Below are 72,089 nucleotides of genomic sequence, written 5' to 3'. Positions count from 1 at the left end.
TTTTTCAAATCCAATTCAAAGAAATCGGTTTAAGATTCGTCTATCTCCTGAACCGGTCAAAACCTCGATATATCCTCTGCATAGGTGTATTGAAAAGCTCTCGATACAATATGTACCGGCCGAATACTTTGAACCTTGCCCATAACCCCCAACGTTGGCAGCGGCCTCTGCTACAAACCAGAGACTGTAATGGATTATTTGGGTTAGACAATTGTATCAAAAATGTGTGCCAAGGCCTTAGGGGTTGTAGGACTAACCAGATTTGAAAATATGGTTTTAAAAAACAATTTGGAAATGGAATCATTCTGATCACTGGTTTCTGGGTTGATGGTTCGACTGTCCGGTTTGAATAGATGGCCTATTTGACAAAAAAAATAAAAAATAAAAATAAAAAATGGACAAAAAACATTAAACGGGTTGATGGTTTGACTGTATGTATCAACGGGTCATATGATTGATTCAACGGTTTTTGGCCAAGAATCGAGTTTAGGGTAAAATGGAACCAGTTGCCAAGATGATTCTTGGGCCGAATGGTCCAACCATCCGGGTCAATGGCGGTTCAAAAAGCGTGGTTGAAAATATGAATTAATTACTTATCAACAATTTTTGAGTTTATTGAAAAAAATTATATAATATCTTTTAAAGCCTCACAGACAAATAAAAATTATATAATTTCTTTTAAAGCCTCAGACACAAATTTCATTCATAAGTTTTAAGATTACAAGACTATAAAAAACAAGCAGCAATAAAAGTGAAAAAGAACACCAATCTTCTCGAGCAAAAGTCGGTAATCAAGAACATTGGAAGAGAATGACTCGAGAATCCTTTGCATGCAAACAGTGCAAAAGTCAAGAGATGTCAAAAGAGGATATTTGCAACAGAGAACAATTCCACTTTATCAACAATTGAATTAAGATCTAAAGCGTTCAAGGGGTTTTAAAGCACCATAATAATTTTATCATTGTAAATATATACTAGGAGTTCTATGACATTTCCAATTAAGTAGTGTCCATCTAAGTTAAAGTGTTTTTTTTTTATTTTTTATTTTATTTTATTATTTTTTTTTAGGGGGGGTGTTATGTCTAGTTTATCAAACCTTAACAAAGGCATCCCCTATAGTTTTGAATAAAAAGAAGTGTAAATATCTCCTTTCCCTTGGCCTTTTAGTAACAAAGACACTGAAGTTACCAAAATACCCTTATCATTGTTAAGGCATTATTCTACACAATTTAAAATTTCTATTTTACCCTCCACTAAGTTATTTTGCTAGACAACTTGCAAAGAGTAGTTCTCCCTACTCTTTTTGGACAAAATCATGTAAAAAGGCTGAAGTCAAGTAAAAGGAAGCAAATCTTTTTCTTTTCAAGGTATTTTAGTAAATTTACATGTGAATGAAATTGGCTAAGGGTAAATATGCTATTTTAATAAAAAGATAATGCATTACATCAACATTTTTCATTCAGAAATCAAAATACTAACAGAAGGAAGGTATTTGCACCTTTTTCTAAAAACACATTCAGAAATCAAATATATATATATATATAGATGGATAGTGTGTTATGGTTTAACACTAATCTTATTTGTTGGGTGAAGTAAATAATATTTATTTTGAAATACAAATTACTTGATTAATTAACTTAAAAATTAACTACTTTTTTTAAATGAAAGTAGACTATTTAGCCTAATAATATATTATTGAATATCTTCATTTCAATATATTTAATATTTTTTAATAATTACAATTTAATTTAAATATTTCTAATGTATATAAAAGTAAACTTATAGTTAAATTGAAAGGGATATAGATATAGATAAATTTAGGGCCCGTTTGGCAAGTCTTTTTGAGAAGATCTTCTTGTAGCTCTGACAGCCAAAAGACGCATTGAGCTTTTGACATAAGACCTGGGCAACCTGAAGACCGTTTGGTAGACGTATGTCTTTCCGTGCGTCGTTTCGGGTCTTTTGCACGAGATTAAAACATGAAAGATGCGAGAAGCTTCATTTGGAGCTTCCTGAAATCAACCCAAAATGGGCTTCTCGCGTTTTTTCGGTGCCTCATCTTTTGGTGGCTAGATCTTCCACATGCCAAACGGGAATAGACCAATTTGCAGTCTCCCTGGCTTGTAAATAGTAAAAAAAAATCGTGCAAAAACACGCACCAAACAGCACCTTAGAGTCCATTTGATTCATGGACAGGACTGGAATCAGAATCAGAATGGAAATCCCCTGGAATCGGAATTAGAATCACCTATTCCTAACGGTTGTTTGGTTCAATCAATAATTGGAATTAGATTCTGATTATTATTGCTTGGTTTATTGGAAGTTGGAACCGGAATCGATAGAAAATTTTCAATTTTGTATTAGTTTATTTATTATTTTATTATTACTTTATTAATATTTTATGAATATAGATTTATTATTTTATTAGTATTTAATAATTAACATCTTAGTATTTATCATTAATTTATTAATATTTTATTAATATATCATTATATTATTGTTACTTTAATAAATTTGTATTATTATATTTTATTAATAATTTATTATTTTCTTATTATCTTCTTAATATTCTATTATTTTTATTTATTATTTTAAAATTAATTTTTATTATTTAGTAAATAATATCTTTGATTTTCATTATTAATTTTTAGTATTTTTCTTGTTGTATTACCATTTTATCAATATTTTACTAATATTTCGTTATTATTTTAATTATTAATATACTCTTATTTTGTTATTATTATCTTATTATTACTTTAATTATATTATATTAACATTTTATTTATACTTTTTGTTATTATATTTAATAATTAATATCTTTGTTTGTTATCATTAATTCATTAATATATATTATTTTTAGTTATTATCTTATTATTAATTTAACAATATTGTATTATTTTATTAATATTAGGATTTAGGGGGCTTTTTGTCATGAATTCTTTACTTCTTGACATATTTTGTAATGGGAATCCCAACCTCTAGGGGGCTTGGAATGGCCATTCCCTTATATGAGGGATTCCCATTCCCCCAAGAATGGGAATCATAAGCCCATTCCTGCTAAACAAATGGTAGGAATGGAAATGGGCCATTCTGATTTTGATTCCAAACACCTATTATTGGAAACCATATGGACCCCCTTAATGAATTTTAGGCAATTTAATAGAATAATGAAGAGGATAGAGAATTAGGCCTCGTTCACTTACCGCTATCTTACTTGGGTAAATTTACTTACCTAGGTAAGTGTTTCCTGGGTAAAATTTATCCATGTTCTTTTAGTTGAAATTTACTCAAGTAAATTCCTCACTCCAACTTACCCATGTTCTTTTGTCTCACCAACTTTCCTGGGTAAGAGGCCCATATATTACACTATTGTCAAAATTACCCTTTTGACCTAAATGAATGTTTTTTTGTGGAGGTTTTGTTTTATAGACCTGTGCAATAGGTCCATGCCATATCAAAAGGAATCCAATCAATTACAAACCAATCACTATTGCCAACATTACCCTTTTTGGAGGTTTTCTTAATACCACTAATCATAGAAAGATCTGAATTAAAAACAAACTAGAGGTTCATCCTATCAAATCAATAAGTAGAACTTGCTATGTTAAAACAAAAAAAAAAGATAATATGTTTTTGTTTTCTATTCATTAACTACATGTTTTCTAATAATCAAAATACAAAAAAGATAACTATTGTTAACAACACAGGGGTATTTTCGACTAACAAAAATACCTCACGATAAGAAAGTAAACTTAGCCACCTCTGAGGTGGGTAAATTTTTCCCAGGTAAGTGGCCTTTAACTTACTCGGGGGAAACTTTATTTTCCATGGGTCCCATACGTTTCTGCAAAAGAACATGGGAAAGTTGGTCAACTTTCCCATTGACCAGCCTTCCCATCCCAACTTAGCGGTAAACGAACGGGGCCTTAGTGGCATGAGTTATTGAAAGGGAGAGTTAATGGCATAATTAATGAGGAGAGATAATTAAAAGAGTTAATGGTAAATTAATAAGGAGAGTTAAAGGTCTTAAAAGTGATTGGCCACTTGAGTTATTTTATTCATTTTTTAAATTAAAAAATCTAAAAAAACAAAAAAAAAGTGTCTTTAAGAAGAAACTAGAAAGTAGGAAAGTACAAGCTTATCACATTCCATTTTAATATATAGATACAAATGTTGAAATTAATTTTCCTTATTAACATTTTAATATGCTAATCTTAAGTATAAATTAAAAATAAGAACATTTTAGCAAAGAAAAAAAAATCTATCAAACCCAATTCTAACCCAACTCAAAGTCTTGGGATTGAGTCAGGGTTAGGGTTTGAATTTTCAACAGCTTGAGTTGGGTTAGGGTTAACCTAACCTAACCCTGCAGCTTGACCTACACTCTCAAACCCCTACATTGGAGTTGGATTCAAATATGAGTCCTATATGTTAATATTTGCTTCTCTGTGCCATCTTGCAAAGATGAATCATTCTTTTGCAATTATTTATATCTATATATACTAAAGTAGAAACATGCAACATCATGACCTAAGTTTCTCTCTTACCCCAACTGAGAACTCTTAGACCCTCTTCATTTTAGCCTTCCTTGCTCCCTCATGAAGCCACCTTATCACTCCCTTCTCATTCTCTCATTTTGACATCTCAACATGCCTGGCCCATCCCTCTTTCCTCAATGTTCATCGCTTTGAAAATCTCTTCCTAAAATCTCTCATTATTAATTATCTCCAAAAATATCTCTAATTTAGTAGGGAATTTCTCTCCTAAATTATCTTTAAATCCTATTTATCCTATCCCCCACTTAAGGGGATGTTTGGTTTCATTTACGTTTATTGAAAAAACACTACCACCTCAGTGCCATATCAACATTTGGCGCAATAAATGCTTATTCACACTGAAACTACTGTTTGGTACGAGCATTTAATGAAAAAACGCTGAAAAATGTTTCCTCATCTTTTTTCATCGACTTTCATGAAAGGAGTCATTGGGGAAAGTTAGAAATTCTTTCTTCCTCCAGCGGTCGTGCGTTTCATGAAATGCACAACCGATGTGGTGGACCGAAGTTTTGATCCGGTGCAACCTGAATCTACCGTCCCATTACAATTCTTCTTCTTTATTTCCATCCAATGAAACCCTAACCACCACCTGCAGACAAACGATCGGAGGAGTGATACAGGAGGACCAAGGACGCTGATAAGTATGCTGGAGAAACCCTACCCCATTCTTTTTTCTTCTCCCTTCTTTCAACATTTCTATCTTCAACAGACAAATATCTTTAATGGCTCTGTATTCGAAAGGGACTCCAGTGCCAGTCAATTCAATTCCCTCTTTGTTGCGTCGGTTCAATCACGTCCCCCCAAAACCCCGTCATGTACTTAGCTCATTTCTATGAACCTTCTAGTGTTCCTCTAGTGGAAGTCGTCGTGGTGGCCCAAGTTCATCACTATCATATCCAACATTGTCTTCTCCTCTAAGAGAATTCAAGCCCTTGTAATTCTGAGTTCCGTTCCAATGTCCGTTGAAGATGCTCGTGATCCTCGTGAATTCATGGATTTCTCTGCTAATACTTCCACCGAGTTTCGATCATCCAAACACATGATACAAAACCAATGAAACTGATTTCAATTTAAATATCAAATTCAATCATAACTAGCTACGGAGGCCATAATGCTTGTGCTGTGATTATTGGTACATGTTACAATTCAGAGAATGCATGGGAATGCAGAACAAAGGTGAAAATGAGTCTTTCCTCCTTTATGTATTTTAACAGAGATGAAAATGGAGATCCAAGGATTAATACAAGCACATGTAATTTGGGGAGAGAGAGAGGGAGAGAGAGGGAGAGAGAGAGAGCATTACATCATATATCCACCGTTGGATCTAAAAATTGGCCTTTAAATACAAGTACATGTTATTTGGACCATTGGAGTGATTAATGAATCCTATACATCAAAGTGAAAGTGTCACACTAAAACATCCATATGGTTGTTTCTTGAAACGTGCCACCAAACAACAAGAAGTGAAAAAACGTTTATTGTGCTGAGTTGTAAAGGGGCGTTTCTTGGAATGCCCGAAATAAACCTAACAAAAAAAAAAAAACGTAAGTGAGCATTTATCAAATAAACATTTTTCTGATAAACGCCCATCCAATAAACGTAAACACAACCAAACACATACTAATGAAATTATTTAATAACTTATGAAAAACATAAAAAAAATATCATAGATTTAATAATATTCATATTATTAATAATTTTATATTTTTATGAAATTTATAATGAAATTATGTACTAACAATACAAATTATTCGATTTCAATATTATTCAAATAATAAGAATCTAAAATTAAACATATTATTTAAAATTTTCAATAACTGAATATTATAAATAACAAAATATTAAAAATATCTATATATTATATAGCAAAATATTTAATATTATTTAATAACTTTAAAATAAAAATTAAAAGTTTTACATTTTATTTAAATATTTAAATAAATAAATATTTTAAATAACAAAATATTTAACATGACTAAATTTTAAATAGTTAAAGTATTGAAATTATGTAATAATTGTATGCATTATGAAATTCAATAAATAAGTAATATTGAAATGACTAAATAATGATATTATTTAAATAGATAAATAATATTATAAATAACTAATTATAAAGGCTAAAAAAATTAATAACTAAATCGTATTTTAAAAATTATTTAAAAATAAATAAAGAAATTATATAATAACCTTAAAAATTTTTAAACACGATAATAATTATAATGGATATAATAATATTTGATAATAAGAATATAAAATATTAATACTTAAAAAATTACTAAGTAATATTATAAATAAGCAATTTTTAAATGTTTTAAAATAAAAAAAAATCAACACTGAACATTATTTTAAAATATATATTAAATAATGAAATTATGTAATAACTTTTAAAATTTATCAAAGACACAAAATTAATTATAATAGATTTAATAATATTCAATAATAAGAATATAAAATATAAATAATTGAAATTTTTTAAATATTATTGAAATAGTGAAAAGTAGATTAAATTATTTAGAGGTATTGAGGCTTTATTAATTATTTATTGTATTTCACTATATTTTTCAATAATTATTTGAGATTAAACTATTGTTATTTGTTAGAGATTAGACTATCAATTGGGATGAAATTAGGAGTGTTCACTTGGTGGTTTAATTCGTTGCAGATTGCTTGGACAGTCAACATTATTGAAAACTAACCAAGCATTATTGAAAACCGGTTCAACCATCCTGGTCGAATAAGTTAGACTGTTCCATGTCATCACTCTATATAACTAAATAAATATATATTTATATACATATAAATGTGCATATATGTATTTAAGTGTGCAAATACATACTTTATCAATAAATAGTGTATAATTATGTTTTACATATAATATATGTATTATTTTATATTTTATTTATATTTTTAATTCAATTTTTTATTTATAAAAAATGCTAAAAATTGCGATTTGAGGACAAAAAAGGGTTTTTTTGCAAAAATAGTGGCGTAAGGCACCCACGACACCTTAGGACGCATAGATATTGAAAACTTACCCAAAATCAAAATAGGAAATATCACCCCAATCGGACATCGAAATGCAAAAGTTATGGCCCCCAAAAGTTTTCACGTGCATTAAGTATGCAACCTGTAACCTAGTGACCAAGTCGAATGGGTCAATAGTTGAACCCTCCAAGTCAGGTGGTTTTTTACCAAGTCAACGGTTTTTGATTGAAGGGTGGGTTTCAGTAGAATTAGACCTGGAATCAAGTATGAGTGATGGCTTAATTGGTTCAACCGATTGGGTAAATGGTGAGTTGAAAACAATGGTATCAATTTGGGCCACTTTTTAGTTTGGTTGGCCAGTTCAAAAGATTTAAGCTTAAAAAATTAAATAATATTTAAAAAAATACAATGATATTATTAAAAGAATAAATTTAAAAATATAAGTTTACAATATAAAATATTTTAGAGTAAGAAATATGAGAATTTTTCTACTTTCATGTATTAAAAATTTATATTTAAAATATAAAATATTAATATATATTTATTATTGGGTTGGTTTACAAATGGTGATACCAAAACTAACCTGACTTGGTCGGATTGAGAAATTGCTTAACTAAAGCCGACCAGAAATACTAGAAAGTGACCAACTCGGGGCAAGTTGGGTGATTCATTTAGTTAGTTTCATTAGTTTGATGAATATCTCTAGAAGAAATTAATTATTGTTATTTTCGTATTGCAACAAATTTATTAAAAAGTATATAAAATATAAATAAATGTTAATTATTTAAAAATTAAATTATAAAACAATTGCCTACTCTTATGTATTTCTATTAGTAGTAAAAGTGCACATCTGCTGCACGTGGCAATATCAAATGATGATGATGATAGTCAGCAACCAAATTACATTACTAGTTTAACCATTAACCTATTTAATCAGGAAAATTGACTATGATTAAGACATTAATTCATTTTTTCTTTGTATTTTAGCCATTTCTATCTTTACTAATAATAATTCTTATTTTTCAAACATATTTTTGTTTGATATGAGAATATATAATATTAATGCATGTTCAAATTTTTCTCTAAAATTTATAAAAAATTCTATATTTTTTTATTATTTAATTTATGAGATAATAAAATTAGTTATTTACCAAGAGGAAATGCAATTCCAATATATAGTTTGGATGTTGGTTTTTTAATATTGTAGTCAAATCAATTATTTATAGATATAATATATATATATATATATATTATTTATATAAAAAATATATGTTATTTATTATTTATTTATAAATATGTTATTTATATTGCATTTTTGTAAACTTTTTATTTGATGGAAATAGTTGAAAAAATACTTATATTTTTTTGTTTTCTTATTTCAACTGTTATATTTTTCTTTTATATTTAAATAATTATTACTTTTTAAAAAAATTAAATCGGATCATATCATAATCAAATATCCAACATCTTGATCGGATTCAGGTTCGAATGGATATTTATGAGATCCGATCGAATCTTTGGATCATATTAGATTTGAATACCCTAATTCAAATATGATATGATCTGTTTGCATCCCTACCAAACTACTTGCCTACGCTGACCTAGCTAATTAAATTATTGAACCGTTTGACATGGTTAGTCGAGCCATGTGTTAGACATTAATGGTCTTTACTTTTTACCCATTTCTATCATTAATGAAAATAATTCTCATTAATCAAACTTTTTTATATGAGGAATATATAATATTATAGAATGTACCCAAAATTATTGATAAATTTCTATATTTTTTAGAATTTTATGTATTTTATTATTTAATAATAACATCCATTTGACATGGATAGTTTAACCACTAACCCACCACTCGGATGGAAAAACCATTTTGCTTTTTAGGTTGATTTTAAATCATGCATTCCATTTTCATCATTGGCAAAAGTAATTCTTATTTTCACATTTATATTTGTTTAATATGATAAATATATAATAATAGAAGAGCAATGCCCCTTCTTTCTATAATTTTCATAGGACATTTTTACCCTTTTGTCTAGGCATACAATAAGTATAAAGATGGCATATATGTCCTTTACTCACTTCATAAACTGCCCACTTATAACCGTTCAAAAATTGTTAGGGTGTTGGAACCATGAATTATAACTGTTCAGAAACTACCCACTCAATACCTTAATTAATTTTTGGATAAATGAATTATAAAAAGTGACCATAAATTATAAATAGTTTTGTCTTAGAGATACTGCCACGTGCAAATACACACACACGTTTACTAGTTATGTATGTATGTATGTATGTATGTATGTATGTATGTATGTATGTATGTATGTATGTATGTATGTATGTATGTATGTATGTATGTATTTAATATTTGTTACTTAGTTATGACATCATAGATGAACCCATTTGAGAACTACCTACCATCTAGATATGGAAATAGTTTCATTTTCAAACTAGTTCTAAATTTTGCATTTCATTTATATCATTGATAAAATAATTATTATTTATCATACTTATTTTTGTTTATATTTGTTTGGGTCATGGTCGAGCTAGCTCTGGACACCATGTGGAAGCCCAATCACCCCAGCTATGTCGGCATCGTGCCTCCCTCCGCAGCCCGGCTTGACTCTATAGCCCACCTTATCTCCTCGGCCACGTCAGTATCACGTCATATGGATAAGCGCAATCAAGACAAGAGACCATCGTACAGATGGGGATGACCCCACTGAGGATGAGGTCTCATCCTGAAGACCTTAGCGATTAACATCATCCCGACAACCCCGGAAGCCTCATCCGACAAGGACATGGACCTTCGGCTATAAAGAGGCACCTCCTGCTTAAGGTAAGGGATTCCAACTTCTAGCTTCCACACTGTTACTCTGCTCAGATCGGCACTGTTCTCCCATTGCTCGGCCCGATTCCTTGCTATCCTCCATTGATTTGAGCGTCAGAGTATCTACCCGGGGATAGCTCCTCGGGCCTCTAACAACCTTTCTTGATTGTAGATCTTGGAACGCGGTTCAGTCCTTCCACCTCGGCCCCGCCCTATTGGCAAGGACTATCTAACTGCGACCTCAGTTCGTGCACCACCTTGGATTGAGCAACATCAATATTATTAGTATATAATATTATAGATGTACCCAAAATTGTTTCATATTTTTTTTGTACTATTCTATTTTAGAAAAAAATATTTTTAATTATACATCATGGGTTAACCTATTTGACCTAAAAGGTTGAACCACTAACCCACCCCCTAGATAGGAAGATGGTTTAATTTCCCATTGGTTTTAAGCTCTATATTTGATGTTCATCATCAATATAATTATGTCTATTTTATCATACTTATTTTTTAATATGACAAATATATAATAATAGAAACATGTCCATTTTTTCAAAATTTCTTTTTTATATATATATTTGTTGTATTTTTTATATTTCTAAATTTGTACTATTTATTTATGACATTATGAAATTATCCATTTGACCCAAATGGTTTAAGTACTTACTCAAGACGTAGATGGAAAATATGATTTCATTTCTATGTTTATTTTAAAAATATAAAATTTCATTCTATTAATAATTATTGTGTATGGATTTATTAATGGAATTTAATGATGATAAACAAAAGTATTTGTTTTGTATTTCTAAATTTGTATTATTCATTTATGACATCATGGAATTATCCATTTGACCCAAATGGTTAAACTACTCACCCACCACCTAGATGAAAAATATGATTTCATTTCTATGTTTATTTTAAAAATATAAAATTTCATTCTATCAATAATTATTGTGTATGGGTTTATTAGTGGAATTTAATGATGATAAACAAAAGTATAAATGTTGGATTTAATGAGAGAGAATGTGATTTATTTAATGACTTAAATGTGAGACTTAATGAGAGGTAATTGAATGGTTTTCTTTTAATTACATTTTCTGCCCTTTTAATGGAGATGAACTAAATTCAAGAGGAGGGGTATTTCAGTAAAGAAAAATTCCAAAAGCCAATAATAGAAATGTGCCCAATTTTTTTTCAAAATTTCTTTTTTTTCTATATTTTTGTATTTTTTTATATTTCTAAATTTGTATTATTTATTTATGACATCATGAAATTATCCATTTGACCCAAATGGTTGAAGTACTTACCCACGACTTAGATGGAAAATATGATTTCATTTTTAGGTTTATTTTAAAAATATAAAATTTCATTCTATTAATAATTATTGCGTATGGATTTATTAGTGGAATTTAATGATGATAAACAAAAGTATAAATGTTGGATTCAATGAGAGAATGGATTTATTTAATGACTTAAATGTGAGACTTAATGAAAGGTAATAGAATGTACTTAATGGTATTTTTTAATTACATTTTCTACCCTTGCAATGGAGATGAACTAAATTCAAGAGGAGGGGTATTTCAGTAAAGAAAACTTCCAAAAGCCAATACCTCCTTATTCACACTTTTATAAGTAGTATAGATAGATAGATAGATATAGATTTAATGTTTGCTTACAAAGTCCGTACATCAAACGGTCCCTGCTAGTATTATATTAAAACTTTAAAAATCTTATACCACTTGGCAACTCTCTAATGTGATGGATCATACACCTGACACATATCCAGAGGCTGAAATACCTATGCCAGTCCAACCTATCCCAGAAATAGGACTGTAAACGGAGCAAATTCGAATCGAATCAGGCCATGTTCGAATTCGATTCCGATTACATCATAAGTGATTCGAATTTGATTTAAAATCCCTTGGATATTTAGAAATCCCAACCGAATTTGATTTTGATTCAAATGCCGAATATTCGTTTATAACCGATTTTGCATAGAAAACTGTAAATCTAAAAACCAAAGAGGAGAAACAACCATCGCATGCTAATAATACAAAAAAAAACTCAAAAAATAAAATCATTACTTGTTAATAATGCAGAAAAAAACCTCAAAAAAATCTAAGACAAGAATGAAAATAGACAAAAAAAACCCATAATCTAGAAGAAAGAAGAAACGGGAGATAGAAAAGGAGAGAGAGAGAGAGAGAACAAAGGAAGAGCAATAAATTTTGGATAATAGCCCCAATCGACAGAGGTTGAAGTTTAATCTTCAAAAGCCATTTTGTCTTTCATCTTTGATAGAAGTCGGTTCTCCTTACTTTCTCTCTAAACATTTTCATCCTATGCACCAAAAGGAAAGGTGTTGTAGAAAAAAACTTTTAATTAAGTGTGAGAACTCAAGAGACAGAGAGGGAGGAGAAAGAGGGGAGAAGAAATTGAAAGGCTTTCGGTATCTCGGTAAAATATTGATACAATACGCCCCGTATCAGGTGTATCGTATCGGTATCGCCAAGGGAAGATACGAGATACGTCACGACTGATACTATATCGTATCAGTAATGCGTATCAGTCTGATACACCACTGTATCAGCACGTACCATAGCGTATGGACCAATACGCACCGATACAGAGACGTATCGAACCCGCGTATCGCACAAAAAATTGTTCCATAGCCTTCACTAGGAAAATGGTATTAGCGTGATTCAATCCCTAAAACCTAAGCCACACAACATCCAAGAGCACAAGGGTATTAACCATCAAGCTACCTTGCATTTCATGATAACAAATGAAACAAATTATCTTTTATTAAAATTAATTATTACATTTAATCTAAACAAATAGCATATTCAATAACTCCAAGTACTAATTAACAAGAATAATATTCAAAATTATTATTTCAAAAATCAATAAAATAAATAATTTAACAAGTCCACATATATAAATTATTTTTAATTTCAATATATTTATACAAATAAAAATATTATTAATAGAATAACTATTTTAATACTTAAAATTATATATGTAGACTTGATAAATTACACCAACTATTTTATCAATTATTAATTAATATTTCAATTTGTAGTAGATAGCGATGTATTTATTATTACAATGATAAAATATTGTTTATAAAATATTTGAGAATATAATATAAATTAAATCTATCAAATCCACTAATCTACATTTAAATAAAAATTAATTTTTATTTCAAAAAAATCATAAAAATAAAAATATTAATAATGAATAATTATTTTTGTAATTAAAATTTATGAATTTTCATATGATATGCACCTCCAAAATTTCATTTAAATTTTATATAAACATATTTATTGTTTACAAAAGTGAAAATATTATTTACTAAACATTTGCAAATTAATTTTTAGTTGATGTTAAAAATTGAAATAGTAAAATAAAAAGAATTGATATAATAATTCAAATATAATGGTTGCATATTTTTTGTGCCTTGGATTTTAATAAAAATAAAAATTTATGCATTATAGATCAATACAATTGTATAATATCTATGCATCATGTTATATCAATAATAATATATTTCTTCAGATATATCATTAAAATATACAATTCCTATGTATTTATACATTATTTATAGTTATTTTGACACTAAACATGAAATTATTAATATAATTATTGAATTTATATGCATTTCCTTAGCATATCTAAGCATATTTTCATATTTTTCGTCCGTATTCATGTGTTTCCCAAGCATATTCGTATCTGTATCTGATGGTGCGCAATCTGGCTGGTCCTAGCTGTCAACAATTCTGCCTCTAGGCGGAGATACGGGGAGCCTGAAATGGAGAAAATGAGGAAACTCCGGGGGGAACTCGGGATGAATGCTCCGAAGCTCAAGTTAGAATTCTCTCAAAGGCAAGATAAAACCAGATGGCGCAAAGTTCACATACCTTGTTCTTGGGGGGTAGGGAGCCTTTTATAACCACCTCGCGCACTCACTCCTAAGCTTCTGTCAGGTCGGGTATGATTATCTCTGTGCTCCTGCCAGTTCGGGTGTCATCACCTCTACTGGACAGAACCGCCACTGCTCTTTGTCGGAGCCGTCTCTGCAACTGGCGATGGCGGTGGCAGGTGGCGGTGGCAGGGGGTCGTTGAAGTGCAGCTGTCAAGCGTCAGATCCCAAGTCAGTCAGGTGCGCCGCCCTTGGATACGAACCTCCTCGGTGTTAGGTATGGTACGATTGTTCAGTTCGGCGTCCTGGAGGCGAAGTGCTGGAGTGGTGGGCGAGGTGAAGTCTCGAGTTCGGATAGACGAGTGTCCCAAACTGCCATGGAGTAAGCCAGTTCGGGTCACTGCCTTGTGTGAGGCTCGGGGCTTAAGGGAGAGTTCAGGCCCTTAGTAGGGAGTTCGGACTACTGTTTCCTCCGGTGCTCGCGCCTTGGGCGCGCTGTTGTGTCGAGCAGTTCGTCTTTGCCACGTGTTGAGTGATTACGAGGTCAGGCCAAATCTTCCTTCATCAATTGCCCCCCACTCCTCGTGCCAAGGGCCTTGCCCTAGCGTGGGGAATTCGCGAGCTGGTGGTGGATTTGTCCCGTACCTTGAATCTTGGTTGACTGGTAACGCGGGAAACGCGCCGACCTGCCTACAAATGCTGACAGATGTGGCAGCACACTCTTTATTTCAAAAATTCAAAAGGCGTGCCACTGGGAGACGTGACAACAGGCGTCTTTTCAAATTTGAAAACGTGCCGCTGCCGCCTTTAACGTGCGGAGACGTGCACTGATGTTCTATCAGTTTCAAAAAGACGTGTGCGGGCGCATATCAGTTTCAGAAAGACGTGCGCCAATCACGTCTCGGTCTCAAGGGACGTGTGGACAGCGCGACTGCGGGCCGTCGGATCGGCTTTGATCTGCGCTGCTGCCTCTCGATCATTGTGGTTATAAATAGTGGGGGACCCCAGTCGCTTTGTCACTTCTGCGCTGCCTCTTGAGCTCGCGTCCAGGTTCCAGCTCGTGTTCAGGCTTTCAGTTTGTGTTTCAAGGTTTTCCTGTTCGTTCAAGTTCTCGTAGCCTCGTTCAAGCTCTTTTCCGGGTGAGTACCTTCCTGGAATCCACCTCTCCTCGATGTCTAGCTCGGATAGATCAGGCGGTTCTTCCAGTGAGTCGGATGCAAGTTCCACGAACCGAGTTGCATCCCCAGATAGTTCTAGCGAGCCGGAGGTAGAGCTCGAGGAAGAGTTCGAACCCGTAGGTCGTGTCGCCTCGGGCAGTTTTGCGTCCACCTCTCATCAGAGTCGGTCGTTAGACAAGTTTGGCCCCTCGACCATGACGCCCGAGGGGCTCCAATCCCTTATTTCCTATTATAATTTGACTGGGGAGTACGCTTATTTCATACCTTCGGGTAGCTTTCCTTGGGAACACGGTCCTGATAAGATCGTGATATTCCGGGAGCAGCTCGCTACGGGGCTTTGGTTGCCTTTCTATCCCTTCCTTGTCGAGGTCTTGAATCACTTCGGCGTTACGGTCTGCCAGCTTCACCCGAACTCCATTCATAATTTAGTGGGGACAATCTCCTTATTTTGCGAACAGGGCTTTCCTTTAGACTTGGAGATCTTCTCCTCTATCTTAATGCTTAAGAAGCAAGCGGGTCTCCTCCCCGGGCGTAGGTGGGCGTACTACCTGTCTCCTCGCCCAGGTTTTAAGATTTTACATGAGCTTCCTAATAAGGTCCCAGCGTGGAAGCGGGACTACTTCGGGTTGCGAAGTGTGCTGGGGTGGCCGTTTCAGACCGGGTGGGGGATGGCTGCCCCTAGCTCCGGGGTTACGCTTGACAAAGAGACGGCGAAGGGCCTCCGACAATGGGCGCGGCTTGGGCTAAAGTGCCAACAGTATCTGACGGAGGCCAAGCTCATTGCGACCGGCCTAAGTTCGGGTAGGTTCCTTACTTAGAGGTTCTATTTTGCTCTGTTTCTTGCTTTCTTCTGATGCCGAACTCTTTTTTCAGGTGTGATGGACTCAAGAGGGACCCGTGGTGGGCACTTGTTTCAAGGCATGAAGAGGAGGAAGCGAGTCGCCAAGCGAACTCGCGCCGAGCTGCCCCGAGATGCGGAGCCCGAGGTTCCAGACTACCCGTTGGAGGGCCCGCCCAGGGAGCCCGAGATGGCTCCTCCAATGCAAGAAGCGGCAAGGGGCCCATACGCTGAAACTACTTACACGGGGGCTCCCACCTATTCTGGGTCTGCTCATACGGGAGCTGGGCCCTCGGGCTCGGGGGCCCCAGGGGAATTCAGGAGTGTGTTGTCACCGACCCACGCTCTTCAAAAGAGTAAGGAGGTCATTCTTCCCAAGGAGGTCGTGGCGTAGACTGATCTCCCTCTGCACCAGGCGGCCTGTCGTGCTGTTACTCATGCCATGGTGGTAAGTCAGACTTTTTATTGAGTTCTTCTGCTTTTATCCTTCTTCCTGTCGTTCTTTTAATTACTTGTTCTTTCTTTTTGGTAGGTGAACTCTTCTATCCATGCCTTGGCGGCCCAGGTGGAAAGGAGCTCGAGGCAGGCGCGAGCTACCAAAGAGGCTCTTCATGCTACTGAGGTGGCCGCTCGCACTGCACAGTCTGGGCAGGCCAGGTCTCAGAGAGATGCCGAGGCCATGGGAGTCATAGTGAAACTTATGGCGGATTTGAGGCTGGATTTGCAGCATCAAGTCGAGTATCTTCAGGAGGACATTAAGGAGAGGACGCAGATCTTCTCTCAAGGTATTGAAGATGCCAAGAAGAAGGTCGTTGATGAGTACATTGCCTCACTGGGCTTTGACAACCTGATGGTGGATTCGTACCGAAGGGGTTTCAAGCTAAGCCGGTGGATGATTCGGAATACGTACCCTGAGCTTGATATCAGTGCCATATACACTTCGCGCATAACTCAGGAGATGGCCAATGCTGCAAACGGTGAGCCAGATTCCGAGGGCGAGGCGGGACCTTCGGGTATCGTTGACGTGCCTTCTAATAACGAGGAAGTAGCTCCGGGCCTGTAAAATTCTTTTTTTTTTTCGAGATGTACTCCCTTATTTTGAAATGGAATGACTCTTTTTGGTTAAGTGTTGGTTGTTCTTTCTCCCGAACTGAACGTGTTTGGCGAACTGACCATACGTCCGGTCTGTTTCCTGCCCGGGTTACCGTGCTCGCGCAGCCTGTTTTGGTGCTCTGAGATGCTGATGTTCCTATTAGTTCGTTGTCTCCGTTTTGCCTTTGGCTGACTTTTCTTGACTTGCCTATGCCGAGGTTCCTTCGTTAGCTCGGCATCCTAGCCCTTAGGCTTTTGTGGTGATTTTTTCCACTTCGCTTGGTGGTCTATAGGTAGTACCGCCTTAAGTTGACGATGTTCCATGCTCGGGGTACTCGCTTACCATCTAGGGTTTCGAGCTTGTATGCCCCCCCGAGTGCTTTCTTTACTCTATAGGGTCCTTCCCAATTTGGTCCAAGTTTGCCCATGCCGGGTTTGGGTACCATGATCTTACGGAGAACCAGGTCGCTGACGCGGAAGCTTCGCTTCTTTACTCTGGCATTGTAGTACCGAGCTACTTTTTGTTGGTCAGCCGCTGTTCGGATGTGCGTGAGGTCTCTTACCTCATTCAGTAGGTTGAGGTTGGTACGTAACTCATCTCCGTTTGTCTGGTCATCATATGCTTCTAGTCACAATGTAGGTATTTCGATTTCCGCCGGGATTGCCGCTTCGGTGCCATAGGTGAGGTTAAAGGGGGTCTCTCCTATGGTGGTTTTTTCTGTGGTTCGGTGAGCCCATAGAACACTTGGTAGCTCGTCCACCCACAACCCTTTAGCTCGGTCTAGTCATGCTTTTAGCTCGCGGAGGATGGCTCTGTTCATTACTTCTGTCTGACCGTTTGCCTGCGGGTGTGCGACCGATGTGAAGTTCTGACAAATTCCCATATCTTGGCACCATTATTGGAACTTGATATCCTCGAACTGTTTGCCGTTGTCGGAGATCAGTACCCGAGGTAGCCCGGAGCGACATACTATGTTCTTCCAAAAGAAGTTCTGTATGTTTCGGGTTGTGACTGTTGCTAGAGGTTCAGCTTCTATCCACTTTGTGAAGTAATCTACTGCCACCACTAGGAACTTACTCCCACCTGTTGCTGGCGGGAATGGCCCCAGGAGGTCAATGCCCCATTGTGCAAAGGGCCATGGACTGGTGAGGTGCTTGAGGTTGGCAGCAAGCTGATGGTGGATATTGGCATTCTTCTGACACTTGTCGCATTTTCTGACGAGCTCGACGGCCTCTGCCTTCATCGTTGGCCAGTAGTATCCTTGTCGAAGTGCCTTTTGGGCGAGGGCTCTGCCCCTCAGGTGTCCGCCGCACAGGCCTTCATGAGTGTCGCGGAGTACGAGCTCGGCTTTGGCAAGTCGCAAGCAACGCAAGTAGGGGAGCGTGTAGGACCGTCGGTACAACCGTTCATCTATCATGACGTATTTGGTTGCTTAGCACTGCATCCTTTTGGTTGCATTGCGGTCTGCAGGGAGGGTTCCATCTAGCAAGAAGCTTGTGAGTGGGTCTATCCAGCTCGGTTCTGCTTCAAGGACGGGAGCGACCTCCTCTGCCCCACCGAGAATGCTAGGCCGAGGTAAGTCCTCTATGTACACGGTTCTCATGGTGTTGTGACTCGTGCTAGCTAACCGGGACAGGGCGTCGGCCTCAGTGTTCTCTGACCTTGGGATTTGCCTGATGAAGTGTGACTAGAAGTTGAGCAGAGCCTCCTTTACTCTTGTCAAGTATGCAATCATAGTGAGCTCGCGTGCTTCGTATTCGCCCGTAACCTGGTTGACCACGAGCTAGGAATCACTACAGATAACTACGTGCTTTGCTCCTACTTTGTGCGCTAGGTTCAGCCCGGCTATCAGTGCCTCGTTGTTGGATGCCGTGAACTCAAAGCGTAGTGCGTATTCCAATTTCATGCCATCCAGGCCGCGTAGCACTATTCCAGCTCTGCTGCCCTGCTGGTTCAAGGAGCCATCTATGTGAAGGATCCAGGGCTCCTCATCCCAGTTCGCGTTTGGCCTAACCGGGAGAGATGCCACACTGGCTGCTACTTCACGGGGTTCAGACTCTATTGGTTTGGGGACCTCGGGCTCGGCCGACCCAGGGGCTTCGAGGCTGAACGTGCACTCGGCGATAAAATCTGCTAAGGCTTGAGCCTTAATGGTAGTTCGTGGCTTGTATTGGAGGTCGTACTCGCTAAGTTCGATGGCCCATTTCGTCAGTCGACCAGAAACCTCGGGCTTGAGTAAAACTTGCCTCAGAGGTTTGTCGGTCAAGACGATGACAGTGTGAGCTAGCTTTTCTATCTGTGGGTACCTTGTCTCTGCTCCCTGCAAGATTTTACTAACATAATAGATGGGTCGTTGGACACGATCTACTTCTTTTATTAGTACCGAACTGACCACCTCGTTGCTTGCCGAGAGGTATAGTTCCAAGACCTCGCCCTCCTCGGGCCGGGCCAATGTTGGCACACTAGTGAGGTAGCTTTTAAGCTCGTCGAATGCGAGCTGGCAGTCTCGGATCCAGTCAAACCCTTTGCCTTTGATTGCTTTGAAGAAAGGCATGCAGCGGTCTGCTGACTTGGACATGAAGTGGCTCAGAGCGGCTATACGGCCATTTAGCCTCTGAACTTCTTTTACTTTCCGGGGTGGTCTCATATCTATGATGGCCTTTATCTTGTCTGGGTTGGCCTCAATACTGCACCGGTTGACAATGTACCCTAGGAACTTGCCCGAGGTGACACCGAAGACACATTTGTTGGGGTTCAGTTTCATGCTAAATTAATGCAGGATTTGGAAGACAGAATCTAAGTCTTGTATTAATTCATGTGAAAATTGTGTCTTGACGACCATGTCGTCTACATAACATTCTATTTTCATGCCAATTAAGGGCCGAAACAGCCTATTTACAAGTCTTTGGAAGGTCACCCCGGCATTTTTTAATCCGAAGGGCCTGACCTTGTAGCAGTACAGGCCGAACTCGGTTATGAAGCTAGTCTTTTCCTCATCGGACTGGTCCATCCTGATTTGGTTGTAGCCCGAGTAGGCGTCCAGGAAGCTCAGCAACTCATGTCCCGAGGTCGCGTCCACTAGGCGGTCAATTCTGGGGAGGGGGAAGCAATCTTTCGGGCAGGCTCGGTTTAAGTCGGTGTAGTCGACGCACATGCGCCACTTGCTGTTTCCCTTTTTCACTAGCACTGGGTTGGCTACCCAGCTCGGGTAATGAACTTCCCTTATGAAGCCTGCTGCGAGGAGTTTTTCGACCTCCTCGTCGACCGCCCTCCAGCGTTCTGGGGCTAAGTTGCGTTTCTTCTGTCTAACGGGTCAGACTACAGGGTCAGTAATAAGTTTGTGAGTTATAAGGTTGTGGTCAATACCGGGCATGTCGGCCGCGGACCAAGCAAAAATATCTAAATTTTGAAGTAAAAAACTCACCAGTTCGGTTTGCAGTGGTTCCTCGACGGAAGCACCGATCTGTAGTGTGTGAGTTGGGTCTGTAGCCGAAGTCGGGACTGCGACCGTTTCCTCTGTGGGCGAAGCTCGTTGCTCGCCTTGCTCCGTAGGCTGCTCTAGTTCAAGATCGTCGGTCGCCTTGGTTTTTCCCTTTAGGGCGGCAACATAACACTTGCGAGACTCAAGCTGGTCGCCCCGTGCTACCCCCACACCGAAGTCTGTAGTGAACTTCATTGCCAAATAGTATGTGGAGACCACTGCCTGTAGGATATGCGTAATTGGCCGCCCTTTTATGGCGTTGTATGGAGAGGGGGTTGCGACCACCAGGAAATCGTGGTTGAATCTGACCGCACAAGGCCATGTGCCGATTTCCACAGGTACTGTTATCTTTCCGATGGGCCTGACTTCTTCTCCGTTGAAGCCCACCAGAGGAGTGCTTGCGGGCTTCAGTTCGCTTCTCCGCAACTGTAGCTAGTCAAATGTCGACTTGAAGAGGATGTCCGCCGAACTACCCAAATCCACAAGTACACGCCTGACTTCGAAGTCGCTGATCCTTAGTTTTATGACGAGCGCGTCATCGTGGGGGTAGTGGACACCTCGCGCATCGTCTTTCGTGAAGAAGATTGGTTCTTCTGTCTTCGGCCTCTTTGGAGGGTTCTGTTCTTCTCGGGCTGCCTCACGAACTGACGTCCGGGCTGCTGCCGAAGTACACCCTGCTACCACCGAACCTCCCACTATCATATGGATGGTTCCCTGAACTGGCCTTTCTTCCGGAGGCTGTGGCAATGCTTCGGCTGGTTTGCTGCTGGATTCCGGGAAGTCCTTTCCGTGCTCCCCTTGTCGACTCGCCTTATTGTTATTATTGTTATTATGTTGTACAAAATGTCTCAAGTATCCACGACAGATGATTCCCTCTATCTCATCCCGGAGATTATTACACTGTTCGGTACTATGACCGTGATCTCTATGAAAACTATAGTACAAATTTTTGTTTCTCTCGTTTGGATTCCCCTTCAGGCGAGGTGGCCATTTGACGTATGGCGTGTCTTTGATCGTCATCAAGATCTCAGTCCGCCTCGTGTTTAACGGCGTATAATCCGTCCGAACTGCTAATGGCGCTCGAGACGGTTGGCTCGACTTCACCTCCCAGGCTGGGTTTCTTCTGTCGCCTGGGTTGGAGGGTTCACCTTCTCTTTTCCTTTTCTCGACCTTGCCTTCGGTCCTTTGGTTGATCTCTTCCTTTGTTCTCATGAACTTGTTTGCGAGCTTGAAGAATTTGGCCACGGTCACGGGCTGGCTGGTTACCATGTGCCATTTAAACTCCTTGTGTTCTACTCCTCTCTTGGCCGCCGCGAGCTGAACTGCGGGGTCTAATCGTGGTATCTGCAAGCACGTTTCGTTGAACCGCTTGATGTAGCCCTGGATGGATTCTCCTTCTCTCTGGACTACTATGAAGATGCTTTCCTCAGTTCTGAGGCACCGCTTGCTGGTAACGAAGTGCGCGGTGAAGACCTGCACGAACTGGGTCCAGCTTCTTATTGACCCTGTGGCTAGGTTCCTGTACCATGTGCGGGCCACCCCTCTGAAGGTGGTGGTGAAGGCCACGCACATGCATGATTCAATGGCCCTAGCGAGGTGCATTTGGGACTGAAAAGCATCGACGTGGTCGTTGGGGTCAAAGGACCCGTCATACTTGTCCAATGGTGGGAGATTGAAGTCTTTGGGCATGGGGACTGCCAAGAGTTCTGATGCGAGGGGGGAAGGAACTGAGAGAATCGGGGCAGCTTTAACTTCGTCCGAGCTCGTCTCTTCCTTACCTCTGAGTTCGGGCAGGACACGGGTGGCAGTTTGGTGACTTTGCCGGCGCCTTCGTTGAGTGGGCCTGGTACTGGCGCTGCTGGCCTCTGTGTTGCCGAGCTCGATGGGTCCAGAATGTTGGTAGTCTGCTGCTAGGGCGCTGAATCGGTTCTCTATGAGCGGGAACTCAGGCTTAGAGCGCCGAGGTGCTGAATTTGCGGGTGAGGTTCCCGACCCGCCTTCGAGCTGCGAGGTGGGGGTGATCCTTTCCCTTCGGCCTGGGGATGAGGCCTGGCTGTTGGGGGGGGTTCTGGGGTTGGGAGGCTTCTCCTCGGCGAGGGCGTCCACCCTGAGGAGAAGCCTTAACTGGCTTCGGAGCGGGGTGCCGCGGTGGAAGCAGTGACTGGTTCAGGGGCAGTTGGGGGAATTGTTGCTGATAGTGATGTTGAGAGAGGTGGTGCAGTACTTGGTGCTGCTGGAGTTGATGTTGTTGGAATTGTTGCATTTGGGCTTGTATTGCCCGCATGCATTGCATCAGGTCGTCAAACTGGTTCTGGCGGGTCGCCAGGGGGACAGCAGTTGGTTCAGAAAAGGTTGTTTCGATAGGGAGTGGAAGGGGGATGCTCATGGCAGGAAGGTTTACGGGCGCCACTGTTTGTGGTGCATTCAAGCTCGGGATCCCATCCGCTAGAAGGGGGATGGTGAACTGCCCGATGCACACCACGGGGACTTGAAGTTGTTCCCCGGTGGTGTTTGTCTCCGTGCCACGTCCGGCGTTGCTGGAAGAAGCCATGAGTGTGGGAGCTTTTGGAGAAAAGAGGTTATGAGAGTTTAGAGGGAGGCCTTTAGAAGCGTTTCCCACAGACGGCGCCAATTGATGGTGCGCAATCCGGCTGGTCCTAGCTGTCAACAATTCTGCCTCTGGGCGAAGATACGGGGAGCCTGAAACGGAGAAGATGAGGAAACTCCGGGGGGAACCCGGTATGAATGCTTCGAAGCTCAAGTTAGAATTCTCTCAAAGGCAAGATAAAACCAGATGGCGCAAAGTTCACATACCTTGTTCTTGGGTGGTAGGGAGCTTTTTATAACCACCTCGCGCACTCACTCCTAAGCTTCTGTCAGGTCGGGTATGATTATCTCTGTGCTCCTGCCAGTTCGGGTGCCATCACCTCTGCTGGACAGAACCGCCACTGCTCTCTGTCAGAGCCGTCTCTGCAACTGGCGATGGCGGTGGCAGGTGGCGGTGGCAGGGGGGCGTTGAAGTGCGGCTGTCAAGCATCAGATCCCAAGTCAGTCAGGTGCGCCGCCCTTGGATAGAAGAGTGTCCCGAACTGCCATGGGGCAGGCCAGTTCGGGTCACTGCCTTGTGTGAGGCTCGGGGCTCAAGGGAGAGTTCGGGCCCTTAGTAGGGAGTTTGGGCTCCTAGTGGGGAGTTCGGACTGCTGTTTCCTCCGGTGCTCGCGCCTTGGGCACGCTGTTGTGCCGAGTAGTTCGTCTTTGCCACGTGTTGAGTGACGTGGTCGGGCCAAATCTTCCTTCATCAGTATCCATATTCAAATTGCCCAATACAATACCCGATACCAATACTATAATCTTTGGTAATAAGTAATACAAATAATACTTTGGATTATGTGTATATAAAGTATACTACAACCGTCAAATTAAAATATAATATATTTATATTATAAGATCTATTATCGAATTCGAATATTGTCGAACCGAATCGAAATCGACCGTTTATTCCAGTCGAATCATTCGAATTCAATTTGTTTAAATCGAATCTCCCATTCGAATTCGAATTTACGGTATCAGTCCAGCATTTGAAAGGAAAATTAACAATTTATTGGACGCAACATGGTATAGCAACTACTTTACTTGGGGTTTGGGACAAAAAGCCATCCGTGCCTTTTAGGTAACTTTAGGCGCTTGTGCTTGGCATTTTTATTGTTCTCTTTCTTTTTCTATATCTTCTAATAAAAAAAATGATTATTTGATGGATCTCATATAATAGCTGACCTATAACCAAGTTTTTTTTTTAATCGATACCATTCAAAGTATTGAAAATGGAAAGAGTATTGGCCAGACAATTTTAAGATATCAAAATATAGTTTGGACGCACATGGATATGGTCTCATGGAGAACTGCTAGGAAATCTCAAATAAATCCGAAAAAATACATAAATAATACTAGTTTAAATCTTATATGACTACAAATAAGATATATATCCATAAAAATTATATATTTTAATAATTCATGTGAACCATGAACCATTGGAGCATACATAGTAGATGTTAAAAACTGATAGTATATCCCTGTTCATAGTAAATCAATATAATTATTGTTAATATTTATAAATATATACATTTTTATAATTATTTCTTTTGGGTTTTGACTAACATGCACTAAGAGGAGAAAATGTTTATAGGCTAAAACTTATAACTGGTATAATTATGACAAGTAAAAGTAATTAAAGTCCCTTATGATGGTGGCGGATTTGTTTCATGTTCAATTGCATTAGAAACAAAGGATTTTCAAATAAGGATGAACATGTTAAATGTGAATTTATCAATAGTAGGAGTGCAAATCAAGGTATACTTACAATTGGAGACTAAGAGATAATTCAATGTGGACTTCTATTATCTAGTTTAATAATTCATAATAAAGAAGAGATGGGAAAAGATGTGACCCATATATTTAGAGTAGGATGGGTAAAAATAGAGGGATGCATTCAGAGTCTTATGTAAAAGTCAAACACCACTTCAGCTAAAAATAATGTTCAAAATAACTTTATGGCCAATTGTGTTGTATGGAGCAAGGTGTTGAACAAAACATGTCCAAAACTTGAGTAGGGTGTTGTATGGATAAGTTGTAAAACTAGAAAGGACAAAGTTCAAAATGGTCATACAAAAAAACTTGAATAACTCTAATAGGTGATAAAATGAGAGAAAATATGTAGATTGAGATGGTTTGGTTGTATGCATAGAAGACCATCTACAACACTTATTATTAAAAGCAATCTATTACAAGTTGAAGGGACTAGAAGAGCTAGGGAAAAACTAAAATGACTTGCATGAAAGTAATAAGAAATTATTTGAGCACTAATATTTTAATGATGGATATAACATTTAACAGAACAAAATGGAAAAACAGGATTTATGGGGCTAGGGTAAGAATATATTAGGGAAGTTTAATATAGTAAATGATAGGAGAGAAGAATAGGAAAGTTCAATGGAGTATTAATGAGAGAGAGAGAGAGAGAATAGGGCTTAATGATAGAAATTTGAATGTCATAATTATAGAAGTTAATTGGAGAAAATGGAGTAAATCTAAAGATAATAGAAACTATGCCCCATTCGCTTTTTGTTTAGCTATTTATTCGGATAAGTGGATTTACCCATGTTATTTTATTTTTTAGGTAAATAAGGCAATGACCATTTTAGCCATAAAAAATCCTTATTAAAAGGGGCATTTTTGTCCCATTTAAGATTAGCAACTTTCCCCCTAGGTGGGAATGTTATTTACCTACTTAAGAGAAAATAAATTTTCTCTAGTCCCCACATAAATCTGAAAAAAGAACATGGGTTTCTTAGTCAATGGGAATCAAAATCCCATTGACCAACTTTCCCCTCTCTCAAAATCCAAAAAAAGAATGCCCCCTTGATGAAAAAAGATTAAGTTTTGGTAGAATAAAAGAATTTCTCTTCATATTGTATTTCCAAAGTGTTGGTTCGTATATGATCGTTTTTCTGAAGGAGTCGTCATATTGGCCAATATGATGATACGGGTGCATTGGAACATTAACCATTTCACTCATGCCGCATGTGGATAACACTCAAAATTGACACATTGATTTACCTAGGTCATTTATTAGAACACCCCCATAGTTTCAAAATTTTCCTTAAGCCTACCCTATAGTTTTCATTTTACTAAAAAACCACCTCTAGTTGGCAATCTATTTACTTAATTGACCTTTCATTCAGAGCTATTTGTTTTGCCATCTAAAAATAGTAACACGATAATCTAAACATAGTGAAAAATGTTCAAGGGCATGGGACCATGGTTGTTTATTCCAAAATATCCCTAACACTTATTGTATAGAAAATAAAAAGACCAAATAGAATCAAATAGAGTGGTTGTTCATGTCATATTAAGGGGAAAATGGCATTTTCATTTTTATTTGAATGGATGTTAGGTTCAAAAACTATCATTTTCCACTTTTATCTAATGGAAGGCCAATTAAGCAAACTATAGGGGATATTTTAATAAAACACAAACTATAGGGTAGGTTTTAGTAAATTCATGAAACTATAGGATGTGTTTTACCACAAACTATCATTATTAGATGTTTACATAACTTCTAAATTTCCATGTATCATTTTTCAGAACTTTCAAGGAGATTAAATAGATGATACCATAAGAAAAAGAGATTAAATAGAAGATATAGTCATTAAGTACTAACAAATGTGCATGTGCTTTGCATTATGATGATGATGATAATAGTAATAATAATAATAATAATAATAATAATAATAATAATAATAATAATAATAATAATAATAGTAGTAGTAGTAGTAGTTGTAGTAGTAGTAGTAGTAGTAGTAATAATAATAATAATAATAATAATAATAATAATAATAATAATAATAATAATAATAATGTGTCCAACTTTTTTATATTTTTAATATTTCTATGTATATAAAAATAATTCATTTTTGTCAAGCTTGTTTTTGCTTAATATGATGAATATAGAATATAGAATATTAAAGATGTCCCCAAATGTTTTTGGAAAAACTTGTGTATTTTTTTGAACAATCTATTATGTTTTTTATTTTTTTATTTTATCATTTAATTATGACATCAAGGATTGACACTAGGGCTATAATCAGATTGGATTCCGATTGAATTCAGAAAAATCCGAATCTGATCCAATTAGTGAAAGCTTACACCCGAATTCCGTTTGAAATCTAATAGGATTTGAAGATCTAGAATCTGAATTCGAATCCAAGTAGATTTGGATTCAGATTTTACCCGTAAAAAAATTAAAAAGTTAATTACTTTTCAACTTTTATATATAATAAATTAATGTAAATACAACATACTAAATTTATATTATATATAATATAATATATAAAATATATTTTTTTATATTTTAAATATAGTTATATAAAATTTATATGTTAAAATCAATAAATATTATAATATAGTCAGATTTGGATTTTAATCAAATTGGATGGAGTCAAATCCAAATCCAATCCGATTTTTTAAATAAATCATCCAAATTTGAGATAATCATATTGTATATCAAATTATGCCTCAAATTTTTAAGTATCATTAACAAGCATATTTGATACATTTGTCCCAAAATGTTGAATTGTTGACCTACCACCAAACAAGAAAATAATTTCATTTTCAGATTGGTTTTAAATTTTATATTCTATTTCCATCATCATTAAAAAATAATTTTTGTTCATCACCCATTTGAACCAAATAGTTGAATTACACACCTACCACCTAGATAGAAGAATGGTTTTGTTTTTGGTTTAACTTTAAGAATATGGGTTTTGTATTGTTAAAACTTAAAAGTACTGGATATAGATTTAATTAGTAAACTTTATTAGTGATAAAAAATAGAGTAAAAGACTTAAATATAGCCTAAGTTTTCAAAAATTGACTTAAACATAGCCTGAGTTTAGAATGGACTTAAATATACCTTGTGGGCTGAGTACATTAGACTTAAACATACTCTTCATGTTCTTTACCCTTCTATGTTCTTTAATAGATGAGTCCTTATTTTGAAAATCTAAAACTATGCTTATCTACAATCGAGCAATCACACCCAATTAGGCTACTTATATGAGTTTGTTTTGTCATGTTTACAAGCAAAACCTAGGTGCAGCTATCATTATGATACACCCATATAATATACTACCTTGAGTTCAACTGAATGGTGAGTAAATATGATTGTTCAATCGGTGGACCTAGGAATGGCAATGGGACTGGGTGGGGACGGGGAGCCTCTCCCCATCCTCATCCCCACTAATGGGGACAACATTATACCCATTCCCGTGGGGATCCCCACTCCTAGTGATTTTTTATAATGTCAACCATTTTGTTTTTTGTTTTTTATTTTATTTAAAAAATAAAATAATTAAAACTTACAATCCTATTAAAAAAGATTGAAACATATTCAACAATATTTTTAAAAATGTTAATATATAGACGTATGTGTACATATACACATACAAGGTTTTTAAAATTGACCCGGACAACAAACTGGTTAGGGGTCCAGTTCCCAGGTCGAATGGTTCGACCATTCAAACTCAACGGTCGACCTATTCTGACAAAAAATTAAAAAATGATCAAAATGGTTTGAACAGTTAAACCGCTCGAGTCAGCGGTTTGATGACCAAATCAATGTTTTTTGGCAAAAATTTAATTTTGGGGAAAAACGGAACCGGTCACTTGATTGATTCCCGATTTTTTCGGCCCGACCGTTTGGTTTGGTCTGGTTTTAAAAACCATGTATACATATATATTAGCGGGGATCCCATAGGGCGGGGATTGGGTCCCCATGGGGTGGGGAGTGCTCTCCTCATCCTCGTTAATAGGGATGAAAATTTCCTCATCCCCGTCTTGTGGGGGAAAAATCATCCCCATCCTTGGGCGGGGATCCCCATAGGGATCGGGGAAATGGGAAAATTTGCCATGCCTAGGTGAATCATGAGATACCCACCACCTAGGTGAACCCCAAAACCCAACTATTCATGATACAATGAGCCTAACAACCATTAATTTGAAACTTAAGGTTTTCTATCTGGTTATATGTTTTCCCAAAAGAGAATACCACTTCAATTGTTCAACCCAGGTAAACTTGAAACCTAGCTTAAACAATAATAGCGATATATAATATATAAGAAGAATTATTCTCTTTACATTTTTCTCAAATTAGGCTTTTATTACTAACAGTCACAACCTAATAGTAACAATAGAAAGATTTCTAAATGATGGAAATTATAAACCATATATACACTAAGAAAATAGGCTTGTCTTCTCTTTGGTTCTTTTTGAAAATTTAAAAGAAAATGAAGGTAAAAGAGTAACAAGGTATATTTAAGTGTATAAGACTTAATGAGGTAAGAAGTAGTAGTTCAATTTACATTTTCTACCCTTACAATAATAGAGGGACCAAATTCAAAAATAGGGATATTTTAGTCAACAAGACAAGTTCCATAAGCTTGGCTTGGCTTTAGAAAGCATGGATTTTATGTTGTTAAATGTGTAGATCTAATTAATAGAATTTATGGTGGGAAAAACACCTTAAATATAGGATTTATTGAGAGAGTAAGACTTAGCACCTCAAACATAAGACTTAATGAGAAGGAACTAAATGAGGTCAAAAGTAATAGTTCTAATTACATTTTATCCCCTCATAATTAGAGAGGGAATAAATTTAATAACAACATTGTTTTAGTTAAAAAAAGTTTCATAATCTCATTCATACTTTTAATAGCAGTATAGATATGGATATAGATTTGCTTCAAAACACAACTTTTGTAAAAGAATTCTAGTTGTTTCTTGCTTAGATAATATACAGGTCCAACTATGGTCCTTATCATCCCAATATAATATGGATTGACAAGCTCTCATCTTGTTGACCATTGACTTGAAGGGAAGATTATAGTTCTTCAATTGTCATATGTTTTTATATTTGAACATGTAACTATATATTTTATATGCTTAAAATCATCTTATACCATACATTTGCACCATTGTGTTATTTCAAGTAGGCTCTATAACTATTTGTATCATGTAGGTTTAAGGAGCCATTTGATAATTAACAGTAAAGCGGCTGAATCAAAATGTGCTTCATCTAGTGAACAAGCTCAATTTTTTAAACCCCTGGCTTAGAGATTGAACAATTTCCTCTATGAGCCAATGGGCCATCAATTAAAAAAATAAAAAACAAAAAAAAAATAAAAAAATAAAAAACAAAAAAATAAAAAACAAAAGACAAAAGACAAAAGACAAAAGACAAAAGACAAAAAACAAAAAACAGAAAAGTGATAACCACTAAATGGATCAAAGGTTCAACCGTTCATGAATGTTGTCAAATTGTTGATCAAAACAATAGTTTTTTGTAATATAGTGGGTTAGAAGTTGACCCAAATTAGGATTAGGATTCAGATTGGGTTAGTGGTCCAACCAACAGGATCAACAATGGGTTGAGAAACAATGAATAAGCTATTGAACAAGTTGTCACTTGCGAGATTCTTAATGGGCGAACTACACATGCTAGTTGATATACTATATATACTAGTAAACAAGTATGTGCATTTGCACGTGACAGTATCTCTAAGACAAAATTATTTACAATTCATGGGAAGTTTTTAACAATTATAAGTGGGCAGTTTCTTAACTGTTACAAGTTGGCAGTTTTTGGAGTAAGAATAAATGACATATATGTCCTCTTTATGCCCGTTGTATATTGCTTAGATAACGGGTAGGAAATGTCCAATGAAAATTCAAAAAAAAAGGGACATTCGCTCTTTTATGGGTAGTATAGATTATCAAAACAAAAAATAAAAAAAGTTAATCACTTTAACTCATAAAGATGAAATAAGTTTACATAAATATTTATAAATTTATTAATTATAAACTTTATATAACCATATATATTATTCACTATCCTTCTCATCATCCAAGCCTTAAAAATAGAATATTAAGTTATTCAGTTTTATACCAGAAAAGTTATTTAGTTTTGCCACTTTAGCTCCTATAAAATAACATGTACTGTTAGAGGGAGGCTAATAGATGTGCGGTGTTCATGGTTAATTTAGCTTGGGTTACTAGGAATTTCTATAGAGAATTTTCTATTCCTCCTAATGGGCTTGAAATTTTGATGATTATTGATGTTGTAGGTGTGATCATCCCTTGTTTGACTGATTTTTTCTTGAATTTTAAAAGAATAATAAAATGATTTTTGACTCTAGCCACCCTTGAACTTTGCAAAAAAATCATTTTGGACCCTAAAGAATTAAAATGACCATTTTTGTCCTCCAACTATGATGCAAGTGACAACTTTAAGGCCACTCGGAAAAGTACACTACACCACACTGCCACATTCTGAATTCTACTACAACTCCACACGGTTCAAAATGACACATACCCCCACCCTAAAACACCATACCTACCTGTGTATTGGCATCAATTCTGAATTAGCACCCACCCCAATTATAGTATGGGGCTAATAATTCTTTTGGTGTGATGAATAGTCATTCTTCCGTTTTTATTTATCTTTTTGAGAATATCATTAAAAAATAAAAAAAATATATAATTACAAGAACTAATTTTCTTTTAAAGTTAAAAAATTCTTCTTAACAAATAAAGCCTTAGGGTTTAATTTTTTAAAAAACTTCAAAGGTTGGAAGAACAAAAAGTCCAAAATACTATGATAGGGTTTTCTTAGTAGATAGGGTAATAAATATACTATGATATATATATATATATATATTTTTTTTTTCAGTAGATAGGGTACCGTTTTTCAAGTGTTCACGAATTTCATTGCAGGGCTCAGAAATCAGATCCACATTATCTATGTTCTGCAAAACTGTCAAACCTGCCATGTAGGTCCCACCAATTCCATCCAAAAATAATGCAGGTCCCATCAATCCTCACGTCCATCTCCCTCTCTGATTGCAAAAAATTTTGGCTGATTGGAGTTCGGATCTCCTACAAAGCCAATACGCTCAATACCGCTTAATAACAGTTCACACTAACACCAGAACCCAGCCCCCACCCCCAGCTCAATCGTTGGTCTGTGATTGGTTGTCACAGGAGAAAGCCAATAACCATGGCCACAGCCACAGGGGTTAAGCTTGTTCTCAGTCAACCGACGGTCCCACTCCTACCTTTTCTTGCAACCTTTTTCGGTTTTTCCACGGGGTTCCTGCTGCTAATCTTCTAGCCGTTATCCCGCTGTGACCTAATAGTCTTTCTACATCTGTCCCTTCGCTGCGACTCGAGTATTTTCGTTTCAGGTTATCCTTTTCCGTTTTATGATATCTAACTCAGGGATATTATAGTAATTTACGTTTATATTTTTTCTTTTCATTTATAATTCCTATTAATTCAATCGCATATTTTTTTCGTTTGAAAACCCCCTGAAACGGACGTCCCTCCCTCCCGAGCTCCTTCCTCTGTCTGTTTTTCCTCTGAAGCCTGAAAATTAAAGAAAAAGAAAAAAAATTTCAACATCCGACAATGATAAAAAAATCTTCGACGCAGGCACGTGAGATCCATGTCTTTGTAATTCATATAACATTTGAGCTTGACTTGAATCATTCTTCAGTTGGAGTTCTTGTTTTGATTTCTTTTTCACTGAATTTTTATTTGCTTTTTCTAACGATTAATGGCGTTCAAATCGGAACCGCAGAAGACGAGTTACTGCGTATTAGGAGATGTTTATGGAGTGATGATGGTTCCCAAGGAGGTCGAGCTCGAAAAAGAGGGCAGTTTCGAGCTGCGGTTTCAAGTTCCGGATGTTGGACAAGCCCTTAAAGTGAGTTCCTTTTTTTATGTTTTAAACAAATTTTCTTACTTTTTTATATGTATTATTGTTTCTTTTTTATGATTTCTGTTATGGTTGAAGTTGAGTAATCGAAGTAGGAGGGTGGTTGTGATTCTTAAAAACTTGACCTTTCGAGGATTTTCATTTTGTTTTATGATGATTTTGTCTAATATGTTCGAAAGTTTTTATTAGTTTATTTGGTTTTGAAACTCATTTTCATTTTTTTTTCAAATTATTTTTTGCCTTTTGATTTTAATATAGGCTGTATGCTTATATGCTCTATTGATTTTCTTCTTCTTTCTTGAGAAGTAATTTTTTTGGACATTTAAAAAGTTTTATTTCTTGTATCTTATATTTCTGATGTTACCTTATTTGATTTTTGTTTTGTTCAATATATTGCCATTTGTCTGTCATTTATTTACGAATCTTAGATTTTATTAAGCATGTTATTTCATGTTGATTTTGTTTTTTATTCTTGGTTATGATCTGACGGTGTGATTGATAAGGACTGAAGGTGGAAAATTTGATGATTCTGAGCAATTAGCGTTTGTTTACTGTGGGTCTTTGTATTGTAAAACGACCAATGGAACTGGAAGAACACGCTGCTTGGGGATGCTTAAGATTTCTGGCAATTCTTGGAATAATTTATTTTTTAAAAAGGAAAGAAAATATTATATTGTTCCCATGGTTCTTATGTAATCTTTTATGTGATGCAGAATTTCTTAAGGATTAGAGAAGTTGGGGAGTTTGTAAGTGGGGCTTTAGCGGGTGCCATGGCTAAAGCTGTTCTTGCTCCTCTAGAAACAATCAGGTGGCTTTACTGTCCTTCTTCTTCTTCTTTTCTGGTCCTTGTTTACCATAATCCAAGGGGGAAGATAGCACATGTTCTCACCTTCTTAATGTTGTTTCTTAATTTGGCTTAGTTTGTTAGATGAAATTGTAGGGAAGTATGTATACCAATGGAAAAACTTATTATATTGTCTATCCAATAACAGACAACACTTGGGAATATGGTGAGATATTTTATTTTTCAGTTATTTGATTTTTGAAATAGGAGCTTGAGAGCTTTAGGATTTTCTTTTTGATATGAGTGATTTTAGAAATGATTTTATTTTCTAAAGTTTCATGTGAACATAATGGGCTGTAAAGTTATTTCTTTTTTTGGAATATTTTTCGGAGTTCTAGTGTTTTTTAATGTCTTTCCATATGTAAATATATGATGTTAGAAACTTGCTGAAGTCAAGGGCTTAAGACCTATATAACATAGCTCCTCTATTTCATCCCCTTTTTGTTTTCTTGTTATATTTACATCTACTTTTATTCTATTGTAGTTTTGAGTTATTGCCCTGACTCTAGCTCTTGAATCCTCTAAAGTCCTATTTTCTTCCATTCTCCTAACACTAAATATTTTCTGTTTAAACTTCAATACCGTGAATCTCCTAATTCTGTACTATTAACTGTTTTTTTTTTTTGTGCTAATTGTGGTGGTTTAACCAAACTAGCTTGCTTTCTGATGAAGACAGAAAAAAATTACTAAAATTGGAAACCACAGTTTCTTTTCTTCACTTGGAAATTACATTTCCTGTGACTACTTGATTACTTTTTTCTTGGCCTCACTTTCCAATCCTCCATGCTGGTAAGAAAGCTGCTTTCCCTATGCTTCCAGTTGGCTTATTTGAGAAAAGAAGAATCATAGAATTTATGGGAATAAGTTGGCTTTTAGCACAGAAAATCCAGATCATTATTCCTAAAGTTATGAAGCAGCTCTTCTACTACTGTGTTCCTGTAGAGAGTGGAAGGGCTTTCTTTTTTGCTCACTTGTGCAGATTGGGATGCCATAACACATTGTCAGATTTCTTTTCTTTTTTCCTTTTTAATATTTTTATACAGCCTATTTCCTTGTTTTGGGATTGTGGAATAGGAAGTCTCATGTAATATTTTTTGGTCTTCATTTATCTCCCTTTCCAATACTTTATCCATATAAGCAAACATAAACATAAATGCTTACTGTCATAAGGTACCATTTAAGGGGTTTAATGTCTAAGTTTCTTCAAAACATTGTTCACTAAATTGTGTTCTCTAACAAATATTTGGATTGCTATATCTTCTGTAAAAACTAAAATGAACAGGGAAATTTTAGAATATTTTCTATTAACCCTGGAACTTAGCTGGATGGCCAAGCTTACTCAAAATGTCCACACTTTGATATGATTGTCTGAGTGGATGATCGACCCGATGGCTTCTTGGTTTTCTCTTCTGTAAATGGCTTGACAAAGCAGGGGAAGGGTGAGAAGGTGGAACTTGCCAAGATTGCAGGTTCACTGTTGTAGGCATTCCCTCTTCACCTCTTCCATTACTTTCTGCTGTTTTTCCTTCAATTTGTTGGTTGCCTGGTTGGTCTTTCCTTTGCACTTTTTCTCCTTTTCTCCTCAATGAATCCACTAGCCAACTATTAAAGAGTTAAGAAAAAGGCAGATCACATAAATATTAATCAAGCGGAATTCTTAAGATATACCAGGGATGTTTTCATATATTTCTCTAAGTCAAAACATGTAATCTGGAAGAATGTTCAATAGATTCCATGGTTGATTCTAGGTGTCTAAAATAATGGGAAATCTATCACACTGCAAAGAGTATTGAAGCCCTAATTATTGCCAAATTTGCAGGACGAGGATGGTGGTTGGTGTTGGATCAAGAAGTATTGCTGGTAGCTTCATTGAGGTCATTGAGAAGCAAGGTTGGCAAGGGTTGTGGGCAGGCAACACCATTAACATGCTCCGTATAATCCCAACTCAAGCAATTGAACTGGGCACATTTGAATGTGTCAAGCGAACCATGACATCAGTGCAAGAGAAATGTAAACAGAATGGAAACCAAAAATTGAAGATTGGGAATGTTAATTTGGATCTCTCATTCTCATGGATCTCCCCAGTTGCTATTGGTGGTGCAGCTGCAGGAATAACGAGCACACTTGTCTGCCATCCTCTTGAAGTGTTGAAGGTAATGGAATTTATGTTATAGTCATTGCTTGTATTATGAAAAAATAAAATTGTAGAATAAAAAGCAGCATTTCTGTTGTTTTTTGTTCTTTCTTGTAGACAATAAAAACAACATATGTATCATTGTTTGTGTTGATGACTATTTATTTGTTTCTTGTAATTTGTATCCATATATGGACACACACACATGAGTAAATTGTAGTTCTTCCCTAGGCAGCTTTCCCTGTTTCTGTCATGTGGAGGGTGATGTTACTGCTACAAACCATCCATCAGATCAGGGATCTTCTGAAAAGGCCATGTGTTTGTGTTCAATCCACCAGCCAATCACAATTCGTTGTTCCACTTTATGCAGACTCGGACTCCCAAAGTAATATTAGCAATCCAAGGCTTTTAGTTTTAAATAGAAGAACTACCTATAGTGCATTGCATTCTGATTTATGTTCGTGCTGGGGGCTTCCTTGAGGTGGTTAGAAAGGCTGGCGATGTACACTGCTTTCAGATTTTCTGTTTTCCCTTTGGTGCTTTCAGTTTTCTTGTTAAATATCTTGGTCTCTCTCTCTCCAGTTTCCATCTTATGGAATGAGAATTGTATTCTTATGTCCCTTTTGATCATTAATAAATTGTGGTATTGATCCTTGGGGAATGAAAAAATAGATTTTTGCATTGTTTAGAATTTTTCTCCAAATACTTGACTAGTAAACCTATGTGCACATCACACACCAGTAAGAGCTTTTGTAATTTCCAATAGAATGACAACAGATAGGTGGGGGGAGGTCTCCATAGCCTGATCTTTCTGTGGAGATGGTGGAATTTTAGAATGTTTGGATCAGAACTTGTTGCTTGGTTCTAGTTTCCTTATTATTGTCCAGTGTTGGTCCTATAACATTACTCTTTACTTAGATGTTAGATTTCTTCATGCAAAATGAGAACATTGAATTCTCAACTGCTGCCTGTATGGGTGATATGCTTGTTGGATTGAGTAAGATGTCTGGTCTTGTGTCCTTGTTTGATTACCATTACTTTCAGATCTTGTGCATCTTTTTTTTTTTTTTCTCTTAATTACCGTTTCTTCACTTCCACAAAAAATGTTGTCATTGGGTTCCCCTGACTCCTCTTGGCGTCACACTAGTTTCTGATGGGTAAATAAACATTTTATTAGATGTGCAAAAGAATATGGTATATACAATACCTTAGAAGTATTGGCCAACCTCTGTTGTTTCAAGCCCTTCCTTTTGTGACTTGACAGTTACTTTAAAACTAATTGTCCATCAGCTCCAGCTCCCAAAGATTAAAAAAAGGCTGAGATCTGTTAACCTCGTATTACCAATTCATCGACCATACAGTTTACTGATTTATGGACCCAGTTGCATTGGCTTATTCTTACCTCCCTAACCCTTGTATTTTTTTTCATAGCATTCTGATGTTGTCATGTGTGCTTGCCCATTGTTCCTTAGCCAACTTAGTAATACTTTGGGATTACCCATCTGCTATTAATTTATTGAAGTTCGGTGCTTTTTTCTAGTGTTAGTCCTTGATTACAGCTGTTACCATCTTTAATTGTTCCTCTTATGCTGGAAGGTCCCAGTTTATCCAAACTGCTATCATCAAAGTTTGGTTTACTCTGATTTTATGCTGGAGGGATCCAAAATGAAGAAGTGCAATTTGTAGTGCTAGAGGATTCTGCTAGCCATAGCTGACCTTTAGAAAGGTCCTCCAAAGCATATTGTCAAAGATTTTCAATGCTTTGACCTAATGTATCACCTTGACTGTAATACTTTCAATGCTTGCACTTCTAGACCCCCTTTTCCCATTAAAATGATAAGTAGCTTGCCCATTTGCAAGACAGAGGAAACAGATATGTGGGGAAATACTCCAGTTAGTTCTTCTCGGCTGCAAAGTCTCTTAAGTTTTGAACTTTGATACTAGAGTGAAAAATTTCCCAACAGAAAGCTCTAATAATCTCAGGTGGAACTGACCTTTGACACACGTCCTTCACAGGTAAAGCCAGCACTTGCATGCTTCTGGATATATGCAGTTCCAGGAAGCTCTAACAAAAATATGGCATTTTGGTTGCTCGAGATGGTTCACTTCCTTAACAGACAATATTTCCTTTTTTTTGTTTTACCAAAAAAAATATTTCCTTTCTTTTCTTTCCATGTATGCAGCATCATATAAAGACTTTGGCTGTTTAGTGGCATGAAACAGATTTGTGCTCCAACTAGAGAAAAGTTCCTTAGTTTTATAGATGAGAAAATTTCAAGTTCTAGTTTATTAGATGAAATACTTTTGTTGACACTTTTTGGTGCAATTTCTAAGCTGGACCCTAGTTAGAAGTTTGTTTTTAGTGATGCTTAAAAGTGCTATCACACTTTTGCTTCCCAGCATCCCGTTATTTTTAAACAATACATAGTGGTGAAGTCATGGGGCCATTACTTGGTGTGATGGTAAAATCTTGGGCTGGCAAGCATAAGAATGCAGGTTTGAATTTGATAGTGGCCACCTTGTGCCTAAAAAAGCCAAAAGTTAGGACCATGCCCAATCTACCCCTCCTAAGACCAGATACTTGGAATCAACATTGGGTAATGGCCTTTACGTAGAGGTAGAGACAAGATTTTTCTCTGCAGGGGAAATAAGTGTTATAGTATAGGAGGTGGAATGTTTTGAATGTCACTTTAGGCCTTTTGGAGACATTTGAAGAATTTATGCTAGAGGAAAAATACATGCTGGTATGAATGCAACCTTTATTTTCCTTGCCCCCCAAAAAGTGTGTATCCACATTGCCTTGGTGACTTACCAATCAGCCTGGTGAATAGCATATATAATATTGTGGCTAAGGTGATAGCTACTTGCCTAAAGTAAGACCTCCTCTCTCTTATATCACAAAACCATGGGTCTTTCTTCCATGAGAGGTAGATTATGGATCAGTAGTGAGTCTGTAATTAGAAAAACAAAGGAGAAAATGACAAGAAATAGCAAGGAGTGAAGAAAACAGGTAGGGAAGAAGAAACAACAAGAAATAAAGGAAACCCTTTATTTCCCTTCCTTTCTAACCTCTTGGAAAAGGTCCTGAGCTTACTCGTTATTATGTTGATAGTTGTGCTTTGTATAGATTGTTTGATCCCTCGACTTTCAGCTGGCCAAGGAAGAGAGGAAGATTACTTCGGAAGTGCACAAGAGCCGAAATGGTCTGGACGTTGTGGGAAGAAAGAAACAAGAAAATCTTTGAGGAGAAAAAAAAGAAGCAAAGAGGCTCTGATTGAAATCATAATGGTAAAGGTGACACATTAGGTGAAGACAACAAACCTGTTTCTTGACTTCACTTTTGATGACATTATCAGACGGTGGGGTACAATTGCTGCATCATCTTCAGCAAAGAAGAAACAAATGTTAAAATGGGATCCACCAGTGGGTGATTTTTTTTAAATTGAATTATGGTGGAAGCTGTCTTGGCAATCTGGGTGCTGCTGGAATGGGAGGAGTAATAAGAAACTGCAAAGGAAAATTGGTGTTTCTGTATTCTGGGTCTATAGGGCAAGGGGACTCCACCGGTGCAGAACTGAAGGCAGCTGTATTTGGGGTTCAAAAGGCATGGGAGATTTGGATTGGGAAGTTGGTGATGAAGGAGATTCAAAGGTGATCATAAGCTGGTTGAAATATAATGACAAAGTTCCATGGTATTTCAGGAATGAGGTTAAGAAATTTAAAAGATTTTCAAAAGACATGCAGGTGATGTTGCAGTGGGTCCCTAGATCAACTAACAGCTTAGCTGATCATTTTGCTAAGCAAGGGGTCAATAGAGGGAATTGTTTTTGGGCTCATTTGTAATTGTAAGAAATAGTGTCTTTTTGTCTTGAGATCATGGGGTAGTCGAGGCTACTCATATTATTGTAAATCTTACTTCTAATTAATAAAATATTTTCCTGTTGCTGATAAAAAAATGTGCCTTGTATAAGAGTTGGAGATTTGGGAGAAACAATGCTATTATTACTCGATGTTTTAAAATGCGGAGGCGTGATGCGAGGCATTAGGCGTGTTCAAAATGTAAGAGGCATAGGCTTCTTGAGCATATGAAAGGGGGATGAGGAAGAAGAGGAAAGGTGATTTCATTTTGTTTTTAGTGAAAGATGTCTTATATTAAGAAGAATGAAGATGCATAACACTAGTTGAAGAGGGGGTCATGTCAAAGTGGAGGCAAGCAAAACGAAGCAAGCGAGTTCTTTCCCTTCCCTTTCTTTTCCTTTACTTTCTTTTCTTTTTATTTATTTATTTATTCTTTCTTTGTACCTTTTTGTATGAGGTGTGCATGAGGCGTATGCCTCTAGTCTAGTGTGCCCCCTGCAAAAGGTATATGAGGCATACACCTAAGGGCATTTTGGGGGTGCCTCGCCTAGAGGCGTGCCTCCATGTGTATGCCTCCCACGTCTTTTAAAACACTGTACTTTCTTGCAATTTTTTGATGGCACTTTACTCTTTTGTGAGAAGATGGAGCTATAAACTTAAAAGTATAGATATCTTGCTTTGAGAGAATAGCAAATGCAAAAATGAACTTGGGTAAAAGTTGCACTATTGGTCTTAATATGGATGAATAGGGGTTTAAGAGTTACTCTTATTAGATAACTAGGGTTGTGTCACGGAAAACCCAAGAAAAACAGATAAGAATGGCACCCAAAATGAAAGGTAAAACAGAGATAAAGAGAAGCAAGCAAAGAGAACACCCGATTTACGTGGTTCGGATAATAGTCTACGTCCATGGGCGAAGGAGCAGAAATCACTCACAGAAAACCCTAAACCCCAAATACACCCAAAGTCTCACTCTTTTCTCACAAGATAATGACGAAGTATACAAGAGAGAAAACCCCTGAAATACTTAACTCTTCTTATTCGGTTTGGACCTATAAGCTGAATATGGATCGGTTCGGACCTAGCGGCCCAAGCCCTATGCTTCCACCACAAACCACTATGAAATTTTGCCTTTGGGTTTTCCCAAATTAATTCGGAGCGGATTCATGAAGTGGGTTGCCACAAAGAATTTAAGGCACAAACATAACAGGTTGTGTTGTCTCATATTGGCTAATTAGATAACTAGGGTAGCCTCTTGGGGGTAATCCAAGGGTCACTTCTTTTTGGGATCTGGTTGTTGAGAAGTTCACAACTTGGGAAATAATCAATCCTTTCTACTGGGGGAAGAATTACTCTTATTAAATCTGCCTTTTCTAATCTCCCTGTGTATTTCTTCTTTGCATTCAGAGTTTGGCAAATGGATTTGAAAAAGTAAGGAGAGATTTCTTTGGAAGCTAGGAGACCACCTTGTTTAATTGGGATATAGTTTATAACATGGTTTGCAATTTCGATATCAGTGGATATTTCACCATGTAGAGAAGGAGAAATTTCGAGAGGTTTCACTAATTTTGCTTAGATATTTGGAAAATCTAAAAAAACCAGGAATGTTTTCTAGAAACGTGGAATTAGTCAATAAACCTTGAAGGAAGCATTAGAAGAAGTATAATAGGACATATAAGGCTCAAAAAACCTTGTAAAGGTTTCCCTTCCTTTCCCTACCTTTTCCTTCAAACCAAACATAGCCTAAGAAATTTCAGTAGGCATCTTTCTCTTTTTGTCTCCCTTTTAATCTTTAAGCCATCTTCTCTTCATCAAATATGTCACTCGCCATTTTGACCTTTGTCTTTGTTAGTTACTATATGTTTTAATTAATTTGAGAGTACTTTTTTGTAGTTATATGTGTTTTTCTTCTACTTTTGAATTATTGTGACTTAGTAAGTGAATCATATCAAAATAATAGGCCTTTGGAAATGTTTTTTTTTAATATGATAATTTTATTGAAATATGGAAAGGCTTTTAATAATATTCTATTTTTTTGAAAAATAATATTCTAAATTTATCAATGAAATCTGAAATATTACCAACATATCGGCAAAATATAGCAGAGATATTAGGAAAAAAAGATTCCTCTTAACTTTCTGTATAGTTCCATCTAATGAAATTTCTGTTTAACTTACAAAAATATTAGCAAATAAAGATTCTCAAAAAATAACATATTGCCACCTTATTGCCGATATGCAAACCATGGCGTGTAAGAATAAAAGGGAAGTGGTTGTGGAGATTTCCCTTGGAGGTGGATATTTTGTGGCACAAGATAATTACAATTATTCATGGCTTAGCTAGCAATGGTGGCATGCTGGGTGTTGATTTCTGGAACTTCTTTCACTTCTTGGAAGTTTATCATGGAATTGCAACCTCAGTTCCTTTGGTGTATTATGTTTGATGTTGGTTGTGGTGTAAAGGTAAGATTTTGGGAAGATTCTTGGTGAGGTATGAACATGAAAGAGTGCTTCCTTTCTACCTATTGTATTTCCAATTTTAAAAATGAGCTGCCGTTTTAGCTTCTTACAGGGGAAGGGGTATAACTTGGAATTTTGGTCTTTGAAGAGCTCTTAGGGATGGCAAAGTTGACCAAACATCGTCTCTCCTTTCTTTGAATTCCTTTTCTCTTGATCCTTTTTATTTGGGCTGTTTCACCCTTGGGTGCTTTTTCTTGCTCATCTTTTTTTTTTTTCTTTCATATCTTTCTTCTTCTTGGTCGTTTTTCCCTTGAGATCTTTTTGTCCCTTGAATTCTTTGTTTGCGACCTGCTTCATGACCTGCCCCGAATCAAGTTGAAAAATCTGAAGGCAAAATTTCAGTGGTTTGTGGTGGAAGCATAGGGCAGTATGGACCTGATCCGTATTCAGGTTATAGGTCCAACCCAAATATGAAGAGTAATGTATTTTGGGGGTTTTCTCTTGTATGTATCTTTTGACTTGAGAGAGAAGTCTAGAGACTTGGGTGTACTTGACATTTAGGGTTTTTGTTAGAGAGTTTGTGCACAAGTCTATTTTTTACCATTGTTGATTGTACAGTGATTTTCTGCTCCTCCTTCGCCCACGGACGTAGACTACAAATCAAACCATGTAAATCTGTGTGCTGTGTTCTTTACTTCTTTTTATCTCTGTTTTCATTTCATTTTTGTGTGCCATTTGAATTTATACTTCTAGGTTTTGCGCAACAGATCTATTTGGTTGGGCCCTATTCCCTTGAAAAGGAGACAAAGTTTGTTGTTTTTAATTATTTTGACGTTACAGGAAAGGAGACCAAATTGTTGCTTTTCACAGCATATTACTTTTAGGTATTTTATATGCCAAGAGTGAAATTAACTATAAGGATCTAAAGCTAGATTTGAAATGCTTACCTTTCTCAGAATTCTTTGGTTCCCTTGAACTTTCTTGTTTCTTTTTGGGTATGGGTCATAGTAATGGTTTCATATTTTCTTGTGATGGCGGGATATGCCCCCGACCATTCTCTCTTTGTTTCTGCCTTGAATATCTAATGTTAATGGTACTATGCCCACAGGACTCCAAAATAAATCCAAGATAAATTCTAATCCAAAAATATAGTAATTTGCTACAACTTTTAAGTCCAAGAACTAGTATACACAGTAAATACAAATTGTACTCAACATAGTTATATTGTTTGTTGAATAATCAACCATTGACAAACTCTAAAACAAATAGGACTCCAACTAATAAATACGTAAATTAATGTCTATATCAGAAGATGCAGATGACCCTAAAAGTAGCCATTTTCCATAATCAACTTAGAACTATATATGTCGTTGATTCTTGTTGTGATTTGATTAGTTCCTTTCAAAAACATGCCATCTTGGTGGGACAAGTACAGATAACCTTTGTAGTCATACCAATCAAGCCAAATGTGCAAGTTTTGACCATCAAACTGAGGTCCAATAAGACACCCACCAGTGTAGGTCCTTTATATTCTGCATCAGTGCAGGCCTTTCAACTTTCATGCTGATTATCACTGCTCTCTTGTATTTCTTTCAGCTGCTTACTTTCATACTTAGTTGATTACCCATTGTTTCTGTAGGCCTTGATAGTTGTCGCTATGTATTAGAAAAATCATGGACTGGCATAGACAATTACACTGGAAAGTAAAGAAATGAAACTTAAAAATCTTTGTTTGTTACAGGATCGGTTGACTGTAAATCCTGAGGCATACCCCAATTTCTCCCTTGGCCTTAAAAATCTCTACAAGGAAGGTGGGATTGGAGCACTTTATTCTGGAATTGCACCTACGTTAATCGGCATGCTCCCATATAGCACTTGTTACTATTTCATGTATGATACAATGAAGAAATCTTATTGCGAGGCAAAGAAGAAAAAATCATTAAATCGTGCGGAGATGCTTATGGTTGGAGCTCTGTCTGGTAAGAACTTGATTTTAATTATCATTTATTACTTTAGATATTGCTCTGTTTTTCTCCTAGTGCAAGGAAAAGAAGCTGCTTCTGAATATTCACAGGAAATGCAAGACAGAGTATCCCTTTGGTAGTATTACATGTGCTGATTGGGCCTTCTGTAAATGGAATCTCCTCTTAGGAAGACCCAAATATCAATATATTAAATTAACATCCATGAAAATTATAAAAACCTATTTGGAAACAAAACCTTATATTATCAATCTTTGTCCTTTGCTGGTTTGTTCCATTAACAAATTAAATGATGTAAGGGGGTGCTTCTTTGTCCATCAAACAAAATTCATTTTGGCTTATGTCTGTTGTAGGGCTTACTGCAAGCACAATCAGTTTTCCATTGGAGGTGGCTAGGAAACGGTTAATGGTCGGAGCACTACAAGGGAAGTGCCCACCCGACATGGCAGCAGCACTGTCCGAAGTCATCCGTGAGGAAGGATTCCTGGGGCTTTACAGAGGGTGGGCTGCTAGCTGTTTGAAAGTCATGCCCAACTCTGGCATCACTTGGATGTTTTATGAAGCATGGAAGGATATATTGCTTGCTGAGAGGCATTACCTATAATGCCAAGGATCACCCCCCATAGATAACCACCATTATTATTGCAGGGCAAGGGCAGCCGAGGTCTATGCGCATAAATGTCTAACTGGATCTTGTCCTTCGCCTACATCCGGATTCTGAAATCTTGGAAACAGCCTTATTTGGATTGACTGGCCAATGTTTTTTGCAAGGCCAGCTTCCTTGGCTTGGTTGAGGGCAAAGGGGAAGAAGAAATCTTCGTTTATACCAACTTGGTTCTGTATCTTGCAAAGATGCTATTATTTCCAAGACATGCTTTGGTTAAAAATTTTCCTTTTTTTTTTGAATATTTTCTTGTCTCCATTGTTTCAATTAAGAGTTAGTTACTTCAACTATTTGCCAAATACTAAAAGTACCCATGGATATCAAAACCTACTTCACAAATCTACTGAAAGTGCCCTTGCATTAGTTGACCGTCAGAACCTGTGTGATCTGCTTAAATTTTCAAAAACCTGGTTTTGCCCTTGTTTTTTATTTTCATTTTCTTGTTTTGTCACTCACCCTTTTAAATACTTGGGTTAACTAAGCCGGTCCATAGCGGATAGTTAGGTCACAAGACAAAAGAAAGTAGTCAATGCAATTGTCACAAGCGGGTCCATACTTGGGTTAACTAAGCGGGTCCAGTTCGTATAAAATTCCACTGGGTCGGTGGGGGCTCTAATTGGGCCGCCTTAGTTGCACCCTTAAGGGGCCTGCACCGAGCTAGCTATAGGCGACCTGTCAAGAGTGAACAAGCCATTGTTGTGTAGATATAGGGCCCACATGGAGCTCACATCTTATACATATGGGGCCTGCACGAGCCAGGTGAAGACAAAATCTTACTCACCTGGCAGAGCAACCAATCAAGAGAGAACATGCCACACTCATCCTAAGACAACAAACAAAATACTAACAATAACTGTCTCCCTTGTAATAAGCCACTATTAATATATCCTTCCTCCTTGTAACGTGGCTAGGCAATCGGATCTTTGATGCCGAAGATGTATTGCTTTAAAATCTGTTGGACTGGTAAAAACTCCGATCATGATCCCAGCCAAGAACTAGAAGAGCCTGATCGTCATCGTCGGAAAATAATATTGAAGGTTTCGTAGCTGGAATCTGTAGTGGAGAAACAGCCTGAGCAAGCAGAAGCCTTCTTGATGATGAAGAACCTGAGCAGATGTCCTTAGCCCAGCTTACCAACAAGCTGGAAGAAGACCTTGTGACCAGTACCCTTAATGGCGAAGAGCCTGATCGGACGCTGTCAACCATGCTTGGTGCTAACAAGGAAGCAGACCTTGAGGACGAAGAACTCGAGCAGACATCGTCGTCAGCTGCGATTGTTGCCGACAGTGATGACCTCATAACCAATATCTTCTTACACTTACCCATCAAATCTCTTCTTAGGATTAAGTCTGTCTGCAAACGATGGCTCTCTCTCATCTCTGATCCTTTTTTTGTCAACCTGCGCAATCGTACCACCAATGTCGTCTCTGCATTATTCTTTAAAAGAGTCCATAGCTCAGAGCTCTACTTCGTTTTCCTGGACAGGAATAACTCAAATGATGACATCCCCATCAGAGATCTAAGCTTTGTTGAAGACTCTGTAGGTCTTGAAGTTACGCACTCTTGCAATGGTCTCATATGCTGTCGTAGCAGGAGAAGGTGTACTGACTACTTCTACTTCACCTATTACATCTGCAACCCAACGACGAAGCAGTACAGAAAACTTCCGCCCACGCTTGGAGGTGGAGTTGTGCACTCCTTCGTGAACATAGCCTTTGATCCTTGCAAATCACCTCACTACAAGGCCATCTGCATCAGCAGCAACGATGGCTGGCATTGGCAGATTGAGATCTACTATTCGGAGATAAAACAATGGAGACAGATCTGTGGAGAACCTTTCACTTCCCTCGGTATGAATTTCGATCGTGGGGTCTTGTGGAATGGTGCAATGCACTGGATCTCCACGGAGGGGTCCTCTCTAAGCTTTGACGTTGAGAGAGAGTGTTTCAGAAGAATGCCATCGATGCCTCTGATATCTATTGATAGGGAATATAGGAATAGGATGTATCTCTACATTGGGGAGTCCCAAGGCCATTTGTATCTTATTGGGACAGACTTCGATCGGCCTTTGGATGAACCACAGACTACGTGCTTTCATATATTTGAGATGGAGACAGATTACTCTGGATGGGTTTTGAAATATCAGGTCGATTCTGATGTACCAATTGCTCCAATCCATCTAGACATATGTTTCTCTATATTGCATCTTGTTCGGGGAGAAGGAGATGAAGAAGAAGAAGAAGAAGAAGATTTATCGCTTGTGATACACACAGTTGGTGATCATGAGGTCTTTTCATATAATCTTAAAGATATAGCCTTAAGAAAGTTACGTATTGTCCCTGAACCCATTCAGAATTCACGGCCACTGAAATTCTGGTGGTCTTCTACATATCAGTACATTGAAAGCATCTGTTATGTATGAAGATATTGAAAGCATCTTTAGAGCATTTCCCATAACCCAATTCTCCAGTTTTATGCCTGTTTGTGAGGTTGCGAGAATCTCATTATCAAGGGATATCAATGGTACTTCAATCTTTATTGTTGTTTGGAATAGCAGTAATTTCTTGTTTATTTATGCTTCATTGCATCTGGAGTTTATTTATTTATTTTTGTTGACATTGGGGTTTGATGAATTTTGTGATTTTGATCACATAATTACAGTTTAGATCTGCATGGAAAATATTCTTACTAATCTCTTTATTAGTGTCCACTAATTCATCACTTGGAGAAGGTTTCAGTATGGCCATCCAATCTTCAATATTGGAGCCCAATAATTAACTTCTGAAATCATTTAATTATCCATTCCATCAACTAACGAGATACATATGCAGCCTTGAGAGTTGGATATGGGATGGGGCTCTCCACAAAAAAACTATCTCTAGTTAGTAGTCTTAGGACCCACTTTATCTGACATTCGAATGTATAGAATATTGTTATGAATTTGAATGTTAGATTAATTAGATTCCATAAAACAATAGTTGAAAATTTTAATTTGCCTTTAAGAAGGAGAATGTTTGTGAATATTGATTATTAGAAAATGGTTAAGAAATAAGAAATATTAGTAACTAATACATTATTTATTAAATTAGCTATTAATAAATGAATAAGTACATAAATTATTAATTTGTTAAGTTTTAATGAAAATTAATTAATTAATAATTAAGATCAAGGGGACGACTTGGGTGCCACTCCAATTGTGTTGGTAATGGGTGTAATCAATTGAAACATAAAAGGGGTAGTTTTGGAAATTTAAAACCAATCTATCAATATCTATATATTTATATCTATATCTATATCTATATCTACTATTATAAAAGTCTGAATAGCTCATATGGCTTCTGAAATTATTTTACTAAAATACCCATTTTCCCTAATTAATTCCCACTCTCTCTCATTAAATTCTATATTTAAAGCATTAATAGAAAAAAGACAAAAAAAAAAAAAAAGTGTGCACCTTAAAAGATTGAACCCTGCTTTAGCGCTGGTTTCTATGAACATAACAATAAAGTCACGGAACTTGGCATCTCCCTCTATTGAAACTTTTCTATTAGATTGTTAGGACATTGTTAGTATGATGATGTACCGAAAGTTAATAACATTAATTCAAAATTTCCTTGGTTACATGGACATTGCAAGGACATTGGTTGGGCAAGGTGTACACAACATCGAATTTATACTAAAATTTACGTATCTGACATGTATACAGCATCCATTTTTTAAGTTCCATGCAATATAGAGAAATTTCAACTTTGCCACCATCATATAATGCATTTGAGTTCAGATATGGATTTGCATATGCCCAAGAAAGCAACCAATCAGATATGGAAATTATTCATAAATGTTAATGCATTAAACTTTTTAGGCTCAGTTTGGAAGCAGTGCAAATACAAATTTGTAGAGTGCAAAGCCTTATATTTTGTATGTATTTGTATTGTACATATTTGCATTTGTATTCCTTCCAAACTGAGCCTACCTTTTGTCAATAAGATCAGTTTTGTTATTTATAAAGTGATTAGGCCCCACCTCAGCAGCCCTTTCCTTCTCCCATTCCCCCTTCTCTCTTCTCTCTTCAAACCTCTCTCCTTTCTTCCTTACCCCTTCCTAGCCCTTCCATGTAGCCACGTGGGAGCCCTTTCATCTACACTAGAGTGCCATTCCAAATCTCTCTCTCATGTTCTCAATCACTTAGCTAACCTCCTCCTAAAATTTCTCCTAAACTATCTCTCCCACCTAAAATTCTTCCTAAAACACATCTTAATCTATATTGCCACATGGCAGTCCTCTCTTCTTTACTAGAGTTCCACTCCAACTCTCTCTCTCTCTCTCTCTTTCTCTCTCATGTTACCAATCGTCTCAACCCCCTCCTAAAATTTCTCTTAAACAATCTCTCCCATCTAAAATTCCTCCTAAAACACCTCTTAATCTATATTATAAGCCATCTAAAAACCAAAAACATGGGTAATTAAATTAATTTGGGCAGTTAAATTAATTTGTGAAATGTTTTTATATTTTCAATAATTACTGATATCATTGAATATTAGTTAGTAAATATCAATACCTAAACTATAATTTTTTGTAATTCTGGTAAATTAAAAATTTTAATTACTAAGAATTACTTTCTAAAAATTACCGATTTTGGTAATTTAATTTCAGATTTTTTGAAAATTAATTATTGAAATCAATAATTACTAAAAATTAATAAATAATTAAAATATTAATAAATAAATATTTAATAATTAAAAATTATCAATAATTTTTAGCAATAAGTAGTTATTGATATTTTCATTAATTTTGGTCAATTTATTAATATTTAATGATATTGCCAAACAATAACTAAAAATTTTCAGTAATTTTTTATTTGAAAATTAATTTCAATAAATATAAATTCTTTTTTATATTTCAGTAATTTTGATATTTACTATAATTTTTGAGAAATAATTAGTGATTTTTTGTTAATCTAGTGAAACTTAAATTATAAAAATAATTGGAAAGTTTTTATAATTTCCATAAGTATTGGATACTACATTTATGACTACCACCTAAATCCTTGAATTATTTAATTAAAAGTTTGTTTTTATAAATGTATTTATTTAAAATAAAGGAAAAATTAAAATGCAAATAATATTTTAAATATATTTTGATATATAAATAACAAAAATATTATTAAATATTTAATATAATATATATACACATATTTAATATATAATCAGGGTTGGGGCGAGAAGTGGACTTCACTCCTTGTCCCCAATTAGGTATTCTTATTAATTCCATTCCCATCCTATCCCTACTAAGACAATCTCCATCCCATCCCCACCTGATCGGAGAGGCTGGGTACTTAGCGGGGATGGAGAAAATTGCTATCCCTACCCCCGGGTTATGTAGCTCCATAGAAGAATAAGTTTTAAGTCCAATTGTGAAACGGGCCTGCTAGTCAAATCAAATATGTGAAACGTGGCACTAGAAATGAAAGTGATCTATATATAATTTTTAATAAAAATTAATTATATTGAAATAGAAATATTCAATGATTAATTGTATTAATTATTTATTAGGGTAAATAATCTACTTCTGTTTAAATAGTTCATTTTTAAGTTAATTAATCAAGTATTTTTTTTCAGAATAAATATTACTTACTTCAATCAACAAATAAAACCGGTATTTTAAAAACTAGCTTAGAGGTTGAATAGTTTTTGCCTCTAGGTAATAGGTTAATGACTCAATTGTGTGAGTCGAACAAGTTAAACTGTGACACATTATCCATCTGTAGATGTGTGTGTGTGTGCGTATAATATTTCTAATTTGTACTTTTTATTTTAGTTTTACTTTTTTAAAAATAAAAGATTGAAAATTGAAATTTGAGGCAAAATTTGAATATTTTTCGTATAGTGGGGTTTCAAAGATTGTGGAAAACTATCCAAAATAAAATAAAAAATCTCTCCAATATGACAACCTAACATAAAGTTAAGTCATTCAAAAGTTTTTAACACATTGACTGGGTCAAAAGGGTTACTAGTTCAAGTTGAACAAGTTTTGACCAAATCAATGTTTTTTGATAAAATAGTGGGTTTTCAGAAATCTGGAACTATAAATAAGTCATGTCACAATTTGAATGATTCAATCATCCAAGTCAATGACAGGTTGAAAACATTGAATAAAATGTCATAAAAATTATAATCCATTTATATTCCATTTAAAAATAATAAAAATCAACTAACCATAGTAAAAAACACTTTAGACCCTAAAGAATTGTAAGGGCCATTTTCATCCTCAAAATATGTTGATAAGGCCACTATAAGGCAAAAACAAACAACATTAGAGATGTTGCTAATGGTTTTATTAGAGAACAAATAAAATAATAAGGCATGTTTATGTGGCATTGCTCAAGTTAAAAAAAGTCTGATGGATCCCACTTTAAAACCCTTGTCCTGCTTAAGACCTGCCTACTCAGGTGGGTCCCACTTAAAAATGTTTTAACTTCTAATTTTCCATGAATTAATTAAAAGGAATAGAAAAATCAAGAACTACTAATTTGTAGCACAAAATTAAAAAAAAAAAGAAAATAGAACCAATATCTACATTGGTGTACGATGGAAAACTAGCTCTAATGCATCAGAGAGTTTTACAAACAAAACTAATTTGCCTAAGATGCAATTGTAGAATGATAGAAGATTCCAATATCTAATATAAGGTAGCAAGAGCTCCCTATCCAACAATATGAAGAACAATATCTCCTTTTCTTCACAAGCCATTTCAAATTACTAACAGTTATCTCAATTCGGTTCTCTCCAAGACCATGGAACTTTTTTAACAAGGTGGTTACCACCAGAGGCCCTCTGATCCCATTTACCAAAAACAAGAAATGTTGGTAAATAATGACTTGTAAAATTCAAATTACAACAAATACCTTGTTACTTGCCCAACAAAACATGGAACAAGAGATATGATACTTGTACACAGACACCTAAAGAGGTGCACTTTTAACCGTCATTACCAAATTCACCTAGAAATCCATTGTCCCATTGTTTGAAACCTTCTTCAAAGTGTTGTTCCAAGGAACTTGTCAGTCTTCACAGTTCCTTGCTTGGTGACTTTCTCCACATGATCTTAAACCTCACTACTTTGGCCATTGTATTTTAATGGCTTTAATGTACTAGTAAGTGTGTGCGTGCTTTTCACATGGAAAATTTTGATGATAGTGATAATAATAATCAATATGTTTCCAAAATTTTTTACAGTTTTTTATATTTATTTATCTATTAAAATTATTCTTATTTGTCACACTTATTTTTGTTTAATATAATGATATATGATATTATAAATGTGTCCAAGTGTTTTCTACAATTTCTTTTGTACTTTTTATACTTTTGTGTGTTTTCATATTTTATTATTATTGTTGTTGTTGTTGTTATTATAAATGTAAACTTTTTGTATTTTTTACACATTGGTCCAAAAAGGTTGAATTGTTGACTCACCACAAAAAAGGAAAACAACTCTATTTTTGTGTTGGTTTTAAATTTATATTTTATTTCTAAAATCAATAAAAAGAAAAGATATTATCTAAAACTCACAATGAGTCAATGACAATTTCACATTCCTCTTAAACTCACCATGACACTTCAAAACCTCAAAAGATCACATTGTCAATGAATTTTATTGTCCAAAATTCATCAAGCTTATTACATATTCTCATGAAAAAATTACCCTTGACTTGAACCTGGGCCCATACCAACTACATAATAGTCGGGGGCAATTTTATCACAAAAATATTTAATAAGGTTGATTGATCATTCAGGGTTAGTTTGGTAATGTAAGATACTTGAATGCTTATATGGACAAGTTCCATTAATGATCACTAGTAGTGATCTAACAGAAACCTTAATGGAATGTGAGTTTTGGATAACAAATCTCATTGACAAGGGGATATTTGGAGCTTTTAAAATACAATGATGAGTTTAAGAGAAATACAAAAGTGTCATGGAAAGTTTTAGATAATTATTCATTTCTACACTTATTTTTAATTAATATATGATTCAATGAAAGAATGAGAATTAATACTCTAAATATAAAACTTAATGAAAGGGAATTGAATGAGGATAAATGTAATAATTCCAATTACATTTTGTGCCCTCACAATTAGAGAGGGACTAAATCCAAAAGTCAAACAAAGTTCCACTCTCATTCACACTTTTAATAGTAGTATAGATTATCACCACTATAAATTACATTATCCTTTGTCTTAAGGAGAGAATTTATTGTTACATTATATTACTTTTATTGTGTTTTAGCTATTTGGGGGGTGTTTGGTGTCATGATCTAACCACAATATATTCTGTTTGGAAACACTCCACGACTTGTTAGGGTATTCAGTTGGCTTGTGGTGTAGACTGATCCACACCACAATACAATTTATCATCAACAGGTTTTTCTCGTGGATTGATCAATGCTACTGTGGATTCTTTTACTGTGAGTGATCCCATGCTTCATAGGGTATGTTTTACCCTAAAAGCTATCCCATTATTTTACTATTGCAATATATCTCTTATTTACTTTCAAGGTTTTCTACTGTTATCCCATCATCGTTAATCGATCTCACATTACTCGCCATTGCTAATCCAACCATTTCTATACCGAACTGCCACTGTAAGTGATTCATCTCCATTTTACCCTAAGACTATTATATTGTTATAATGTTGTAACATATCTCTCTTGGTACTCAAGGCTTGCTGTTGCTACTCCATCATTGAGAAGAAGCTCACCATCACTCGCCATTGCAATGACTATTGTTGTTGTTGATAATAATTTGTTTATTTGTTTGCTACTAAACTATTTTTATCCTTTTTTTATGTTTATTTGAGCTTGTTGAACTCCTATTAATTGAACAAGTTAAACCCCTATTTTGTGTTATGTTTTCTCTATTGTATTATGCTTTTACGAACATGTTAATAACATAAATTATCTTACATGTTGTAAGTGAGATACATGGAATCAAAATGCAGTATGTGGAATGAATTGTACAACACCTTGTAAAATACCTAAGGGGGTGTGATGACACTACCCAATTTCTCATCTATACTACAGAGCACCCCCTTGGTTTGTCTAAAAGAAAAAAAAGGTTACATTGTATAAGCATGGTTTATTGACAAGTCAAGCTCGAATAACTAGATATTCAATTTGGCTCCACTTGAATCCACCCCTAGTTGCAAATATGAACATCACATCTAATAAAGATATGCGATTCATATGTTATTTTTTATATAGTTTACAGAAACTCATGGGCATTCAACTCTAATTTTTAAGTACAAGTCATCCACAAATTGATGGCCAAATATATTGAAGTTGTAAACTATTCTCTTAATGGTTTATATTGATGTTTAGAAAGCGATTGCCCTTCCCATGAGACTTTATCATGTCTAATGCCAAATTCACATACAATAATTCCAAATGTTAATTTACTCAAAAGACCCCATTTGAAATGGTGTATGGAAGAAATTCAAGTTATGTCTTAGATAGAATATCTATTTCCAACCCAGGGAGAAGTAATATGGAACAAAGAGCTTGGCAATCACATACATGAAATTCAAGAGAAAGTTAGAGCTCTGTGGAGCAAATGAATGATACAAATAAGAAATTGTAACGTTCAATGTTGACACCTAGAATTTTAAGGAGATTTGGTTATGGCTTATCTAAGGAAAGGTTTCAATGGATACCTATTACAAGCTTAAGTATAAGAATATTGGTCATTGATACATCTTAAAGAAAACTGAGCCAAATGCTTATCAAATTGAGTTATCACATGGAATGGCAATCAACCAAATCATCAATATGGTTGATTTATACATATTTTGTGGAGATTTGACTCAGTCACCACAAGCTATTAATGATTTGGGAATTTTGTTTTCATTTAAATATTATTGATATTTTTGATAGTACTTATACATAATTCTTGGTTTGTTGGAAGGCAAGTCTATATTGGTTTGGACCAATCCAAGCAATAGTGGCCAAGATTGTCTAGGCCAAGGAATGACCTATAGCTGAGACTAGGCAATAAAGGTCTCAAAAGGATACAAAATGGGGTGTAAGTCATATTCTGTTCTGTTTAATGCCATGTCCATTGTTAAATTATGAGTGCTTAAATAATTTCTTACTACTTAAACCAATGTCCTTGGTTCTGACCCTAGCCCTTTCTAGCCCCTTCAATTTGCAATGAATTGCTTCTTAAGGGAAAACTGGATTTCCTGGCTGCAATTCACGGTGGGTAGAGTGTAGGTAGAAAAAGTGAGTAGGAAATCTAGGTTCTCTTATGGGTGCTATGGATGGACTACTATACATGTGACCAAACCATCTTATTACTCTACTTTCTCTCACTTTATTATTTATATATTTGAGCTAATCCTAGGTTTCTTCCAATGACTTCATTTTATAACCTTATGTGGCTCTCTATCCATCCATTTGAGCATATGCATTTTTGCCACATTAATTTTTTGGGCATTTTTTCCTAAATGCTTAACACTTTGTTCCATATAACATAATTGGAATTACAACTATTTTATTAAAAAGTTTGTTTTTATTTTGAATTTTTAATTGAAAACACTCGGGGATATTGTATTATTAGCGATGAGAAAATTATCATCATGAAAATTTTAATATTCATGTAATAACATTCTATTTTACAAATGAGTTTGACTATGATATTAAAACGACATGATACCTAAAAAGCTAATAACATCAATTAGTATCATAAAAGTGGTAACCAATCAACTATAATTCATCAAACTTCACGGGTGAGTTCTGATTGGTCAAAGTTCTTGTAAGCTTCATAGAAATTACCTCAGGGAAGTAGAGGTATCTGTGATAATCAAATGATGGCTTGAGCATGTGGTTTGGTTGAGTCGGTGTCATTTTCATTTATGGGCTAAAAGGAATTGGTAGTGTTTTGAAAACAACTTCCACTCAATGGAGCATGTGGTTCAATTTAGAGGATCCATTTTGGCTAGATTTTAGGGGATAAAGTAGAAGGTTCTGAATGATCTCAACACTAGGATCCTTTTTGCTGGTTGGGGTATGAAGGCCTCCTACTATATGTGCCTCTCCTATCTATTCATAGACAAAGCTCACCTCCTCTTAAGGTTTCTGGTGCTTGGATATTGACAGATCCCTAACTTAACTCAGGTGGCTTTGGTAATATTATCAGACTCAGGAGGTGCTAGAATTTGAGCCCTTGCAACTTCAGTTGGGCCTACACTAGTCATTCTTCATGGCCCTGAAGGGATGAAACGGGGCATTGTAAAGCTTTGGCTAGAGAGGCCTGGCTAATTTGATAGTTTACCATCTTACTCCAAGGTTCTAATCATGGACATTAATGGTTGCACCTCTGATCTATGAGTTCACATCTCTACCCCACAATGCCCTATAGCACATCCCCGCCGTGTATTGGAGCATCTCCTGATGATGTCATTATTGATTTTGATATCATCATCGGGAGATGTTCCCAATACACGATGGGGATGTGCTATGAGGCATTGTGGGGCAGAGATGTGGTCTCCTAATCTCTTGGCCATAGACATGGTTGTTGATTATCTGTCAAAAGACTCAAATCAAAACCGTTTGTTTTTGTACATGCAGCTAGAGGTACTTATATAAAACCGAAAAGTTAAATCGAAAAATGTGGTTAACTGAATTGACTTATATATATTATATATTTTTATTTATATATTACATATAAATATATAGTCATCATGGTTTTCAAACCATCATTGACCTGATGGTCAGACCATTTGGCCTGGAAACCGGTTGTTAGAACGGTTCCATTTCACCTCAAATCCGGTCCTTGGCTAAAAACCATTGATTTGGTTAACAACCCACTAACCCGGGTGGTCAAATGACCCATTCAACGATTTTGGCCATTTTTTTATTTTAATTTTTAACTTGGGATGGATCATTTGTTCAAATTAGATGGTTGAACCATTGACTCAGAAACTGGTACATTCCCGATTTTGGGTTATTTTTTAAAACCTTGATACACATTATATATATTTATAATATAATATTTATATACTTATTTATAATATATATGCATTATAAATAAAAAACAACCAACAAATCAGAAAACTAAATGAATTAACCCATTAACGAGTGGTATTGGTTTGGGGAATTGCAAAAAACTGATTATACCGATATGAATTAAAAAAGAGCCCAACCGAACCATGAGATACATACATACATGCAGCCAACTTAGGGCTTTGGCCACGGTAGGATGTAAATCAAATAAGCTTGAGCGAGTGTAGAGTAATTTTGTGTAACCAAAAAAATGTGGTGCAGAGTAAATTTAGAAACTTGGGGTGGTTAATTGCTAATATTAAAAACCCTATTCACATATTTATAATTTATAAAAGGGAAATTATCGACTTTAAAGCATTTCTCTTAAATTCATCATAACTTTTCAAAATGTCTAAAACTCACAATGTCACTAACTAATGGGTGTTAATATATTATCATTTTACCCTTCGTAGAAAAATATAAAATATATACATATATGTTTTAATATTTTAACTAAGAAAGACAATGAAAAAAGGAAAACATTCAAAAAAATATTTTCAAATATAAAATATATAGAAACACAAAAATTACAAAAAATATAACACATTATAGAAATTGCAAACAAAATAAAATATATTTTTAAGTTATAGAAAGTATAGAAATTGAAAAACAAAATCAGAAAATAAAAATTGTAGAAAAAACACCAAAAATTATAGAAAAACACAGAAATTGCAAATAAATAACAAAAGTACAAGAAAATTTATAGATTGTAGAAAATAGAAAATGTAAAAAAACAGAAATTATAACAAAACATTAAAAATGCAAAGAACAAGAAAATTGAAAACTGAAAAGACAAAAAAACTCGAAAAATATAAAAAACTTGATAAAGACAGAAATTGCAAATATACATAAAATGATAAAAATTATATAGATAAAAGTAATAAATTGTAGAAAACAAGAAAATGATAAATTTTTCAAAAAAAAATCAACTTCTGTTTAACGGTGCTTTAATGAAAGGTGAGTTTTAAAGAAATGGTGAGTTTTAAAGAAATGGCGAAAAGTCATAATGAGTTTTAGACGATTTGCTGAAAAGTAATGGTGAGTTTTAAAGAAATATTCTATTTGAGACAAGATACTTGCTGCATGTGACGTGGAAGAACAGAAATTCCACGTGGAAAGTAACGATTGGTTCCAAATAGGCCACGCCAGGAAGAATGACGTGGTCAATAGGCTGAGTAGACGACATCTGTGTAGCCAGTTGAACAGATACTCAGAGCTTCGAAATAGGACACGAACGACGACTCTTGTTGCAATACCCCCCTCCCCGGCTCACGCGTATTCATATATTCCGACGCTGAAGAAACGCTTATGCGCTAATAGGGATTTCTACTGCGGAGACGAGATCTCAGGTAACTGCACGGCGAACTTAATTCTTTTCTGTCGATCGGAGTTGTTTTGTTATCGTATACAAATAAAAAGGAGGTCGATTTGTGTTGTGAATCGATAAAATACAGGTTGTCCTAAGAAATTTAGATTAAATCTCTGTTTTGATCAGATAGAACGGATCTGAGGGAGGGATAGTAAGTGGTCTTAGCAATTTCCATTTCAAATATTTGAATCTGAGAATTGCTTGATCTGCATCTATATCTTTACATCTGAAAGAGACAAACATTCCGATTTGACTTCACTTTTAGATCTTTCTCTCTTTCTATTATTTTTTGTAATCAGTGATGTCTGACATGGTGCTTTATGTATATCGGTTGTTTCCATGTTCCTCATTTTGCTTAATCCATTCCTGATTTGGCAGTTTTGTTCCTTGTTAGCCTCGAATTCGATTGTTTTCAGGCCCGTAGATCTATCTGGTTCCATAGGGTCTTGGATTTGGAAAGATTTGTTTTCTGCATGTTTTGATCTTTTTGATGAAAACATTTATTCAGGATGTGATGATTCTTCTTCTGTATGACTAGGTTTTTCGGGTTGAAACTTTGTCTACATTGTATTATCTGGGTTATTCTGTTTATTCTTGGTGGGTTAATAGGAATTCTATTAGAAGTCAATGGATGATCATAATTCCTCACAAAAATATGGACAAATTGAAATTCTGTCTGGATGGCCAAGGATTTCAAATAATTTCGTTTTATTGTGAAGCCCCCCCACCCCCACCGCTGATACAACATTTGGCGATGCCAAATAGGATTGGGGATTTGATAGGTTCTTCATATGTTATTTCCTAGATAGAGAATGAAAGAGATATATTTCTTTTTTCAATAGAATTCAAATGAGAGGAAAAACATGTGCAAGAAGAGAAAATAAATAGTAGAGAAGATTGGTTGAAAGTCTATAAATTATGATTATTGTGAAACACTAATCCTACTTCCCACAGTTTGTGCATTGCTGAAACTAAGGGTTATCTTCAATGCCTAACTCTGAGGGGGATATATTGGCTCCAAAAATATGGAGATTATGGAGAGTCGAGAGGATTTTATTCCCTTTTTGTCCCAGTACAATTGACCCCTATTTACCATTTTCTTTGCTAAATAATCAGCAAATACATTAGCCTCTCTCCTCATCTGTATTCTTAGGTTCATCTTTCTTGTTTAAAAGTTTAAATATTCTGGGCACTTAAAATATTCTTTCATGCTTGGGTATAGTCATGTAGGACTGTAGACTGCTTCAAAATATTCCAATGGCTAGCATATTTCTTGTTAAATGTGGATGATCTTCCACTGAGTTAACCACTCAAAAAAGTCTTATGTTCAAACTATTACCCATGGTTCATGTTTGCTTCCTCAAAAGTATCCTACCCTTCACTTTTTCTGATCTGAAATACCTTATTCTCTCCATATTTTTCTTTATTTCAGTAGACATGGTTCCCTGTTATGGGACTGAAAGTAAGACGTGTTTTACATTTGTACATTTCAAAATGGTCAACTTGTAAAAGTTGGTTGATTTCTTCCACCCGATCCCAAAGAGATTCAGATACATAGTGGTTGCTTAAGATACAAACAGGAGATAACCCTGTCTAATAATCAGGCTTTATCATCCAGACCATATTTCAAGGATCATTTCTATTTTGGGCAGGCACGCAGGATAGAAAGATTGTATTATCTAAAATGTCAAAAAGTGCAAATGATTTTGAACCTCAAACCAGCCTCTTATCCTTCCTAACTTGGATGAGCAGACATTTTTCATTCTTCAACATTTGTAACATTTTCTTAATCTTTAACGCAGCAACGTCTTTATTAATTTGTAAAAGAATAGGTAATATATACCAGACAAGTTGTGCGGACACCTCAGAATTCAGTTTAGACTAGCCCATCTACCTAATCCATTAGAAACCCTTTCCTTTGACTATATGTATCATTCAGCTTCTCAATGGTTTTTTGAGTCTATAAACAAAGAAGCAGTTTGTGGTAGCAATTTAATTTACCACCCTTTACTTGGAAAGTTTCTCCAAAGAATTTCTTATTCTTCTTAATGTTCTAACCTATAGCTTTATATGTTCATATTGTTCTTTGCTTTTTTGACCATGGAACTTGAGTACTTGTAAACTCTTACATGGAGCTATTTTCAACTGTGAATAATGCTTTGTAGAGTACATTTACTTCAAGTAGTGAGTTTGTTCCATTTGTTCTTTGCTTTTTATGGTTAGGGAGTTTGAGAACCTGTAAACTCTTTGATGAGGCTATTTTCAATCATGAATGATGCTTTGTAAATTATGTTTCTTTTTGTTTTTTTCCTTTGAAAAGTGGGCTTATTCCATCTTTTTTTCTTTTCTCTACTTTTTATTTGAATTATTTGGGCATTGCAGTAGATTTGAGAGGAAATGTTAAATTTCTATTTGTTATTCTAGAATTTTCACCCTCTTGTGCCTATGCTATTTGGTATGAAAGCAGATCCGAATGTGGATGGAAATTCTATATATTTTATAAATCTGTGGCTGGATAAATCAGTTCTTAGTTCAAAGCCAACTAACCGAACCTAATGGTTCCTTAATCTAAAAATCTTATTTGTTAAGAGTTTTTAGGTTTTCCATGTCAGCATGCCATGTGGCAAGTAATATTCAAGGTTTTTGAGTTTGTATTGTGGAGTTAGTTAATGTATAGATTTATCAAAGGGGAATGAAATCAAGCATCCGGCAAAATTTTGTCAGCAATCAAACACTGGGAAACAAATTTTGCAGGATAATTGGTCTTAGCAACCAAACACAGGATGCCACAATGAGAATAAATTTTCCTTTCTCATCCCATTCTTCCTCTGCAATCAAACGGACCATAAATGTATAGCTAATGTATGTGATCAGTCTATTTTTTTTCCTAATAAAATGTTACCAAGTAGAAAAGATAAATTTCTTGTTTTTTGTGCCCATGCAACATTTAGCTGGGGCCTTGGGAGGGGCACTAAGTGGCCACTCTATTCTCTAACTTGTATTCTCACACTTGTGAGCCCAAGTGTTTACCTTTGTGCCAAGTAATGGACCCTAACCTCTTTAAAATGTGAAACTTGCGGCTCAAGAATTGGGTTGGAGATACCTAATTTTAGGTACTATTTCATGTAGGAGTAGAGAATTTTATTTTATTTTTGGTTTTGGTCAGTAACTAAAACAGCGTTAATGAAAAGGAGTACAATAATTAAGTAAGAGTGTGCTCCATGTAAGGCTATGACTCTATGAGCACCATAGCAGAGGGAAGCAAACCACAAACTTCTACAAAACCAAAAGAACAGTGAGAAGAAACCATTCTGGGAGATATAAGCCCTAATGCAACTTAAACCTCCTCATGTCATTCCTAGCCGAGGAATTAGCCAAAGTGATAGCTAATATCTGGATCTGTTTGGAAGATCATATGTGGGAGTAGAGTTTAATAGAGGATAACATGTTGACTCGTGCGGGGTGGAATGTGGAAGAGTAGGTAAGGATAGATTTTAAATTAGGGAGTTGATTGGGTTTAGGATGTGTATACAAAGATTGTGCAGAAGCTGAAGACTCTGACAAAGGAGTAACAGAATCAGGGTTTTATGTGGGAAGAGGAATGAGTTAAAGGGAGATATTAATTAAAAACTTGTATTCAATAGTTGGATACTCTTTTTAGTGGATTCATTTATTCTTTATTTGCCTGCTTTTGTTTATATTGTACTTGTGTTTTGTTGCATGCTGTCTTATAAAATGATGTATAGATTGAATTGATGGGTTTGCTTTTCCTTTTCTGCTTTGACCATGCTCTAGCGTTCAATAATAGGTTTGATAGTCTTTGTTTTTAGCAGAATGGACTGCATATTGTATTATTGTACTTCGTGAATGATTTTATCTCAAAATTTTGTTATTTTTGTTCTTGAAATTTAGTTTTTACTTTTTAGTGAAATTTTAATTTTAGGTTGTCTTTTCATCTCCTGGGATTTAGCTAAACCTGATTGCAGCTGTTGTACCTTTTTTTTTTTGTAAGCGGCCTTATTAGAAATTGATCTGAAGTGGGTGTATTTTTTCAGTTGACTCATTTTTGAGCAACCTCTGATTCTTGGGATGCATTTTTCTTGTATCAGTACAGAGCTTTATTTGATAGACTTCTTTCCATTTCTTTCGCTTGTTCATGTTTCTTCTTATATCATATTTGGTTTTTCTCAAATTTAAGACACACCATTTGGGGATTTCTTTTAGAGGATGAGTAAAATTGAATATAATGTTTGTTTTGTTCTCTTTTTGTTATCAGAATAAGATGGGAGATATATCTAACATATAGATTTCTATACATTAATATAACCTTGATATCCTTCCAATCGTAACTTTTATTCTTCTATGTAGATGACTGAGGAAATCGTTTTGAATTGATTAACATGTTTGAATAATGCTGCTGAGATTTTTATCATTGTATGCATTTACAGTGTATTTTTCTTATACACTGATTTACTTTTCCTCTTATCTCTGTATGACAGGAAGTAGTTCAAATAATACATTTCCACCCATCACATTCATTATTCTCATTTGGTAAGCAATTAATCAACTTATATGCTTATATGTTGAAATAGTTCTCTTTTTACTGTGTGTAGGGATTTACCGTTTTTTCATACCCAATTTGACTTTACCGTTTTTTGAGGTCTACACCTCACTTCTTCCTTTTAAACCCACAGATGATATAAAACCACTTTATTGTTTATTCTCATTTATGCATCCTTTTGCATTTCATGTTCAAATTGCATTAGTTTTGGTTTTAATCTATTTAATTTTGATTTACCTAAATCTGTTTTTGCTACTGAGAAAGCTATTTGGTTATGAATACTAGAAACCACTTTCCTTTTTATTTTTCATTTCTGATCCTCACATTTTCTCTTTCGTATTTGAAATAGGTCTGAACAGAAATGGTTGCAAACGGTGCAGCTCCTCCAAGGGGAAGTGCAGCAGCAGCTGCCAGCTTGCGAAGGAGAAGGACAACCTCTGGTGGGACTGCCGGAGGAGCAAGTGGCACCATGCTCCAATTCTACACAGACGATGCACCAGGGCTTAAGATTTCTCCGAACGTGGTGCTTGTCATGAGCATTGGATTCATAGCTTTTGTTGCAATTTTGCATGTCGTGGGTAAGTTGTATTTGGTGCCTAGAGAGGCTGGGAGGTCTTAGAAAGTGAAACTTAGCAGCAGCAGATGTAGTGACTTCCGATATTAAGCCTTTTCCCTATAAACAATGGATCCATAGGGTTTTTTTTGTTTCTTAGTTCTGTATTACCATTTTGATGTTCCTTCAGGTTATACATTGACAAATAAATACTCAAGGTTGTCAGCGTAGAGGTAGAGCAATATATTTATATTATTTATGGTTTGAAAAAAATTAAACTATTACATCAACGAATCTATACTACCAATAAAAGAGTGAATAGTCCTATTTTCTGGACTTTTCATTAGACATTTTTACCCTTTATCTAAGTAACATACAACGGGCATAAAAAATGGCATATATGTCCTTTACTCTCACTCCAAAAACAGCCCATTTATACCACCCTCTTTCCTCTTTCCTCTTCCCCTCCGTGGCCCACTTGCTAGTTGATCACTCTGGGTTGGGTTGATCATTATTCTCTCAGAACTCATTCCCGGAGAAGAGAATTTATTCATGGCTTGTGACTTGTGTTAAATATTGTTTTCTCGAAATTGAGTACGGGGCCTTCAACGGTTATTGTTTTCTCGGAATCTTCGTCTCAACTGAGAGCAAAAATAAAATACACCTCCTGTGTTTGATAAAAATCTCAGAGGCTATGCCTTCTTTCCATCTCTCCATATTTGTATTGTCTCATAGTCATAGCTAAGCAATCAAATAAAACTTTTGCTTTAGCGTATGGAGTGTAATATGTTCTATTCCTAATTTATGGACTTGGGAATTTTAACAATTTTTTGTTTTCTTCTGGGGTTCGAATTTTGTGCTTGTCACATAATTGGTATTTCCTTGGATTCGGCACAAAAGCAGTATACACTTTCTACTTAAACAAGCCACAGCCACAGCCACAGCCACCTAGTTATCGGGGAAGTCAATGGACAGGGAAGTTCAATATTGTATTTCAATTTTTATTTGATCCTGGTTGGATTCTTTGCATGGTAGTGACGAAAGAAAGAAAACAAAGAGGACGAGCAAAAGCTAAACAATCCCGCAATCGATTGTATCAACGCCCACTCACCGCCCCCTTGGGCTAGTATTTGATTAATTGATTTGGAGGGAGTATGTGCGTTCGAGGCTTAGGCTGAATGTCATATTCCAAGTGTTTATATCTTGAAGTATAATTACATGGAATGTCTGTACTTACAGATACATAATTCTAGCTTTCAGAAAGAAAAAAAATATCCACTTTAATGCATAATTGTAGATGGATATATTATAGAAGGCGGGTGGACTCAGGTTAGATCAGGCCAGGTTTTAGCTACGCGAGGCCTCGGACCAAGCTGACATCAAACTTGATTTTCAAGGCCCAAGTTCATAATGAAGCCCAAAATTCCAAACCCATAATTTGGGTTAGGCTGGGCGGTAATTGGATGGGATTCAGAAAAATCCGAATCCAATCTGATTTTAAAATTTGTATTTAAATCTGATCCAGTCAGGTTTAAATTAATGTACTCAGTCAGGTTTATATTTAATATAATTCCGCTTTAATTTTTTAAAATACAAACAAATTAAAAGTTAATTACTTTTTACTTATAGATATAATAAATTAATGTACATGTAACATACTGAATTTATTATATATATAAATTCATATATAATACAATATATAAAAGTATATTTTTTATAATGTTAAATATAATTATAGAAAATTTATATATTAAAATCAATATAATTGGATTCAGATTTTAATCGGATCATGGAACCAAATCCAAATTTGATCCGATTATTAATCAGACACAAATTGCAAAATCCAAATCTGATTTAATTGCATAACACATCATCCGAATCCATCAGATCAGGCGCTGAATTTTCGGGCATCATTGACAGGCCCAACTGCGCCAGATTGAGATGCATTGGACTTCTGTTGCGCCTACCTTTTGGTGTGGACAAAAATTGCTTCTGCCAAGTTGCAACTCAATTCACCCCTAAATGAGCACAAGGGAATAGATTCTGGTTTTTCATTTGGTATCTAAAATTAGTCAATTGCTGGTACTGGAATTATCCATTGTTTTTCTTTAATTGATCCATACTCCTTTAAAAACATGAAATGATGCCAAGCATTTTAGATGGCCAACACAGTATGTTCCAACTCCAAATACTACATAAAACTACAATGAAATGAATCCTTTATACTTTACCATCCCTATAACCTCAGGCTTTTCTGGTTTAATCGTGGTATTAAAAAATGATCCAGAGGCAGAATTGTTATGGCCACCAGTTTTTAGGTCAACGATTTGATCATCTGGTCTGAACAGACGTTGTTTTGACAATAAAAATTTATAAAATAAAAAATAAAAAAGCTAAAAACTATTGAACGGGTCAATGGTTAATGATTTGACTACTCGAATTAATGAATTATTAACTGATTCAACGACTTTTGACCAGGGACTGTATTTGAGATAAAACAGAATCGATTGCCTGAACGATTCCTAGGCGGAACGGTCCGACTGTCCAAATCATCGACAGTTCAAAAACCATGGGTTCAATTTACAGTTTTTTGAAGCTAGCTAGAAAATTCAGAAAGCTTCGACAATTTGTCAAATTAAATTACAAGTGGTCAGGGGTAACTAAGAAATATATATGATCTGACAGAGTGGATGCAATCATCTAATGTTTCTTGGCTGATTTAGCTAATTAATTCATCTATTTGGTTGGTCCGACGAATTGCAAAGCCCGAGAGCAGGTCTGCCATTGATTTAATTTGGACAAGGTGATCAATCTATATTCGATTCACCAAACTGTAAAATACTTGGCATTACAGTATTAAACTATTTTTTATTTGCTTCCCCTTTAACGTATCTTAATTAACTCAAAAAGTTTCCCATGTCACAAAGCTAACATCTTCAGCTGGAAGACACTTGGCCTATTCTTTTTCAAAGCAAACTTCAGCTTTTGCGTGTAAAGAAGTCAATAGGAGAAATGGAGAAGGAAGCAGAATGCAATAACGGAAGATTCTTCACTGAGAAGGAAGCTCAAGGAAAGTGGGTCATGGCCACGGATGAAAGGAAAAGTGCCAACTTATAAAGGTGAACACCTGCAGCCCTCCCGTGGCGAAAGAGAACTTTTTTTGCTCTTTCTCTTTCTTTTTTCCTTTATTGTTGATTGATTTGGTAAAATGGTTGAAAGCATGAGATTCTTGCACCATCAACGTGCTTAAAATTGTTCTAGTTTCTAGTTCTAGAGGATTAAAGAGAAGCCTATATTCCTCCCTATATAGCCTTAATCCTTGTAACGCAGTGATCTCTGTCCTTTGATATGTCTTGAGTATGGCCTGGTTTAAGTTTATCTTCTGTACTGATAGAGATGACGACGACGAAGATGTAGCAGAACCTCAACAGGAGACATTAGCTATGAGTGTGATTTCCATGCATGCCAACAGCCAAGAGCAATCTGATCACACAAGTAGCTCATCAACTACCATTATTGCCAACAGTGAAGACCTTGTCTCTGAGATCCTCTTACATCTTCCCATCAAATGTCTTCTCAGATTCAAGTCAGTCTCCAAACAATGGCTCTTTCTCATCTCCCATCCCCTCTTCATTCACGAATACAACCGTCGAAACCCCATTTCTGTCTCTGGGTTCTTCTTTCCTACTGGACTCTCTAGAGCCATTTATCCACAACTTGACTTTGTTCTTCTTGACGGGAATATTGCAGCTGACATCCCCTTCACACATCTTCATGATCCTGTAGCTGTTGAAGTACTGCATTCCTGCAATGGTCTACTTCTGTGCTCTGGTAGAATCGGAACGTTGAGTGGGTTAGTCCCTTATCACGTCCATAACCCAGCCACGAAGCAACACAGAACACTTCCACTCCGGCCTTCTGTGGGAATGGTGTCTTCTGCGAGCATAGCTTTCGATCCCTGTAGATCACCTCACTACAAAGTCGTCCTAATTTTAAACCCTGAATTTTCTGATCTTCTCAGCTTTCAGATCGAGCTCTACTCCTCTGAAACCGGGCATTGGAGACTCTGTGGAGAGCCGTTCAATTTATATGGTAAGGAGTTCACTCCTGGGGTCTTCTGGAATGGTGCAATGCACTGGATCCGTCAGCCGGATACTTTCCTATGCTTTGATGTTGAGCGAGAGTGTCTGAGAACGATGCCACCATTGCCGCAGCTAACTCAAGCTCTGAATAGAAGGGGCTATCTGTACTTTGGAGAATCCCAAGGTCATTTGCATCTTATCGTGGCCAATGTCAGGCATCAAGCGTTTGGCCCCGAGACTACCTCCTTCGCTGTGTTAGAGATGGAGAAGGACTATTCTGGGTGGTTTGTGAAATACCAGGTGGATCTCGATGCTCTAATATATGAATTTCCAGAGATACTTCCATTCGCTCCTGGTCATCAGATAGATACAAGGTTTTTCCCAATACCCGTACCCTTTTATCAATACTCTGTATTGAATCTAATTCGAGGAGGAGGAGGAGAAGAAGAAGAAGAAGAAGAAGAAGAAGAATCCTGGCTTGTGCTGCATGTACCTGGTAAGGTCATTTCTTACAGTCTCAAGGATAAGAGCACCCAGTTGCTACGTGTTTCTTCAGACCCTGCTAAGGATTCTGTACTGCGATACTTCTGGGATGACATTCATCCATACATTGAGACCCTGTCTTGTATTTGATCATCTTAATTCTTGATGGAATCGTCGAAAGAAGAGATGGATTAGAAATCTATGGGTGCAAAGCTTGGCAGTTTGGAAAAAATCTGGCCCCTGTTTTCAAATCTCAAGCTGTTTGTGAATACCGATTACACCCAGATTTCCTGAACTCTATTTTGTGTGGGACCTGATACACTTCCAATGAAATTCAATGACGTTCCCCACTCTATATGCCTTTCCATCTCACATGTGCAGATTATAGAGTGGAACGTGGTTGGATTTAATTGAAAGTGTATCACATCTCACATCAAATAGAGTACAGGAAATCTGGGTTCTACGGTTAGGGCCCACCCATTTAGTTCATGAGAATAGAGAGGCCTGGAATTAGAATATAAACGTAGGGGAACGGGGCTCATGCTAACCACGAGGCACGAGCAGAAGACTGTCAATTGGTACGCCATCCATCTATTATAATTAATCCAAGTGTGTGAGATAGTTTTATAATGACACAGGAAAGATTGGGTAAAAAACTTAAACCCCCCTTGATATTTAAAGTAAATACTGAAACATCCCCTCACTTTTTCAAATTATGATATCCGAAAAAAAGTTTTGACCAATCAAGTAGATGATGGGGCAAAAAAACTCTTCTGATACCAACCTCGCCCTTATTTAACCCAGTTGCTAATGTAGATGATTGGGCATGTGTAATAAATCTTGACTATAATTAATAGCATATTCAGTAGTGAAAAATAAAATCAAGAATTAAAATTCATTGAAGCCCACATATTTGAAGTGAAAAATAACTTGTCCTCATTGATATAAAAAATTATTCAAATTTTAAAAACAATCAACATTTAATATATATATTCAATAGTAAAATACATTCTCATTGATGTCTTTGTTCCAGCTTAACCATTAAAAAGAACCAAAAGCAGGTTCATGGGTGGCACGGCCCGCTCGGTCGTGTCGTGCCGTGCCAACCCGTGGACCTAAAACCCCAGGCCCAATACGGCCCGCATGGTCATGCCGGGCCTGGCATGGCCCACAGATGGTCGTGTCGGGCTGTGTTGAGTCACGGATAACACGACCTGATTTATACCTCTAGCTCCAACAAAAAGAACATCATTCATTCAATTGAAGACAGCTTTGTATTGCTACAACACAAGTATGAACCAAAAACAAAATGCAAGGATTCTAAACTGATCTGAACAATGAACCGGTCAGGGTCCAGTTCCCGGGTCGAATGGTATAACCGTTGGAACCGAACGAACAGCTTGTTCTGACAAAAAAAAAAAAACGGTCAAAACCGCCAAATGGTGTCAATGCCCGGGTCAGCAGTTTATTGACTAAATCAACATTCTTTTTTACAAAAATTCGATTTTGGAGAAAACTGAATGACTGATTCCCAATTTTTCCGGTCTGACTGTCCGGTCCGATCCGGTTTTGAAAACCATGCCAAAATGAGATAGAATAAGCAATTAGGAGCCTAGAGAGTTACGGCCATCCACCAAAAGCTAACGGAGAAACTTGTTCTCAGAGATCTCATATAATGCCATCATTTTGGAGGAATATAAAGCATTTCACCTTCTAAAATGCAATCCACAAAATCCAAGCCTAGAACATTTGTGAACTCTTTCTCATCTAGATTGTCAAGATCCACCTGGGAAGTTAAGAACTTGATTTTGATATATATATATATATATATCATTTAACGTTTTGTTGCAGTGAGTGAGTTCTTAACTTCCCATTACATATATGCTATAAAAATCAAGTTATTAAAGGTCTAAACATGTAAAGCAGGTGGTGAAACAGGAGCTCCATGTTTAACATGAACAAAGACATCAATGAGAAATGAAACAAAAGTCGGCAAACACTGACATGCATCAAAACCATACAAAAAAAAAAAAAAAAAATTGAGAAAGCAATTCCTTGAGAACCACATCAAAGGAATTAACAGAAGCAACCCTATCCACCAAGTCAAAAAATCCAAAAGACAGAATGAAGATGACCCTGCAGTTGATGACAGATCAGTGTGCTCTCCATTGGACTTTTAGTTTCGACAGTGTTGGTTGCTTTATTGTATAACCCCAACTTCATATAGGATGCCTTATATCTGAGGAGCAAATCTATTCCAATTTATGGGCAAACTGTATTAGGCTCAGGTCCATATTTTGGTTGGTTGCTGAAAGAAGGCAAGAACCAAGATGAATTAAGCCATCAGAAACAAAAGGTAAATTTATAAGATATAGTTTACTGAAATAAATAAAAAATAACTGTTGAATACAAGGACGAGTTAGATGATCCCACATCAAAGATCCAAGACTGATCCACTTCAGATTAAGGATTCGTCGAAAGAAGAGATGAATTAGAAATCTATGACTGCAAAGCTTGGCAGTTTGGAAAAAAAAGGCAGTCTGCCCCTGTTTTCAAATTTCAAGCTGTTTGTCTTTTTAATTAAAAGAATACCGATTACAGATAGGGCCGGCTCATTTAGTTCATGGGAATAGAGGAATCCCATTTTCATTATTGGTGTAATGGCATTCTCCGAGGGAATGGTCGTTGTTTCCTCTCTCCTTGGGAATCAAATCCTATTCAAACTTATTTTAATTCTCATTCTGATTCCTGTCTGAACAAAATAGGTTAAGAAAATATATTTTTCCAATTCTGATTTCAAAGAATTTTGATTTCAATTTCAATTGTAAATAAAATGAACACTTGTTCTTTTTCCCCCACATTCATGCTTGATGGTGCACGATTTGGTCGCTCCTAACTGGATGGCAGCTCGAACGCCAGTTGAATAGTTGGTTGGTCGAACTGCAAGATAAGAAGGATCAGAGAACCCGGGTGGCAAACCCGACGTGGTCACTTTGATGCTTAAGTAAGTAACTGGCTGTATGCGAAATGACAACTTGAGAGTATGAGAGCTAGTAAGCAATAATCGCACGTACCTAGGTTCTGGGGGCTGGTGCCCTTATATAGATGAGTTGTCGTGGGTTTCACGAAACACCTCCGAGATCTTCGGCCAGCGTTGTTAGGAGTCTATTCCGCCCTGGGAGGTGGATAACGTGTTAGTCGATAAAGCCTATCGTGTTTGTCCGATCCGGGCAGGATGAGGATAAGTCCTGTCGGTCGTGTGGCATGATCCCAAAGAGCTTGTAGACAGTTGGCATGCTTCTATAAGTCTAGTATGTGTCACCTCGATAAGTTGGGCGACCCCGAGCTACTCAGACCTCGGTCCTTCCCGAGGTGTCCGAGACACCCAAGGTGGCTTGGCCCACTGAAGTGGCAGGTGGCGCTGAGATAGTAGGAAATGCTGAGTCACAGTCCAATTAGCAGGTCGCATCCACGTGTTTACTGTTTAGTAGGTCAGGCCAAATCACCCCTCATCAATGCTAATGCTAACACATAAAGCTTCAAAACAGCCCATCTATTTATCTATCTATCTATCTATCTATCTATCTTCTTGCTCTGTTTTCCACAAGAAGTTGTCAAGTTCTTGAGCATCTTGGGAGCTAGCATAAGGTATGAACTCCCGAATCTTCACGTGAGAAAGGGATAGTATTGTGGAGGGGCTAGGAGTGCTGGCCATTGCTCTCTTTGGGAGTGCCTTATCTCCTCTCATGTCATTCAGTTATGCTTGGAGGTCAGCAGG

General features: G+C 36.2%; 4 protein-coding genes across 5 annotated transcripts; all 4 read left to right on the top strand.

Moving 5' to 3' along the window:
* The first annotated feature begins 32,780 nt into the window (after positions 1-32,780).
* LOC104601575 (Mitochondrial substrate carrier family protein) lies at positions 32,781-45,411 on the top strand. The gene is made up of 6 exons (XM_010264955.3): positions 32,781-32,940; positions 33,089-33,214; positions 33,940-34,034; positions 35,890-36,223; positions 44,263-44,500; positions 44,857-45,411. The coding sequence occupies exons 1-6, from the start codon at positions 32,917-32,919 to the stop codon at positions 45,105-45,107; spliced, it is 1,068 nt and encodes a 355-aa protein (XP_010263257.1). The 5' UTR covers positions 32,781-32,916; the 3' UTR covers positions 45,108-45,411.
* Positions 45,412-46,147: 736 nt separating this feature from the next.
* LOC104601680 (F-box protein At5g07610-like) lies at positions 46,148-47,741 on the top strand. The gene has a single exon (XM_010265120.3). It carries the CDS (start codon positions 46,282-46,284, stop codon positions 47,587-47,589), a length of 1,308 nt encoding a protein of 435 aa, XP_010263422.3. The 5' UTR covers positions 46,148-46,281; the 3' UTR covers positions 47,590-47,741.
* A 10,721-nt stretch (positions 47,742-58,462) lies between these two features.
* Positions 58,463-63,976, top strand: LOC104601574 (protein transport protein Sec61 subunit beta-like). Of its 2 annotated transcripts, none has more exons than XM_010264953.3 (3): positions 58,463-58,612; positions 63,132-63,183; positions 63,543-63,976. In XM_010264953.3, exon 3 carries the CDS (start codon positions 63,555-63,557, stop codon positions 63,810-63,812), a length of 258 nt encoding a protein of 85 aa, XP_010263255.1. In that variant the 5' UTR covers positions 58,463-58,612; positions 63,132-63,183; positions 63,543-63,554; the 3' UTR covers positions 63,813-63,976. The 2 variants fall into 2 exon arrangements, with proteins under 2 accessions (XP_010263255.1, XP_088748670.1); XM_088892544.1 differs by lacking the exon at positions 58,463-58,612 and adding an exon at positions 58,712-58,783.
* A 2,847-nt stretch (positions 63,977-66,823) lies between these two features.
* On the top strand, positions 66,824-68,721 carry LOC104601572 (F-box protein At5g07610-like). Its single transcript, XM_010264952.3, has one exon. It carries the CDS (start codon positions 67,106-67,108, stop codon positions 68,459-68,461), a length of 1,356 nt encoding a protein of 451 aa, XP_010263254.1. The 5' UTR covers positions 66,824-67,105; the 3' UTR covers positions 68,462-68,721.
* Positions 68,722-72,089: the final 3,368 nt, after the last annotated feature.

This window comes from Nelumbo nucifera, chromosome 8 (genome assembly GCF_055504915.1).
Source record: "Nelumbo nucifera cultivar China Antique chromosome 8, China Antique-T2T, whole genome shotgun sequence".
Taxonomy (NCBI): Eukaryota; Viridiplantae; Streptophyta; class Magnoliopsida; order Proteales; family Nelumbonaceae; genus Nelumbo; species Nelumbo nucifera.
The sequence above is the reverse complement of the archived record's forward strand: the minus strand, read 5'-3'. Positions and strand labels throughout refer to the sequence as shown.

Excerpts from the sequence above, each read along its gene's own strand:
- LOC104601680 (XM_010265120.3), top strand. The coding sequence starts at position 46,282 with ATGTCCTTAGCCCAGCTTACCAACAAGCTGGAAGAAGACCTTGTGACC.
- LOC104601575 (XM_010264955.3), top strand. The coding sequence starts at position 32,917 with ATGATAAAAAAATCTTCGACGCAG. Across the intron at positions 32,941-33,088 it reads TAAAAAAATCTTCGACGCAG|AAGACGAGTTACTGCGTATT; the intron begins GCACGTGAGATC and ends TCGGAACCGCAG. Across the intron at positions 36,224-44,262 it reads ATCCTCTTGAAGTGTTGAAG|GATCGGTTGACTGTAAATCC; the intron begins GTAATGGAATTT and ends TGTTTGTTACAG.
- LOC104601574 (XM_010264953.3), top strand. The coding sequence starts at position 63,555 with ATGGTTGCAAACGGTGCAGCTCCTCCAAGGGGAAGTGCAGCAGCAGCT.
- LOC104601572 (XM_010264952.3), top strand. The coding sequence starts at position 67,106 with ATGGCCTGGTTTAAGTTTATCTTCTGTACTGATAGAGATGACGACGAC.